The sequence below is a fragment of the Dermochelys coriacea genome, chromosome 1, assembly GCF_009764565.3.
Source record: "Dermochelys coriacea isolate rDerCor1 chromosome 1, rDerCor1.pri.v4, whole genome shotgun sequence".
Taxonomy (NCBI): Eukaryota; Metazoa; Chordata; order Testudines; family Dermochelyidae; genus Dermochelys; species Dermochelys coriacea.
Window position 1 is genome coordinate 223287738 of NC_050068.2, and position 52100 is coordinate 223339837.

At 41.9% G+C, this 52100-nt stretch overlaps 1 long non-coding RNA gene across 2 annotated transcripts; it reads right to left on the minus strand.

Annotated features, from left to right (window-relative positions):
• Positions 1–15008: 15008 nt before the first annotated feature.
• Positions 15009–33646, minus strand: LOC119843670. 2 transcript variants are annotated; one of them, XR_006281553.1, is made up of 3 exons: positions 33441–33646; positions 23919–24015; positions 15009–18179 (listed from the first exon to the last, which is right to left on the minus strand). It is a non-coding gene; the product is annotated as an uncharacterized LOC119843670 (long non-coding RNA). The 2 variants fall into 2 exon arrangements; XR_005289035.2 differs by lacking the exon at positions 33441–33646 and adding an exon at positions 32689–32853 and having other exon boundaries at positions 15347–18179.
• Positions 33647–52100: the final 18454 nt, after the last annotated feature.

Below are 52100 nucleotides of genomic sequence, written 5' to 3' on the forward strand. Positions count from 1 at the left end.
TAAAATGGGGGACAGATTTTTGGGTTAAATCCAAGTAATTAGAAAATACAGTTTTCATTTAGACTTCTCATCAATTCAGCTTCTGAAATTCAGGGTGGTAGGAGGGCACATTGGGAAGAGGTGATAATCCGATCTTTTCCCCATGTGTATATACAGATATTTTTTTAAATGTGATGGTTTGTGCACTACTGTCTAGAAAAATGCCTGAACCAAAAAATATGAAGTTAGGAACTATCCCAATATTGAAACAACTAGCATGACTGTTTCTTGCCAAGTACCCCTTCTTGGCTGGTACACAAAGAGTTTTCATGTTATTCAGAACATCTGAAACAAGAGGACAATAGAAATAACATCCTGGGCTTTGCTGAGTGTTAGAGCAGAGTCCATAAACCACAGTATCTCTCCATGAGCAAATAGCCTTTTTGTATGCTGGTTTTGCATGTGTCTAATTAAATACAGATTTTTGGCTGCTGGAGCATTTTTCCAGAAACACCAAGAAGAAAAAACTAAAGAAGAAAAAGTCTAATAAAAAGATGACCTGAGAAGAACTGTGTGATGCTATCTTCCTCATGATATACCCAGTAGCTTCCAATTCTAGTTGAGCCCAGCTCCTCTGTTTCAGTTACTGTACATCACATTTCTAATGGCCTAGCAACTAACTGCCTTGCCCCTGGAATGACACACTCAAACCAAGGAGAGTCCATTTCACTGTTTTAGGTCAGTGTGGTGATTTCACTGAGGACCTTATATCCCCCTCACCCTTGCCCCATTCACATAAAAATAAACAAAGGTACACAAATTAGTAACAAGCCCAATGTAATTGTTGGGCTGCATTCACTCTCCCAGTCGCTCTGGACTGGTAGAGATACAGACAAGATAGGGGCATAATCAGAATGCACAGCTGAAGCTCAGGATCCAAATTCTGCCCACCTACCTTATGGATCCCTGGCCAGCACCCCACCCCAGCAACAATAACCAAATTAGCTCTTTGCAACTGGCTACTATGCCGCGGGTTGTACTCTGTGACTCTCCAAAGGGAGCCAGAGGATGAAATTACTCCCAGTACAGAGGGCCTACACAAGGAATCTATGTGCCACATACAGGAATCCAAACTTGAGCCCAGTGTAAAGCTGAGCTTACATAGTGCCGTGGGCTTGCATAACTCTTTGGCATATTAATTTTGATCTGCAGCGGAGGGGGAATATGCCACTTAGAGCAGCTGTTCTGCAACTCTTTGCCTGCCCAGTCCTCTGGCCATGCTCCTTTATCCATACAGGACCTATTGGGAGCTCAGATTTCCTGTGGAGAGAAGAAGGGCAGCTCCTCTGAAGAGACAATGCTGAGGGTGGGGAGTAGAGGACAATATGTTAAGATCAGATTTGAAGAGCAGCCTGAGGAAGTCATTTGCGCTGCATAAGTTTTACTAGTACTATAACAATCAGGAACTATGCTGCATACCCTTGAGCACCATCTACAGGCATTTTAATGATTTTATATACACCGATATAAAAGCACACAACACAGAACACAACAGATCTTTTCCAACCACCAACACTCCTGCTACCCTCCTCTCCCTCCCCTTCAGTTTTAGTGATACTTGCACTGTTTTACTCCCCTCTGATCTACACACAGGAGGAGATCATCTAGCCCAGTATTTCTCAGACTGGGGGTCCTGACCCATAAAGGGGTTGCAAGCCTCTTAGGGTGGGGGGGGAGGCATGGTATTGCCAACCTTACTTCTGCACTGCCTTCAGAGCTAGGCAGCTGGAGAGCAGCAGTTGCTGGTCAGGCACCCAGCTCTAACGGAAGCACTGCTGCCAGCAGCAGTGCAGAGGTAAAGGTGGCATGATGGAGGAGAGTCGTCCCTTTTTTGGGGGTGGGGTGAGGGAAGCAGTCATTACTCCCTGAAATATTTTCAAAGGGGATCCCAGCAAAAGAAATTTGAGAACCCCTGACCTAGGCCTAAGTCAACATAGAAAACTCAGCTAACAGATTTTCAAAAGTTGAATACCATCACTGGTTGATGTAATGATTTCTTAACAAAGGGAAGAGATGAGCAACCTGGCTCAAGAGAAATAAGAACTGTCTTGAACATCTACTAAGAACTCACACAGAACCCAAAACAAACTTATTCTGAAGTTTGAAAACTAAAATATTCAAAAAGAAAAGGAGTACTTGTGGCACCTTAAAGACTAACAAATTTATTTGAGCATAAGCTTTCGTGAGCTACAGCTCACTTCATCGGATCCACTGAATGCATCCGAGGAAGTGAGCTGTAGCTCATGAAAGCTTATGCTCAAATAAATTTGTTAGTCTCTAAAGTGCCACAAGTACTCCTTTTCTTTTTGCAAATACAGACTAACACGGCTGCTACTCTGAAACCTAAAATACTCAGTCAACTTTCATGCACCTTTGCACTCCCTAGTTTAAGCTGGAAGCAGATGTTCCAGAACACCTTGAAAGAGGCTATACTTGTGGCACTTCCAGCTACATTGAAAGCTCAAAATACTGGAAATCTCAGGAGAAAGCCCAATTCTGTGAGATTTTTCCTGAGGTTTCCACTGTGAAGAGGCTTACACATGTTCGGGTAAGTTTGTGACGCTGTGGATGATTATTTGAATTGATCCAAACCAAACCAAACCTAGGAATTAACATTGGGGCTGGTACTTGGTTTTGCAGAGCCATGTGTAAAGTAATAACATACAGAACACCAGACAGCAGGCAGATTTCCATAACCCACACAAGTCACTGCGTGGGAGCAGGCTTTTTGGCAAATGGTTGAGTCAGGAACACTTAACACTGTGTTGGGACATTTTCAAAAGTGTTTTGTCATATAGAAGGGAGAGATGAGGAGAGTTTGTGCACCTAGAAGGAGGTTAAGATCCTTCCTCCCGAGTTAGTCTTGGGAACCACTGGGCAAGGGAAGGTCTGACATAGCATTATAACGTGCCACTTCTTTTCAGCTGATGAAAGCCTTTTGTCTCCCCCTCTCCCCCGCAGAGCAGTGATAAATGTGTCTGACCTGCTCATCTACCAAAAAAACTCTCACCCCCATAGAATTCTGCGTGTTATGGAAAATTTATCTGAAGCCAATTGGGCTGCATGAGGGCACAAGGGCTTACCAAGGCAAATCTGGTGCCAGGATCAAGGATAAAAAATGTCAGCCATGAAAGTGCCAATTCTGGCTAAAGTGAAGTTCAAGGAAAGAACTGTGCTTGATCCAAATGAAATGCACTAATTTAATTTATTACATTACTGTAGAGAAGTATGCATTGAATTTGTTAACAACATATATCTATATCTATCTATATCTATATATAGATAGATAGATTATTTACAACATACTTTACAACATACTTTAGCCAAAATTGTGGGTGTTTAGAGTTTTCTTTATGTCGTCTTTTGGAATTGTATTGTGATGTTTATAATTGATGGGGAATGCTGTTGGCATTGTGCTTGCTATTTTTGGTTCTAAGTTTTCTCAACTGGAAGGATTGTAAGTAAATAACAAAATTGATAATTTTGTGAGTGATCTTGAAATTCTACATTGAGAAGACACTCATCAGGAAGACAGCATCTGTGCCATTCAGGATACTAATTTTATGTTTAAACAGCAGGAAAAAAATTGAAACTGGACAAATAAATACAAGAATTTTGAATATGTGTGGTTAGCACCAGAGTAAAACAAGATGAAGGATTCATCTTAATGGACACATAAAATGCCAGAGATCATATTCTCCTAGTCTCTTAATTTTTGAGCCATCAGGCCAAAACCTTAGAGAAAAGGATTTTTTTTATGACATAAGAACTAAAGCATGCTCTCCAAAAGTATTTGTCCACCAGTTCAAAGTTATATATTATTGTGCAAACTTAAAGATATAGCATCGCTATGTAGAATAAAAGATATGTATCTTTATGCCAACAGACAGACAGACATCTTTAAGGGATGTGTAAAATCACTGAGAGGCAGTGTGGTCTAATAGTTATAATAAAAAGCTAGGAATCAGGATGAGTTCAGATGTGAATTCAGCTACTGATGCGTTGAATGACCTTGGACAAGTTACTTGACCCCCTTGTATTTGAGTCAGCCCAACTGTAAAACAGTGTAAAAGCATCTCACTGAAAATCAGGTGCTGCATCGAAGTTGTGTCATTTTAGGTAAATAAAAAGCTACACCCTCCACCATCACTCCCCAAAAATATACTGATATATACTGGGGCAATATACTGATATGTGTTTGATTGCGTCTGTGGTGATCAAACTTGTGGAACTGTTATTCTTTGAAACTGTTTGACAAATTTTACTGAGCTGCTTTATTGCTTCTTAGTGTACTATTTCCCCTTGTAGGTTTCTTCTCCATTACTAGCTTGAATAAATAATAATAATAATAATATGCATAATGAAAAAACAGATCTGCCACAAACACAAACCTTGTAGTGATTCAATTTTTTCTAAGCTTGGGAATCAAGAAAGCTGCTTCAGAGTAAGGCAATCCCTAGGTCCTGAGCTCACTCTGAGAGTTAGGGGTTTGGGGACTCATGTTTTGTTTTTTTTAAAGTTTCTATGAGGTGAGCCCAAGGGCAGACAGCTGATTGCATCAGGGAGATGGAAAGATGAGAGAGAGAGAGAATGGCTTCAGCCCTAAAACAGCACTGTAAAGGGCGTTTTTCTTGGAGCTTGATTTTATCTGACATCAGTCAGAGTGCTTGAAAAATTTTGGATCAAAAGCCTAAAACTAAAACAAAGCATATAGGCCCTGATCCTGCACTCTGGTCCCAAGAGGCCCTGGACAGGCTTAAGGATGCAATCATTTAGATTAGACTGCAGGATCAGAACCTTAGGGGTCTTTTTGACTCTGGGAAATTTTGGGTCATTTTGTTACAGCTGACACTGCGTCAGAGAATGAAAGAGACAGAGGGTAAAAAATTAAAGGTATTTACCATAGCCAAAAAAGTAAAGGTATTTATGAACCATAGACACTAATATAGGTTTTTCCATTCTCAGTGGCCTTCAAATTTCAATCAAAACCAATTTAAAGGGGTAGGATATCAATTTGGCTGCAGCTAATCTGTGATGTTCAATGTCACTGGAGAATAGGCCTGCCCATAGCCACTTGTATCTGGCAGCCAAAGCTACCAATCTCATAATGTGACAGATGTAAGAAGAAAGGTGTGGGGTGGTGATTTTTTTTAAAACCAGTACTACAATTTGATCAATTAAACTTTTTCAATCACATCTTGCAAATAGAACCAAGGCTATCTGTATCAGCATTAAAAAAGAAAAAAAATTACAAGTCTGAGAACCAATGGCATCAACTATATAATTTAGGTTACAATCTTTTCTTAGATGAGTGGGATTCATTTGAGTAGCATTTCTGTCTTTTGGGATGATTGACATGGTTGCCTACAATAGCAGGGGACTGGACTCAGTGACCTGGAGATCCTTTCCAGTCCTATGTCCTGAATATCTCTCAGTCACTACTTTCAGCCAGTGCATTCTAGGCCAGGCACTAAAAATCCAGTGATGCTATTAATGTCACCAAGGGCCAGTAATCCAATTTATTCCACTGAATTATCTGTCAGATAGTTGAGGGCTGCTGTGAAGATATCTATTACTAAGGAACTTGAAGCAAGAGATTACACCTATACAAATATAATGCTATTTAAAACACCCTTCCTCTCAGATACAAGGGTAGCAAATCTAATGACAACTAAGAATAAGTGGCAGGGAGAATAAAAGTAGTAGCTTTGGCCAAACTGTGAGCCCATTAAACTAGGACGGATTGGAGGATGTGTTAATTAATTATTAAATCCAGTTGACTATATTTTTCCCACTCCCTCACTCTTTGCTCTCTTTATGTATCTTCTCTGGCAAAGCTCTTCAACATGCTCTCTGTTGACTTGTTAGCTATACTAGCAAATGCAAGCTGAAACAACTACTTGTCAGATGCTTGCAGCTATGCGTATGCCAATGAACACAACCTGCAACAAGCTGGTTGGATTAATTAGGATGAATTGGATGGATGTCCCATTACAAAGTGAACAGATTGATTAACAGATAACACTTTTCTCCCATTCTTACTTTATCTGTGCTCCATATTCACATTAATGTATTTTTTTTTTAAAAAAAGGAAGCAACTCTGCTCACCAGAAGGGTTATTATAAGTTTACCAAGCTCTTCTATTCTGGACTCAAGGAACACTAGAAAAAAGCAAGACCTAAAGTAGTGTGGAAAATTCGACTCAGATCAAGCGCCTGGCCAATACCACAAAATGGACTGGAGACAAATCTGATAATTAGAAAAAGCAGTGAATACAAAATATTTTTGACTCATGCCATATCAGACAGGCTCAAAAAATTCTTAGCAGCAACAAAAACAGAGAGATTAATTCTCCACAAATTAATCCAGTTTTATGTCCGTGTAACTCCATTGATTACAATGGAGTTATCCAGGTGTAAAATTGGAGAATCACAGTGCTGAATCAGGCCCACCGCAGCTAATGCTAAGATCACAGTGCATTTTCACATTTCTGTGAATTTATGTGGTATCAATGTAAATTTGCTGACTCTGATTGCATTTACCCCCAAGTAAACTGCTCTGAAGTCAGTGGAATTATATCTGTGTTAAATTGGTTTAAACTAGATCAGAATTAGTGCTATTGCATTTAACCTGATTTACCAGGAGTTTATACACAGATGATGATTGAATAATGGCTTGTTTCTGATAATCAGTTAATGAAAACCGACTCTCTCTCTCTCTCTCACACACACACACACAACAACACACACACACAACAATAGCTATTGAAATCAAATAGCTAGTGACCCTAATCACGTGACAAGAGTCTATAACTTTAGATAAATCTGACCTGGATTATGTGACTGGGGCCAGAAAATAAAGATCAATCTTTTACAAGTAGTGCTGTATGTCACACCCTTAGTAAGTACGGTGTGCTATTGTTGTTTCTCCTAACTAGACGTTGAGAGGACAACAGAAACACCCAGTGCATTACCCACATTTCTTTTTAATTTTAGCAATAGGCACTAAGAACTAGGTTGGGAGGCAAACAAAACCCAAATGGGCATGACTCCATGCTCCAGACAATGCTCTCCCTCCCTGACAAAAGTGCTAGGGACTAGTATGCAGATCCAATCCAATTTCTGACTTTTGTGAATACTTATGAACAGTAAGTAATAATTTTGGCCAGAATTCTCAGACGTGGTGCCTCACGTGTGACATCCCTCTCCCTTTCCCCCACAAAGCTCCACCTTGGCCTGCCCTATCTCTGGCTCCCTCCCCATGTGAATACACCTGAAGCAATCTCCAGGCATGGAACCTTGATAGTGACTGTGTCCTCCCATGCAGAAGGGAGATCCCCACGCGGAGCAGACTTTCCATGCACAAAGCTCAAGTGGGATAATCTAGGCCACAGTGAGGCAGCTCATATTTTCTAAATAATTGAGACTTGTCATGTCTATTAGATATGTTTATTTTGTCACTTCATTCTTCATCTGGTTTCCTTTACCTCCCTCCCTCTCTAATAATAGCTAACCTTGATAAATAAAGCATGGCTCCTCATAAAAGCACCCATAATAGCTGGCAGCTCATTGCACTGCTCTGACTAATAGTTTAGCTAAACAAAACCAGCCCAAGCATATAAAAGCTAATGCAGTCCTTTTAGGATCATGGACAGTATGAGGCAGAAGGAGGAAATGTGAAGTATCAGGATGGCAAACAGTACACACACAATGATGCTCTCCCCTTTAAGGCTTATATGCGGAAATTATCACAGAAATAAAGGATAACCTCTTTCTTAAAAATGAAACATAACTAAACAGTCCCCTGCATCTCTTCTCTACAAAGGCCTTAGTCCCTACTAGCTCTTTGTAAGTTCCATTCATATGCAGTGCATTCCAAATGAAGCAGGCGCATCCATGTTCCCAGATTTCATCTGCTGTGTGTCAATTGCATTATATGAAGAAGGGAAGATGCCATGTGTGAATAGAAAAGGAGTACTTGTGGCACCTTAGAGACTAACAAATTTATTAGAGCATAAGCTTTCGTGAGCTACAGCTCACGAGCTTATGCTCTAATAAATTTGTTAGTCTCTAAGGTGCCACAAGTACTCCTTTTCTTTTTGCGAATACAGACTAACACGGCTGCTACTCTGAAACATGTGTGAATAGTTTTCTTTACTCAGAATCTGTTGCAGGTAAGAGGAACTTGACAAGTTTGTGCAGCGTTCTTTTGTACGAAATCAGCTCCCTTTTGAATCTCCATCGCATCCGGCAGTTCTGAACTCTTTCAATTAGAGCCCAACCTTCTAAAGTCAGCTCAGCAGCCAGAGAGCCCTGGTCAGCTGTAGTTCTGAGACTGCCTGACTCCTGGGAGACAGGGAATCTGGGAATCCAGCTATCCTGGGAGGTTGAGAAGCCCTGGTGCCCAAGCTCCCAGCTCCCCTTCAGCTCACTAGAGTTTTGTTTCAAAGTTATCAAAACAAAACATTTTAATTTTTCAAAATTTTCGTTTCAGATTTCTGCTTCACACAGAATTTTGAATACTTTTTGTTTTCTTTCCAGATCATGAAAAGATCTAAAAATCCTCTGTGAAATGGAATTACCATTCTCCACCCCGCTGTGTGCATAAGTTTTACTCATGAAAAGTGAATTTTTAAGACTGAATGCTTTCACCTTCACCAGAAGCAAATTTGAACTCCATAACTAGCCAACCATGATGAACCATGAGTTTTATTCTTGATTTTGCAGCTTAGATAGCTTATGCAATTTACCAATAATATGGTGACTTTCAAACAGGCAACAGAAGCATGCCACCCGCATTTTTGTAACTAATCTACAAAATGCAAATTTTTCAGTAGAGGGAATGAACTATTTGTGAATGACCCACAGACCAAGAGTTATTTGCTGAAAAGAAATTATGAAATATTTTGAACAATGAATAAACACAAGAATTCTTGAAAAATGTTTTGAAGAATTTGTATACAGGAAAAGCTCAGATTTGTGGAATGTGAATCAATTGTTAGTTACAGTATTAATTATTTCCCCGGATCCATGACTATCCATATACTAATGACAGGTTTCAGAGTAGCAGCCATGTTAGTCTGTATTCGCAAAAAGAAAAGGAGTACATGTGGCACCTTTCGTGAGCTACAGTTCACTTCATCGGATGCATTCAGTGGAAAATACAGTGGGGAGATTTATATACACACACAGAGAACATGAAACAATGGGTTTTATCATACACACTGTAAGGAGAGTAATCACTTAAGATGAGCTATTACCAGCAGGAAGTGGGGGGAGGAGGAAAACCTTTTGTGGTGATAATCAAGGTGGGCCATTTCCAGCAGTTAACAAGAATGTCTGAGGAACAGTGGGCGGGGGGGAAGGGGGCGGAGAAATAACATGGAATTTCCCCATGTTATTGGAAATGGAAAGGTTTTCCTCCCCCCCCCCCCCCCGCTTCCTGCTGGTAATAGCTCATCTTAAGTGATCACTCTCCTTACAGTGTGTATGATAAAACCCTTTATTTCATGTTCTCTGTGTGTGTATATAAATCTCCCCACTGTATTTTCCACTGAATGCATCCGATGAAGTGAGCTGTAGCTCACAAAAGCTTATGCTCAAATAAATTTGTTAGTCTCTAAGGTGCCACAAGTACTCCTTTTCTTTTATCCATATGCTGCAGTTGTTTTCTTTATCCTCTCTTCTGGCAAATTCCCATGTAATCTAGAGGGGACAAAACTAATAGGGTATTATAAAAATTAATACAGTTCTATAGAGATTATTTAAAATCTATAAAACTTAATTGAGAATTATATCTTTTTATTAATCTTTAGAATCACCCTGTAAAATTCTATATAAGGGACTAATCTAAAATGCACTGAAGTCAAAGAGAGCCTTTTCACTTGAATCAGTGGAAGTTGGATGAAGCCCATAATGCTCTAGTAAACTCTCTATAAAGTGTTACAAAATTCTATAAAAAGGTTAGAATTTAATAGCAGATTATACAGAATTTTCCCACAATCCCAGGAAGACTGATCTGTGAAAAGGCAATTTCCTATGTCAAGAATGGTTTTGTGAACAGATTGAATTTTTTAGAGTGGGGAGGAAGTGGAAGGGAGAGACAGGCTGTTACAAGCAAATAATTTTTACTGTTCTGTAGCCAGTGGATGCAGTAATGAATAATAGGGCCAGAATCTGACATCCTTACAATGAATAACATTTTACTCCACGACTGAGGCCCATTGAACTGAATGGGACTAATTAGGTAGTTTGGTACTTTTTTCAGAGTGGCAGCCATGTTAGTCTGTAGCCGCAAAAAGAACAGGAGTACTTGTGGCACCGTAGAGACTAACAAATTTATTTGAGCATAAGCTTTTATGGGCTACAGCCCACTTCATCGGATTCATAGAATGGAACATATAGTAAAAAGAAATATATATACATACAGAGAAGGTGGAAGTTGCCATACAAACTGTGAGAGGCTAATTAGTTAAGATGAGTTATTATCAGCAGGAGAAAAAAACTTCTGCAGTGATAATCAAGATGGCCCTTTTAAACAGTTGACAAGAAGGTGTGAGGATATTTAACATAGGGAAATAGATTCAATATGTGTAATGACCCAGCCACTCCCAGTCTCCATTCAAACCCAGGTTAATGGTATCTTGTTTGTATATTAATTCAAGCTCAGCAGTTTCTCGTTGGAATCTGTTTTCGAAGCTTTTCTGTTGCAAAATTGCCACCCTTAAATCTTTTACTGAGTGGCCAGGGAGGTTGAAGTGTTCTCCTACCAGTTTTTGAATGTTATGATTCCTGATGTCAGATTTGTGTCCATTTATTCTTTTGTGTAGAGACTGTCCGGTGTGGCCAATGTACATAGCAGAGGGGCATTGCTGGCACATGATGGCATATATCACATTGGGAGATGTACAGGTGAATGAGCCCCTGATAGCATGGCTAATGTGATTAGGTCCTATGATGGCACTGTGAGACATGGTGGCGGAATCTGGTTTAGGGTACTTTGTAATTTGGAGCACTTAACAGGGGTGTGTTGAGTGTGTGGTGGCTGTTTGTGAGAGAGAGGGCATTTCCCTTTCTCATCCAATTAGGAAATATTATATTTTTAAAATTCTTAAAATAAAATAAAAATTTATTTTACACCCTAAAAGTTTTATTTTACTGATGGTTAAACTGAGGTATAGAGAGATGAAGAGATGAAGTGATTCGCCTGAGGTGGGAATAGAATAGAATACTGAAATCCTGGTTTTCATTCCCCCACTCTAACCGCTGGATTATGCTGCCTCCAGGTGTATGTATGTGAAGTGCAGGAAAGGTAGCAGTAGAGGTGAAGAGGCATAGGTCACTTGCAGGCAGTGTTCCCTCTAATTTCTTATGTCCAGGTGCGGAATGAATTTTGTTATGTGCATCAATATGGAGGTGATGTGTGACACAACACCTTCCTATTGGTGCACATAACAAAATTCATGTAGTGGGGGTGGGTGTGACGAAGCGGCACTGTTCTTAATGTTTCCTTTGAATATTGTGGGGGTGCCTCGGTTTCCCCTATGCAGTTCTTAAGTATCTAGGTGATGGGATAAGGGTGTATGATTGTTGCAGAGCCCTAGAGGGCAGGTGTGTGCAGGGCTCTGGACACAGAGAATGGCCAACACGCTGTTTCCTGGCAACTGATGGCCTGGGCCCTTCCCTCTGCAAGGTGAGAGCTAAAGGGTTGGAGAACAAAGGAATCAGGCCTTTCGTCTCCTGGAAAGGGACAAAGCCCAGAGGAGGAGGGGCGGGAGAGATTTTCAGTTTGGGGCTGGCTGGGGACGTGGCATGAAGTGCAGACGTGGTTGTCTGGCTACTGCCCCCCAGAATAGACCCAGCTGAGGGGTCCTGTTCTCTGCACCTCCAAGCTCTGTTTTAGACCATGTTCCTGTTGTCTAATAAACCTTCTGTTTTACTGGCTGGCTGAGAGTCACGTCTGACTGCGAAGTTGGGGGGGCAGGACCCTCTGGCTTCCCCAGGAGCCCGCCTGGGTGGACTCGCTGTGGGAAACGCACAGAGGGGCAGAGGATGCTGAATGCGCCGAGGTCAGACCCAGGAAGGTGGAAGCTGTGTGAGCTGTGTATCCTGAAAACAGTCTACTCACAGAAAGGAGACTTCCCCAGAGTCCTGACTGGCTTCGTAGGGAGGAGTTCCAGAGCAACGCCCGGGGACTCCGTGACAGTGGCGCCAAGAGATTCGGAGTGTGGGAGGGGGCTCAGGGTTGGGGCAGAGGGTTGGGGTGCAGGGGTGTGAGGGCTCCAGCTGTGGGTGCGGGCTCTGGGGTGTGGCCGGGGATGAGGGGCTCAGGGCTGGGGCAAATGGTTGGGGTGCAGGGGGTGAGGGCTCCGGCTAGGGGTGATGGCTCTGGGGAGGGGCCAGGGATGAGGGGTTCGGTGTGTGGGAGGGGGCTCAGGGCTGGGGCAGAGGGTTGGACTGGGGGAGGAGAGGGCTCTGGGGGGCAGGGATGAGGAGTTTGAAGTACAGGCTGCCTCAGGGCTGCGGTGGGGAGACAGGACTCCCCCAGCTCTCTCTCGCCGCAGCAGCTTGGGGCTGGGGGAGAGGCGCCTCTGCCCGGGCGCGGCAGCTCCAGGGGCGCTGGCTGTGCTGAGGGAGGGGGTCCTCTCCCCTGCAGCTCCGGTGGGCTTGGGCAGGGCCAGGACGGGCCAGGGCTCTTCTCCCCAGGCCATGGCAAGTCCCCATCTCTCCCCGCTGCAGCCCTGAGCCCCTGCGTGGGGCTTAATAGGCAGCTGTGTGGCCACGCGGCCGCGCAGCTTAGAGGGAACTTAGCTTGCAGGTTTAAACTAGTGTAAATAGCAGATTCTCTGTAACTTGGAGTCTTTAAATCATGATTTGAGGACGTCAGTAACTCAGCCAGAGGTTAGGGGTCTGTTACAGGAGCGGGTGGATGAGGTTCTGTGGCCTGCAATGTGCAGGAGGTCAGACTGGATGATCATGATAGTGTCTTCGGACTTCAAAGTCTGTGAGGCTGAGTCTTTTAGAAAGCTTTTTTCTGGGTTTAATGGGAGAGGAAAGGTTAGAAAAATATATCGAAGAACTTTCCCCCGGTAAAGTTTTCCACGGTAAACTGCTTTCACCACATCGCCAGTGCTGTATTAAACATGTGTCAGCACTCGGCAGACAGTGAAACCTCCATATATTCTGTTGGCTCTTTTTATCAGCTATTGCAAATGCCAGCTCCATGACAATGCCAGCCTGTATTATGGAGAAGATAATACTTCTTAATCCTGGTCATTTGATTACAGAAACTGAAAGGCATTGTCTGTTATAACCTCGGCAACAGTTGCTTTAAATAAACTAAGAAAAAATATTATCAGTAATCCTGCTCTGAATCTACAATTTAACAGAGTCAAAGCTTTCTTAAAACATTATACTCATGTGCGCCTCTTTGGTCTGTCATTCACCAGTGTGGACTGTCAATGCCTATTTACAGGTCAGACTTGTATCTAGCTAAGAACATTTTGGCTTCTCAAGCTATGTCTGGTTTATAAAAGAAGCATCTTAATCCTGACCTATTATACCTCTGCCATTCTAGTTCTGGGTCCCCAATTGGCTTGGCTAGAGCATCACAGTTCTGACCCACATTATATATTGGCTTCCATTGAAGAGTCAGAATTTGCCAATAGTTACCATCAATGTTCCCTCTAATTTTTGACAGGCTGTGTGCACAAAAAATTTCTTCTGTGCAAATTGTTGTGCTTCTGTGCAAATTTTTGTGTACATGGTGTTTCGCCGTGTGTGCGGAGTTTAGGATCTGTGTGCACATGCACAGCTTAGAGGGAACAATGGTTACCATATGTGGTGTGTCAGGTAGATCAGTTTTTCCTTCTATTTAAAAAAAAAAGCCACCTGCCAATTGTACACATATGTAATCTCTGTTCTGATTGCTACTAACCTTGTCTTCCTCCTCCCCCCTGGAGCAGTGCAATCCCTATTGCCTCTCACCCTTATCTAGACCTGGATCCTATAAGCTGCTCCATTCAGGTGGAACTATGCATCTGAATGGAGCTCCACTAACCTCAGCAAAGTTCTGCATGGGCACAGAGGTCAGCCTGGCTGGAGCATTTTACAGAATATGCAACTGAAGATTATACAAGCACTTTTGGATAGTGACCACCTTTTATTAGCTGTTTGTACAATGCCTAGTATGTTGGGTCATTGCTTCCTAACTGGAGTCTCTGGGTGCTACCACAATACTAAAAACAATGGTAGAAATTGGGTCACACGTATGCTTGAACATTTTAGATTAATTGCATATGAAATATTCTTCAATATCCAAATGTTTGCGAAAAAAGAGCAATTTTTGCTTGAAAAATTACACGTGTGAATTTTAAAAAAGCTGCTGGAGAACTGAAGGAGGAAACAGACATTGTTGTGTTTATGTCATGCAAAAGCTACATGGTAGGGGATTGAGTTGGGAGCAAGGCTTTCCCAAGTTCTATTACCAGCCCCCTTTCCCCCCAGCTCCTTTTGCCACTGCCTGGTTTTAATAATATCCTGCATTCAATGAGCATATTATAAATATATTTCAGTTGTGAAGCAGGTAAACATCACAGCCCCGTTTTACAGATGGGAAAACTGAAACTCACAAAGGTTAAGTGACTTGTTTGGAAGACATTGCACTCTGATAGATTGGGCACATGCCTAATAAGTAGGAAACCTGTTTTTTATCCTAGTTGACACTGACTTGCTGTGTGACCTTGAGCAAGTCACTTAGTCGCTCAGTTTCTCCTTTTGGAAAAACAGGAATGTATTTATCTACTTCATAGCTAATGTGTTTAAAGTTAGAAATATTATTAAGGCTAGTCAGAGTTAAAAATTGAATATAGCCCCCCCGCTTTTTGTGTAATGCACTTGACCACATTTTTGTAGGTGGGTGCTGCCATCACCTTCTCCCTCTACCAGCAGCTTCTCCAGAATTTACTAGTATGAATTTACACATGAAAAGTAGCTTTTGGAAGTTTTACATGACTCACTGCAAATCATCAATCTTCCAGATTTCACATACACTGATATATACATTCACATGGGGGTAAGGGGCTGTACAAATGAAACCAACCAAAATGAGTTGGTGATCATTTTTTACATACTTTTCATGCCTTTTTTCCACCAACATTTCCCAGCTCTAGTTAAAACACCTATTTCTATTCCAACCCTAGAGTGGGCTTTGTCTAAACAGAGTTTGCCAAATGTGAAAAACCATAAGCTGTTTGTCAGCAATTTAAAGTCTGGTGAGCAAGCTCTACCAGACTGGGTTTAAGGACAAATTATGCTGACTACTTTATTAAAGCAATCTGTATTAAATCATTTGGTCAGTCAAAAGTGAGACACTTAGTTTTGTTGAGATCAAGCACACTATTACATTGGAATGACAGGAGCATTTGGCAGGCAACTCTTCCCTCTTGACAACTGTTAAATGAAAAAGCAGCAAATTCAAGACCTATTTTCCGTTATATGAAGACAATGGAGACACAGAGAAATGAAGCCTGTTTCTAAATTACAGGAGGAGATTGAGCTATGTAAGGAAATAACAAATGAGTTCTAGGTTCAGGTACAGTATTAGTCCCAGCTAAAGGCTGGTAAATGTAATGTCCATTCCTGACAAGGGCTTTGGAACAATTAAATAAGATGCCAAGTCCAGAGAATCCAGGCCAAATTTGAGAAGTTTGGGGCAGGACTTAAAGTGAGGTTTGTGACCACTCAGTGCAGACATGATCAATAAAACTCAGAGTTCAATCTCAAGTCTCATTGAGTTGGTTTAAGGAGATCCCAGTAACTGGAACTTGTGAACAAATTCAATTAATTTGCTGATACGGAACATATGTACTGTAGACTGCTACATTACATAAGTAAGTGCAGCCGTCTCACTGGAAAAGGCAAAAGATTCAGCCAGGGACTTTGGAATAAAATGTCCTGGAGCTGAAATCTTTTCATTGGTTAGTAGTTACATTTTTGTCCTGATGATTACAAAGTACTTCTGCTAACCTATAAGATTCTTCACATTGGTCAAGAATATCTTTACAATTTACTTTAATTTTACATTCCCAGTCATAATTTGAGGTCAGAGTCTGATTCATTGGCTTGTCCTAAATATAAATTGGAAACGTTTGGTGGCTGGAGCCTTCAGTATTTATGCCCCACGATTATGGAATCAGCTTCTTACATGTATTCGGAAATCAGAATCTGGTTTAGTTTTTGAATCAAAACTGAAGAGGCATGTGTCTGATGCTGCTTTTAATTATGTCAGAAATGTGAAGTTCACTGGAACTTTTTGTGAATGATGCTGTAGAAAAACATTGCATTATGAAATATATGTAGCTAATTATTATGATTAGTGTGATCACAGGCCTTTGAAAATGTTACACAGTGTATACATGGTAAGCATTAGTAGTATTACCATACATGCATTTGGATATATAGAGCCAACCCACATAAGCTAATCCTAACAAAAGTTTGTCCTAAATTCCTCACACCTCATTGCCACTTTGGGCCTCTACTGACTTGTCTCCAGAGACGTTCTCCTGATCTTCTGTTTTTATCTGACCCTTCCTGCACCAACAGATGAGCAGGAAGAGGTGCCATATTTTAACTGCTAGACAGACTTGCATCTAGACCTTATCCACCCAAACAATGACTTGCAATTTTAGTATAATATGTTTAGGTTATAATTTAGTGTAGAATATTTGGATAATTTTTATTTGGAGAATTAACCCACCCAAATCACAATCATTTGTGTGGGGGAGAGTGACTCAATGAGTCAATAAAATGAGAGAGAGCATACATGTGACCCTGGTGCTACCTTGAGCACTGAGCCATCACAGACAGGGAAGGAGACTGAATTATGTAATGCACATCCAAAGGCTAATTAAAAGGGAGCAAGTAACGACAGCTAATAATTGCCCTCTTTGCTGCAAAAGGGAATCCCTGCCCAGCTTTGCAACTATTGCCAGGAACTTGCCTCAAGCCCTCTACCTTGTTGTAACAGGGGAAGATGGAGAGCCAGATGACTCATCCCTGTGATGGTTGTTACCTCCGGTTGATCACCCCAGCTCCATTCATAGTGTTAGTTAAAACCAAAACAAAATCCACCTTTAGGCTTATGTGCTCATCTGCAGTTCTCCCTTTCAATGTGGTTCTTTGGAAACTGAGAATATTAGAGCCAAACTTAAGAGGAAGCAAGAGCAAGCCCTGAAGAAAGGAGCTGATTATACTAGATAACATGTGATGCCTTGTAGGGAAGGGAGACAGTGAAAGAAACAGCTGTAGCTGGGACTGGACTGGAGTTAGAAAAAACGGAAACCTCCACCCTTGGACATGGACCCCAAGCAGGCCATGATAGGGATAGTCAGGACGTGGGTAAAGCTCACTAGAGTCACTGAATTGCCCTTCCCTTCTCCTTTGTAAGGCTGCCCCTCTAGCATTCTGTGGTGACTGGACAGTGAACTGGAGCAGGCTGGGGTGGGACAGGGAAACAGAAAGTAGCTCCTACAGTGCATTATTTTACCCAGACACGGTTGTGTCCCCTGCTCTTCCTGCTTTGACCCTCAGCTCTTCTTCCAGTTAGAGGGTGAATCAAACTGTTTCCAAGCTCCCACTCAATGCTATAGGTTCTAAGGGCATGTCTACGCTGCCCAGAAGTTCAGATTGAGGGAGTATGAATAGCAATGTGCACCATAGTGTTGCACTCCCCCATGTAGATGCTGTGGGCATGTACTTAAAGGTCCTGAATTCGCATTAGTATAGTCCTCTTCAAAATTAGTCCAAACAGCAGGGCAGTGTAGATATGCCCTAAGACTGAAGTTCTCATTTTTGTAAAGAATACTTTAACATGTATTCAGTGTTTGTAAGAGGTGCTGAATTGAGTCTTGGAGACAAAAATCCTCTGTTTAGCTACAACCTGAGTAACACATAGATGACAGCAATCCATCCATCTGCAAATCAACCCAGCCAACAATCCTGAGGCTTGAGGTGGGGAGTGGGGATGAAATCGGCTGTAAGGGTTTTTAGGGTAGTCCTCTTCTCGTGCTGTTTCAGTCCTTGACTTCTGTGCTGCGAAATTCCAACATTGCTGCCAGATCTGGTATTGTGAACACTGATGCGCTAGGAAACAATGAGACCACCAACTCAATTTATACAGATTACAGAACAACCTTCAACAGTCTATGCCACTACAAATCCAGACTAGGATTTAAAGCAATAAGTTAGAAGAAAAAGGTTCTACACATCACCCTACCAATTCCATTCACCTAGCAGAAGCTTGTTTAACTTCTCCATCTCCTCTTAACAGGATTTATAGGAAAAATCTGACTTAGACACTAGGGCTGCAGAGAACATTCACTCCTGGGAAGAACACTGCCAATAATGATTCACAAAGGAAAAAGAGAGTATGGCCAAAGCAGAAGACTGAAACAGGTTGATCTTTTACTAAAATCCTGAACGCAGCAAGGCTAACCAGAGGAAGTCAGAGTGCATGTAGCTGTTCCAATATGTCAGGAGTGGAGGCAAACTTATGTCTGTGTCCTCGGAGTCCCAGATAAACATATTCTTGACAGGTGTTTATGAAAGTTTTTTTGGGTACTATATGCACACCCTGTTTCTTAGTGGCTTAGCACTGCCAGTCACTCAACACACTAGGGAGGTCAATAAAAGGGCAGCAATGTCTTTTTCTAACAGACTGTAAGCTGTTGGTGCTGATGGGAAGGGTGAAGGCAAAGATAGGCTTTGATTTCATCACCTGCTCATATGAAGCAATGGGCACTCATTCCCCTCCAGCTTTATGGAAGCATTCCACATGACAGCAGTCATGTATGCCCTGCCACATATGTGCAATGTTTCATGTCTTGGAAGTTGAGGTATATTATTTAATAACTGAGACCAAGTTTTCCAATGGGAATAACCTACCCCTTTTTAAACTACTAATAGCAAAGACCTGAAAAATAGCAGGCAGGTCTTAGATTGGGCTTGAACATCAGTCAATGGGGCACTTGAACCCAACACCCCTCTCCTGCCGTGAGCTCATCACAGTCACAAAGCATATGCAAACTCAGGCATATTGCGATTCATTGTGCACGTGTCATCTGGAAGAATTTAACTGTAACTGCAGCAGCTGTGATCCAAATTATAACTCAGCCTAATGTGGCTGATCTGTTTCCCCCCGCTTCCTTGTTTCCCCTCACAGCACGCGTAACAGAAGATCCTATGGGACTCAGGAAGATGAATGATCACCCAATCTACTAGAGGAAACTAAGTAACTTTGGATACAGGTATTATTCTACTCAGGACTGCTTGGTAAGGTGCAGCTGCTCTGCTTGTTCCCCATCAAGGGCAGCTGAGACACAAGCAGACCAAAGGTTGCTCAGAAGAATGAATGAAGGCACAAACCTAATTCAGTACAGGAAAGTTACCAAGTCTAATGTTTACTGACTTAAAAAAAAAACAACGGTTCCCAACATCACTTGAAGACACCAGCACTTATGGTGCCAAAGTAGAGGGCATGCATATTGGGTAAAGAGAAGAATTATTTTCCCCTAGATCCATCAAGTGTCATTTGATTCCACTTTTCTTTCTAAACTCACCACAACCGGTGTACAGCACGAGCTAGAATTCTAAATCACCCAGCTAACTGAATCATTTAAACCCTAAGTGAAGCACAAATAATTTCAAGTTAACATTTGGCAAATGTGGATTGAATGGTGTAAGGGAATATTCATGGGATACTGAGCCATTAACTTCTGAGAGAATTTCACATTTGGGCCAGGATGGTAGTGCCAGAAAGTCATCATCACTATAAGCCTTATCCAATGCCGAGAGAAATCAGTGATAGTCTTTCCATTAATTCCAATTGGATTAGGCCCTTGTTTTATGGCCTATATGTCATGACTTCAATGTGTCAGTCCAATTCCTAGGTATAGTTCCGAAGTAGAGAAAGAGAGCTCCCTTTTTGTGACAGAAGTAGTCCCACCAGAGCACTGTTGGAGCACTTTGGTGTAACAGCAATTGGGGGAAGTCCCACCAGTGGCACTATTGCTGCATGTTATAGAACAATTTCATAAAGAAACAATGAACTTCTGTCCCTGGATGATTCAGGTGCTCCATTCAGCAGCAGTAACTTCACTAGTGAACAAAGTTTGACAAACTAAGCATTTAAGTTGCAAAAGATTATTTAATTTTTAAAAAACAAAAGTTAATCTAATGCTGGTGAAAAGTGCCACATTGCCAAACCCTGACATGGAAGTTCTCTGTTTATCCATAGAAGAGGCACAACACCAAGAACAGCCATAAAAGCTTATCCCACATCACCTTGTCAAAGCACCTCAACTTCACGACAATATACCACATCTGAAGGTTAAGAGAGTGATACATTACCCATGTCCATTTAGTCCCTGGTGTCTGAGGCGGCAAACAGGGTTATTAGTTAGTTTCACTGGTGACAGTGTTGGTTTATGGCATGGAGACCTTTGAACTAGGAACTCAACTAAAATCAGCTATTTAATATACTAGGGCCACTAAACAACTGTCTTAACGTTTTAAAAGGCTATTTGTCTAATAATGATCGGGGAGAAAAATTAAGAGGCAAGACAAAGCGGAGTATATCAATGTGACCATTTGATACTGGTTATGATAATGTATTAATTATTTCTATTGTGAACCCTTTAATACTATCTTTATAGATTCACTTCCTTCTTGAGTTGTTGATTTTGTTGTTGACGTTTCTGAGCTGGTTTGATGGGGCTGAAAGCTTTCTTCTCCAGATGTATATTGTTTAGAATCTTTGAAGTGGCTGATGCATTTCGAGAAAACTGGGAACTCAATTGGAGGTCTCCCAGTATTTACCTACCTTTGGGGCAGCAGACACATTGTTTGGTGAAACTGGTTATAGCCAGTCATTTATAATTTGTTTGCAGCCAATCTGAAGTCTAGATATATCTGCATTTGGACATGAACCTGAGCATTGCCAACTTCAGAGTGCTTCACAGCACAGTTTATATAAATGCCAGTTCAAATTGATAAGTCAGGCAAAGCTACTCGTCTCATTCTGGTGTGGATCTTTCTGGCCAGAGTGTCAAAGAGACAAAGTGTGACATATTGCATTCCTGAAAAGTCTTTGTATGCATTCACTTCGGTAAGGAGTATCTGACATTCTAAGGCACAATGTCTCCAGAAACCATGGGGGAAGCATTCTGGCCTGCAGGACTTGTATCACCTTTGAAAAGGTGCTGTAAACAGAAAAATATCCGTCCTCCATTTAAACATCTGACACCCTACCATTCCCTGCCAAACCCCAACTTCCGCTATATCGGCAAAGATTTCCTGTAGCCATGTTCAGCTCTTGTTTACCCAAATTGGTTTGCCCCTCCCTACTTAAGTCCTTCTTTTTAGCTTATGATCGACTCACTCTGAAGAATTTTATGATGGTATTTACAAGGATAGTATACAGAAATAAAACACATTTTTTATTATTTTTAGCTTTAATTTGAGATGGTGCTAGAGTGATATCATGAGTTAACGTGAATATGCAGGTCTGGTTGTAATTGTTTCTACTGTTGACAATAACTTACAGTTTACACATCCTGGAGTAAAACAGTGTGCTGTGCTACAAGGACTCATGCCAAGCACAAAAGGAACTTGTGTTACCCCTCCAGCAGCAGTTGTTTTCAAGAAAGAGGTTTTTATGGATTTAACTTACATGCCTAATTAACAGAGAAGGCCCCTGCAGGGTTGTATGTTTAATAATCCCTTAGCATTCTTTTTCTGCATTAAGAGTAACATAAAAACAGAATGATACCCAATACCCAGTGTTAATTAAACTGAAAGAAAGAATGAAAGAACTTTCACAAGATATCAACCGTATGCAAAGTAATTAAAAATGCATATATTTCTTTTGGAGTAGATGTTCTCAACAAGTTCATTCAATCTCATCTGTATAAAAGCTTTCTGACTTGCTTGTAGTTTAGACCCTGCGCCTGCAAATCCCTGTGCAAGGGTGCCTCATTGCACCCCCATCGTATGAAGCCCTACTGAAGTCAATGAGGTTCACTCATGCAGATCCTTGTGCACAATCTAGCCCTTAATCTGTAAAGATAAACGCACACAACTTGAAATCCCTCCAATTTGCCACAGATACTGGAGGGAGTTCAGACAAAAAGCAACAAGAGAGTTCAGTTGTGCCTTCTACGCATGGTTCCACCACCCGCGAGGAGGATTCCTCCTCGAGTTGCCTAGCAAACAGAATGGGCACACTGGCTACTATACCTGTTCTTAGCATGAAACTTACTGCAGGCTGATGTAAAGGAGGAGCAGAGTCAGAGCAGTACCTTTTCCACCTCTCAAGGGGAGCTTTATGTTTGTGACAGGGAGGTTGCTGTGCCTGTACTCCTTGCACACACACACCCCGCCCCGCCCCCACAAGGGCTAAATCTACCCCAAACTGATCATAGGTCTGGAGGAACTATGATAAAAGATTAAACGAGCTATATAGAGTATAGATGTTTAGTTGGGCTAAGAAACTACATGATAACGGACTATAAATATTTGGGTTACTGGCCTTGGGTCATTGTGATTTTGAGGAAGAAATTCCTAATTTGGAGAGGGAGAAGGGGAGGGAAAAACACTTCTGTGGCAAGACTGGACTTGTTGCTATTTTAAATGGTAGGTGTTTCAAACTATTTTGGAGTGTGAGGCACAGTCCTATGGGAGATGGATTAGTGAGCAGAGTGCAGGTAAGAAAGTCAGAAATGCAAGATGCATGCAATTTATCATATGCCTCTGTGATGTATCTCAAGAATATCACCATGGTATTAGTGGGGTGAGTGGTATAAACACACACGCCAATATATAACGCACAAACATTTGAGCTATTTTATTGCTTAGGAAAATAAGAAATGAATAAACTAGAACTAGGCACAGTGGTTTCAGCTATTATTACAGCTCAGCCAACATACTTTCATCCTGAATTGTAACACTCCTGGTATACCTGGCCTGGATCTCACCTATCAAGTCAAATCAAATGCCTTCTATGGATTTGGTTAATATCCATAAATACATCTTGAGAGAGATCCATTTAAACCCTGCTCTCAGGAGGTAGAAGTGAAACACATTAGCCCACTTCATGTGACTCTCCCTGCCCCACCTCTATTGCTTCCCCCTTCTCATCCCAATAGCTGCATATGAATTACTTGCTCCAAGTCTCGTTATTTCATCCAAGTGTAAGCGTTAAATTAGAATAACTGAAGATCAGGAAGGATGATTACCTTGGGCCAGAAAAATAAATATTTCCAGCATTTTTGTTTTCATAATTACTCTTAAAGCTTTTTAAACACAAACACAATAGCAGCTCAGAGAGGCCATATTTGATCTATAAACTAAAGGCTGTGGGGAATTAAATCTATTGGCTTTATTCTGCAGATGTTAAAAGAAACTCCCACAAAAGATGGCAGGTTAAGTTAGTTTTATCTTAGACAAATGTAATGAGCATCTCTTTTGATTCTTCCAGCTGTTGATCTAATTTCTGTTTAAATTTGGTTGGTTTACACATGGTAAACAGCCAAAGGTGAAGCCATTCCAACTCTTAGGAACATTTATTTATGCATTTATGTCAAAGTTCTTTTAGTGCTAATAAAAAAATTAAGAGCATTCCAGGCAATACATAGCAATTATTTATAAATTAATAGTCTAAATAGAAGTAGGTGTGTGAAATTATTATAAATAATGTACACACAAATATGTGGGTGGTATTATTCATATAATACATTGCAAAATCCTAAGATAAACAATAGAGCCATGAAATAAATCATATTTATCAATAGCTCTGTAATTTATATGTGCTTATTACCAGCTCACCTGGCTTCTGCTCACTAATCTTTCTTCTCCAGGATTACTTCCAACATTCCAGACACCTCAGCAGCATCAAACTACTGTTCTTTTCTTTTTAAGCAACCTAACAGAAAAAAAAAGATATATTTATATGAAGATACAACTCTACAGAATTCTCACTCTTGGGCCTCAGCTCATTAGCATGAAACAAGCAGAACTACTTAAGCACTTGATTTTTTTTTTTTAATTCTTAAGGAAACTCACACCCTGTGGTAAACGCAGTGTCAGCTCTACCTATGGAGTGACAGTCATCACTACATAATCCATATACATACAAATACACACTACATAGAGGAGGAAGAAGATCCATTCTATCTGTGTCCCATCCAGCATCTGAGCTCCGTGTGATATTCACTATGACACCAGGGCATTGCTTTGCATGCACTGATGTAGAACATTGAGGACTTTGACTTGCTGCCAAAAACAAGCCATGCTACACAAATCACAGATTGAAGAGTGTCATTTGCCACAACTCATAATTCAGCCAAATTTGAACTGATTTTTTTCTTGGAACCAGCAACAGGTACCTCACTGACCCCAGGATTATCCTCCTGCCAAAATTCCATGTTATTCTACAAACTGTGGAGGAGTTATAGCTATTTGAAAACAAATCAATCAACCAAAATAAAAAACAAATGCCAAGTTGCAAGATTCTTTTATTTTATAATGGAATGTGTTAGGCAGCCTAAATATAATGTCCCCCTATAAGTATTAAACTGGAAAAATTAAATGGAGTTACACACCCCATCACAGAGCCCCAGTCAAGGATCAAGACCTCATTGTGCAGGATTGATACTGCTATAACTGTAGAATTTGGCCTGACATTGCAATAGAGCAAAACATTTTATAAACTACAGTATAATCCATCATAAAAACCCACCTAAAAACCTGCACCCAATATTCAGCTGCTGCATTAAATGTCTGCTGCATTAAACGTCTTTGTCTGTACAATAAAAGTGCCATTTACCACTTTATTTCAATTTCCTTGCTAAAGCACAACAAAATATTATGAAATGTTAAGATTGTTTTTAAAATTGCCCAGCAATTTGTTTTCTCCTTTGATGCTAATAGGCATAATTGAGACAATTTATACAGTGAAGTAGCTTTCAACATACTTTCAGTTCCCTTCAATTGAATTAGCATTTTTTCCATATGTTTACTGCTTATGGCAAGAGTTTTTGTTTATTTGGGACAAGTATGGTCTCGCATGGGAAGGCAATCTGAGTGATGCGTGAGTAAGAAGGAAGAGACTGTCGTATATTTACCTATACATTTCTTAGGCTGAGTAAATTTAAAATTACTTCCCCATACATATGTTTTCCCTTTACACTAAATTCATTGTGTAATATTGCAGTTGATATAAGCCACAGTGCAATACAATAATTATGCCTAAGGCTATTATACAGAATATACTTGAGTCAAATGATCCTATTAAAATTAGTATAATACTTTTATTTTTGAAAAGAACCAAAGTACAGGTTATGCTCTTACGGTATCTCACTTGCTAGAGGCACAGATTAACCAGCTGCAAAGATTATGAATTGGGCAAGTCTTTCAATTCAGTTGCTCCTGGGGCAGCCATAACATTTGCTAAATCCTTTCCATATAGTGTTATAAACAGTAGGTGTTAGTATCATAGCTGGTTCACTTTGGGGGGGGGGCATGGGGAAGGGGGAAACTAGTATTAGTTTCTGATTATGGCTCCAATGTTAACTCCTCAGATTTTTTTTAAAAGGGAAAAGCAAAATATTTCCTCACTCTCTAGCTAATAAATTTTACTAGTGTGTGTGTGTGTGTGTGTGTGTTTTAAACTAACAGTTCTGAGTAAATTAGAGAATGATAGATCCACTAATTCTCTTTTATACTCAATGCAATAGAGATATGTAAATATTAACCACCAAATCACCCCAATTCTGGAATCCGAATCCACACAAGTCCTTGCTAAGCCCTACTTAAGTAAATTGGACTCCACTATTTAAGCCAATGCAGCTATATGTGTGGCCCACACTAAAGGATCCAGTTGTAAGAGCAGGCCAAAGAGAACTATTCTTCTTCAGCACTGGATAGCTTTTCCGGCACTGATTTTATTTTTAACCCTCATAGTTTTGTACATAAGTTGACAGTACACAAATATCTCTCTCGATCACACTCAGACCATTCTTCTTCATCCCTGCTTGATAACCCGATAGAAAACTCTATATTGCAGGATATGGAGATATCATTAATCACTGTTACAGGAACTAAACATTTAAAACTATTTAGCTCAACCAACATTGTCATTGACTAAGATTAGTGTTTCACAGTAGCCTCTTAAATATTTTTGTGTTGTAAATGCTATTAACTGTGGCATGGTGAACACTTTAGAATTTTAGTGCTAAAGCAGACTAATGCTATTTAGGATTTTTAAATTAAAAATATGCTGTATCTTCCTTTCCCAAACCAGGCAAACAAATTCTCTTCCAATGTTTTAATGAGCTGTAGCATTAAATCTCATACTTTGGAGTGACCTGTCAAACTGAGCCTTCCTATAAATTGTACACTCTTGGGTAGGGACTTTGACATCCTACAATGGGCATTCATGATACAACTACAGACCCGGTAAAGGTATTCTTCTCTCTTTCAAGACAATATTTATTTTAATTAATTAAGAATACACATTTGAGATAGATTTAGTTAATAGATTCCAATCTTTTATGTCATACTTCAGAGGCCAGTGAGAATCAACACTCGGATATCTTATTTTAAATATTAACTTGAAATGAGACAGCAATACCCATCTCTCTTATGTTATTTACTTTTTCTGTAGACCCATTGATGGGCACAGATAAGGTTCAATAGAGTGAGGTTGTAAAAGCCAGTGAAAGCAAAAGTTGACAATAATAGTATATGAAATCAATAATGTTGTCTTATAGTAGATGATATTAGCTTCCTATTTGGGGGGCATTCAGTGGGATTTAAGTAATATACAGGCTTTATGCTGCTGACCCTCTGCAAGGGGTTAATTTCACCTTCTGGGCCAAATTATAGCTAACCCTTTTCAAATGTATGTGGGGGTAAAGATACTGCTGATTGCATTTCTCAGATGGCTTGTATTAAAGGTACATGGGTGCATGAACGTGATATTAATACAAAACACTATATTATATTCAGTGCAAAAGTTATGGTTGCTACAACATTAACATGATCATTTTCCAGTCTATATTTTTTATGCTAAATGTATATGACTGTATAATATATCAATGTATGCCTTTAACAAGCAAAAGTGGAAAAGAAAGTACTACACATGTTCAACATAGCCCAGTTAAATGTGATGTAGGAACCTCGATTTTTGAAAATCCTGAAATATTTTGGTTTTAAAATGTGCAACTCATTGTGTTGTTGTTTTTAAAATTTAATTTCCCTACATTTTTATGAAGAGTACGGAAAAATTAGAGAAAAGGGGGACTCAAAGCTACATAAAAGTTAAGCCAATTTACATCTTTAAAGCTGGCATAAGATTTAAAGCCATCTAAATTCCTAAAGGCAGTATAAGTACCTTAGCTGCCTTTACTCCTGAAAGCAGCATAAACTGATGTAATGTCTTATGGCATAAATATTTCAAGTGCATTACAGATTAAAGACAACATAATTGCTTATTTCACCTTACCGTGTGCAAAAGATAATAAGGAGTCTGGAGGGCTAGCCAGTGCTTGAAAGAGTCCAAGATAAGACAGCAGCTGAGCTTTATTTCTTAACCTGTTCTTAAAACTGTTCTTACACTCAGTGAGTGAAATTCACCCCCATGCAGAAAATCTGCACACAAGCTATGCACTACGTCGGTCCCAATTAAACCCTCTGTACACGGTTTAAGAGGGGCACAGGCCTTGTGCTGGGCTTTCTCACAGAGTTGAATTTCATTGCATGTCTTTTTCCACAAGTGCATACCTGTCGTCTTAATGAAAAATAATACACTGGTTCAGTTTGCAGTATTTAAGTATTTCTAGCTTTACAAAGCCAGTCTTTTTTCAAAACTAACAAAGACAATACTCCTCATTGAGGACTATTTCCATGGCAAGTTGCAAGTGAGAAAAATTGTATTACTTTCCATTCCCACTTAACACAAGATAAGGGAAATCCTTGGGTCGTATGGAGCTCTATCCCACGCTTGATTTTAGCTCCTGTTGCAAGTAGGATTGCCAGTGTGACCAGGGTGCCTTCTTTAGTCTATGGACAACTGAGGATAAGTTAGAGCAGTCTTCAGGATCAGGTTGATCTCCAGCAGGTTTCTGTATCTGGAAGGTGCACATCTGGCACATAGCTACCTTTGTGCTCAGCCCCAAAACCTCTGGTCCTGGGCTGACCTCAGTTCATTCAATCAGAAAAATCTAGCCCTGTATCTTTAAATTTAGTCTCCCTTTCTGATTATCAAGTATGTAATGATACCTATGAATATTTTACCTTGCTCTAACCAAATGCACTTGATAGGCATTTCAGTGTGATAAGGTCTATAAATTAGCTACCCAGACTGGTATTTCTCTCACTGTGCATGTATGTGGTTCATTTACAAGCAGCACCACTTGTATTGCTAACTTGACTTAGCTATTTATATTTATTGGAGTCTAGTTTCCTTAGTTGGTAGGCTGGGTTGTGAAAGTTAATATTTTCCATGTATTTTTCAGTTGTACTAGTAGACATATAATTGATGGGTATAATATTTTTATAGAGCATACATTTATGTTGAGTTGCATAATAAAGCACCGTAAGTCTGAACACCTTTAATATTTGTGCGCCATACCCTAGTTGCAGGTGCTCAACGCCTTTCAGGATTGGTAACTGAATATTTCTAAAGAAAAGACACATTTTCTAAGTGACAATAATATCAGTAGAGATTAAGCAAAACAAAAATTACAGTAAATTATCTTGTGGTTCTCAGCTTTGCTTCAGTAGTCTAGGCCAACTTCTGTTCCCGCTGAAGTTCATGTGGACTTCTTCTACCAACTTCAGTGGGAACAAGATTGGGCCCTTCATCGTGTGCAAAAGCCATTTATTTGTTTGTGTACTCTACTGCTCTCCCTTTAATTATATATTTAACTACACCTTACCCAAATGTAGCTTTCCTAACTTTAGTCAAGCAGGAAACATTACCTTAAAAGACTTAAAGACATATAGTCATCAGCTGCCATGTATTTTTTACTGCTAGTGCAGTTTCATATTTTAACCCCTTCAATGACTCATTAATGCATTCTAGGTGCCACACGATTCCTTTGATTTCAGTGGTATGTGACAATATACAGCCATGGTTCTTACATGTTCAACTTTGTCAGCTGCATGTCTCATATTTATTATGCAGCAAAGGGATTACAGTTCTCACGTATACCTCATGCAAAACAGAAAAACCTTTATGCCTGAGAGATGGCCTGAGTTCAGTAATCTAAGTAGCATTCCTTCTCTGCTGCCCTTCCTGAGGAATGGTGATGAGATGCACTTCTATACTACAGGTTTTAGGTTACATGGGAGATGCTTGATAAGCCTTTTAAGATTCTGTGTTTTTCATAATATAATGGGAAGGTGATGATAAGTTATTACGAGGTGAGTGTGGAAAACAGGACACTCACTGTGTGTTAAGGCAGCATGAATGACTCACTGAGTCATTTCTAAGCTATCTAAATTCATCCAAATGGAGGGTTCAGGTTTGAGGATCTGAACCAGGAAACAATTCAGATCATCCCAACATGTACCCAGAAGTTAGTTATTTTTGGAGTTAATACTTACAACAAATCTCACTGAGCACATGCGATAACCACCATCTTGATCAAACACCAGGGGATGAATTTCCAGTGCTAAAAGCATGAGCTTCTGCAGCTTGAACTGAAGGGCCAAGCTTACAAGGTGAGAGCTGTAACAGTAACAGATGCATATCTCCTGTGGGCTGGGCTCAGAAAGGAACATGTAACTGTGGCACAGAGACCCATTGGTACCAGCTGACAAAGGGTTCACTGGTCTATAACAGCAACTCCTAACAGGCCTGACAAACTCACTACACCTAGCACATCACCTTCATTGCATTTATCCGTCAATGACATCATATGAGGCCTCTAATAAAAGCTTATATCAGATGGATCCTCGTAATTGCTGAGAGATGTAGGTATGGATGATATTTAAGGACTTGGATAGATGTACTGAAAATATGTTTTAAAGTCTGTGTCCAAGGCAGAGCTGCCTAACAGGTTTTGCATCAGACAAAAGGATTGATTCACCTGTCTCTCTGTCCGCCATGTATATTAAGCATTGTAAACCAACATTGGAAGCTCCATGTACATATGGAGTCAAGTGGAATGGATCACAGAGGGGAAAAACAAGCCCTTCTCCTGCACCAAGGAAGGAAACAGACAGCATGGTTTACATTCCTGAAAATGCTGCAAAGTAGACATGGGGTGAGATAAACTTCTTTAGACAGATGGCTAGCCTGTTAAAGGTAAGTTTAGTCTCTAGAAATAATGTTATTATTTTGTTTTATTTGTAACCCGGCTGTTTACATAATCCTTACTCACTATCTCTTAAATCTTAATCTTTGATAATAAGCTTAGGACTGTTTTTGTGATAAGTAGACCTCAGTGCTGTGGTATGATGGAAGGAGCTGATCCGGAGTTGAATCATCCATGCTGGTGTGCACACAGTCCCTTCTGGGGACAGCTGATCTGGTAATTCTGGGAGTGTTCAGTGGATAAAGGGGCTGAATACTACAGCTAGATGCTTCCAATGGATTTGGGGGCTAGGATGCACCCATCATTAACCTGCAAGGCCAAGTAAGGGCTGGCAGAGCCCAGGGGAGATTGTTTGAATGGCTAGCAGGCTGGTGGTGGCAGGGAGCTGACATCCAGTTAAGCATAACAATTCTCCCTCTTGCTGGAGGCGGGGTGGAGGTGGGGGTAACAAAGGGACATACAGTCCTGGGTACCCCAAGCAATGTCACAGTAACATACACTGACCAGGGGATTATAATACATTTCAGATTTTTCATCACTGGGCGGAAAACTTTTTCCAACCCTACCTCTTTGTGCTTGGAATTAATTAGACATGAAAAGTGAACTAGGAGAGTAGCAGTATATAAAAAAGGAAGCTTAAATCAACTGTGAACAGGCACTGGTTCTTTACAGTTCAGGGAACCAGTTTGGTGAGTGTGATTCAGCATCTTCTCACTTCAAAGCTCCCCTAGCTGGTAACATAACCAATTAAATGAAAGATAGACACATCATATCATCAGTACAAATGTACTGATTGATCAGCAATACTGAAGACAGGACACGTTCTGAGGTCATCATTAAAAAGTCAACATTTACAACAGGCACCACTTTGGAAGCATATTGATATTTTAAGCATAGGGCAGTCAGTGATTCTCTCAGATACCACAGCATGGTAAGTGTTGCAAAACGTTGACTGCTTAGCAACAATCACTGTATACCTAGCCTTTCCTGAGAGCTGTTATCCCTTTTATGGATGTCAAATACAACATGCTTCTTAACAGCAGCCTCAGGCATTCAGCAGGATAAGCAACAATTCTGCCTAGAGTGCCATTGTGCAGTATACTGTAATTGTATGCAATACTCATCAACAGGTCCTTCTTCCACTGCAGTTTTTGCCCAGTCATCTTCCAATCTAAACCCAAAAAGAGACCTTTTCTCCACTCATTTTCATGTGGCAGATGTGACTGGGTCTCATATCCACCTCAGAAATATTTGCTTCAGCTATTTCCTTTGGAGCACTGTGTGGAAACTAAAGATGCTCATTTCACACAAGTAAGCAGAAACGGGTGGCAGTACTTGAGAAAGAATCTTACAAAGACTAGGAACAAAGCAAGTTGCTGAGCCGAGAGCCTTTGTGGGAAGAAGGAAGCGGGGAGTAATACAGAGCAGAGGTATCAAGTCCAGACATTACCTCAGGCACTAATGCCCTGAGAGCTAGCCGGAGCCCTATTAGTATGTATATAAAGACAGATTAAAACTGGATTTCACACACAGATATCTATTACACCTAGTGGTTATGGAAATTCTTCCTGATTGGTGGAAGGTTACTCACATGACCAAAGAAGGTTGGCACTACTTCATACCAAGAGACAATAGAGAAACCACATAATGTAGTGAACTAAATATTACTGTATGGAACCGAGATCTCTTTCTGCTTGTAGAAATTCTCAGCTGAAAGTGCAGGAGGTCTAATGGTAAATTTACACAAATAGGGCCTGCTTTTCCAAGAAGACCTAAATAAATTATTACTCATGAGTACAAACATTTCCACTATTCCCTGCCTTCAACAAGAGGCATTAAACAAGTTGGCTCATTTGTTTTAACCATTGAGCAATCATTCACTTCTGTTACTCTCTAATGACACAGTATGGACTATAGCTTCAAAAGAAGACAGGAAAATCATTGACGTGTGAGTGTATGCATTGAACATTCTACTGTGGGACCTGTATCTTTGAAGAACTTAGTTAATGTGATGTGAAGGAAGAAGATCTGGCTGTTTGAACAATAAATTACCTCATTAATCATTTGTTTTGTTCCTACTGCCTGAATTAACTCCATCAAGCAGTTTTAGGCACTGCCAACACTTCAGTATGTTTATGTTATGTTTTTGAAATCAGACTGTAATTTGTAACCACTCGTCTGACCCAGTTATAAATATGGTTGAATTGTATCCACACAGTAACTTTTTTTTTCCACAAGACAAACATGGGTCAACCATGTTTACTTGTCCATACCTTCCAAGTTGTCTCTTTCTGTCTGTACAACGTCTTTGTGGAACTCTGAGCCTCAGCAGCTAATAGCCTGCCTGCAGCATAGGCATGCAGAACACCACCAGCAGGGGTGGCAGGGTTGTAGAAATATTGGTGCTGCCCAGAACCCCTTCCCAAACTCCGCCCCCCACCTGCCTAAGGCTCTGCAAGGGAGTTTGGGTGGGGGAGGAGGTCTGGGGTGCAGGCCCTGGGCTGGGGCAGAGGATTGGGGTGCAGGATGTGTGAGATGTTGGGCTCTGGGAAGGAGTTTGGGTGGGGGTGCAGGCTCTGGGATGGAGTTTGGGTGCTGGGTGCAGGCTCTGGGGGTGCAGGAGGGGGTGAGGGGTTCAGGCTCTGGGATGGAGTTTGGGTGTAGGCTCTGGGCTTGGTCAAGGGGTGGGGGTACAGGAAGGGGTGAGGGGTGCAGGCTCTGGGAGGGAGTTTGGGGGCAGAAGGGGGTGTGTGGGAGGTGGGGGGTGCAGGCTCTGGGACGGAGTTTGGGTGCTGTGTGAAGGCTCCAGGCTGGACAGGGGCTGGGGGTGCAGGAGGGGATGAGGAGTGCAGGCTCTGGGAGGGAGCTTGGGGATGGGCGGGGGTCCAGAGGGAGGGGGTACAGGCTCTGGGAGGGAGTTTGGGGGCCAAAGGGGGGGCAGAGGGAGGGGGTGCAGGCTCTAGGAGGGAGTTTGGGGGCCAAAGAGGAGGTGCAGGCTCTGGGTGGGGGTAGATGTGTCGCTTACCTAGGGCTCCTAGGCAGGGTGGACCAGTAGTCTCCATGTGCTGCTACTCCCAGGCACCGCCCCCCAGCTTCTCATTGGCTGCAGGGGTGCGTGAGGCGGGACACAGACCCATCCCGCAGGATGGGGCTGCAGGAGGGGCCAGCAGCCACATGGAGCAAGCAGGCAGGAAGTTGCTCAGCTCCGCTGCGCTGCCAGTGATGAGTGGGGGCCCCGGGCTGTTTTAAATGGCCTGGGGGACGTGCGGGACAGGGGCGCCTGAGGCAGAAGGCAGGGCCAAGGGAGAGACCCGGCCTCAGACATTGCTGGAGCCAGGCCCTGGGCCAGGAATATTCCTGGTGCCCGGCACCACGGGCCCACAGGACTCGCCGCCCATGAACACCAGCAGTACATGATGTACTGTACACCAGCACCCTGGGATGTTTTACTGCACAGACAACTGGAAGGAAGGTAGATGACCCAAACCTGTTAAATGGGCATGTTTCAAAGGCCCTGTCTAATCTGCAAAAACATAAGCAAGCAGGTAGTAGGGGGTGGAACGTGCAAGCTAGCCTTAGCATTTTGTTGCAGGTCTGTGAAACAGCTTTTTGCCATGACTCTTTCCAAACATAACCAATTTCCCTTCACTGTGCACAGCACTAGCCTAAACACCTGGGGGTGGGGAAAGAGGTAGGGAGAGAATTATCTGGAATAGACGCTAAATTTAGCTAATTAATTTTACATAACAATTTTGAGAGAGCGCGCACACTTAAAATTTTCCCTCAGCTTTGTGCTGCAGAAGTGGAACTCAGCTGCCTGTTCCTTTCAACCTCAACAGCCAGTTAACAATTATTCACATTTTTAAAGCTGGCTCCACGAGGAATGGCACGAGATACTGTCATTTTTTTAAAAATGAAAGTTGACATGCTCATTTACATTTCAAGGCCACCAAAATTCAGGAGCTTCTCAGGAGCATGAGCCTCATGGGGCTCTAGGTGTATCTAACTGATTACAGACAAGCAAGCATGTGCCACCTTAAGCCACTGGCAAGAGAGAAACACTTACTTGTAGCAATTACTGAGTATTAATCAAGTGGTGCATAGAGCTATGTTTAGAGCCATTCATGGTGTTAGGCTCTGATTTAATAAGATACTTAGCACATGTCTAATTTTAGGCACATGAGTAGTCCTGTTCAATGGGTCTACTCACATGCTTAAAATTAGACACATGTAAGTGTGTTTGTAGGTGGTAGCCTAACTGGTTGTATACTTAATTAAATGTTGTAATGAAGACAGGACCTTAGCTAAGGATCTTCCTTTCATCTCCTACTTTTGTGCTGCACATATAGAAGTAATTCACCTATCTATTAAATCCCTTTCTGTACTGTTTTATTGATGTACTTTGCACGGCAATTATTATGAAGCAACAATCAGCCTGTATGTAAAGTATGATCAAATTAAAGAAACATCTGGCTGAAGTCCCAAACAAGTCTGGCATGTTCAAAACCACCATAGAAGCTAGAAAATGGGATTATTCCTCAAATTCCCAAAACAGGACATTTGAAATCATATAATTTAATTCTTCAGAAAAAAGACAATTAAGCTCATCATATCCTGACACATTTACTATTAGGAGGCTGATATATACACACACACACGGATGTGATATCCAAATAACATACATTTATTACTCCCTCTTTAACCACATCACTTGCCCTCTGTCCACAACTCCATCTCCCTGGGACTTACTGCAAGATTCAAAACCCTGATCAGCTTCCAACACACTTGCAGGGAGGTACAGTCTGGGCATGATTCAGTCCTGGATCGGTGACAACTTTTCTACAAACAAATATTTCATTATCTTAAAGTTTGATATATCAGATCCCTGCAGGGCTAGAAATGGGAGCTTTATGTCTTTGGAAAGGGGAAATTCCCAGCTGCCCAATAAGACACACAACAGTTGCTTTGAGCTATGGAAGGGCCCAAGACATTAGACTTAAAAACCAAAATGAATACATGTAAAACCCTTCCAAAACAACCTAAAATATAGCTTTTCTGTGCATTAAAGTTGTGATAGTTTATCCTCCTTCTGACTGTTCAAGGACTTATTGTAACTTTGAACTCAAAGGGAGTTAGGTGCCTAAATACTCTTTCAGGATTTGGGCCTATACATCTAAATGACTTTTTAAAATGAAACGTAAGTGCTTTTGAAAATTTTATCCCAATGTGTTACCACATATGTAAACCAAAAGAGCAACTCATGTGGTAGCTGATTCTCCTTGGAATAGTATACCTAAATTTTTAATCTGCCTCTTGCAGAATGTGTAAGTATAATGTTATTTTTGGCAGCACAGATAAAGTATGGGTCCTGCATATCTGACATCTGAAACCTGCTTACTTCAATCCAATATGGCCCCCGTGACATACCTGTAACTGCAATTCTTAATCAGCAAGACACAGAAAGAATTCATAACTGTTTTCCAGTTTGCTCCCAATATGAGCTTGCCTTCTGAGACTTTTAAAGAGCTATTCTTTCTGCTTCTTTTCAAAGCATTTCAGCAACTAACATGGTTGCATCACGGATTTCCAGCTGCATGTTGTTAGTGTAAGTTATTGACTTGTAAGTAAAGCATTCTTTTTACAAGCATCAAAGGACTTTGCAGAATTGTGCTGCTGTGGCCAAAATTTACTGCTGGTGTAACTCCTCTGACTCCATCTTTGGGCAGCAAAGACTATATGAGAATGCTCTTATACTGTAAGTTCACCTTGCCTGCAGATTCTGCCCACAGATTTGAATATGAAAATTAACATATTTCACAATAATAAAAATATGTTTTCATGCTATAATACATGGATATTTCCTTCAGACATGGAGGGGGTGGAGGAGTAAAGGAGAGGTGAGACGTGTGACATCCAGATCAGACCTTCCCCATGAGGAGAATTTACTAAATTGTTTGCAACTTTCAGTGACAAAACAAACCCAACAAAGGGAGAGTTTAGCAAATGTTCTCTAAGCTGGGCTGGCTCCCTGTTCTGGGTTTGGAGGGTCAGCTACAAAACTATCACTGAACTTGCATTCACTCTACAGGATCAAATGCTTTAGATAAGACAACAACAGGCTGAAAGGTGTAAACAGAAAACTTTTGTGAGGACAACTATCTGAACCTGAGCATATGCAAAATGTCTTTGAAAACTATTTTTTTAATTCAGCAGTTAAAGGAGTTCTAAAATAGCGTGCTCTTTGGTACACAAAAGCTGTATTTTGGAGCTAGTAAAGTGAGATGTTAATCACTTTAGGTCCACTTCTGGCAAGAAGCTACACAGAGGCACCTGTCAAAAAATTCATGGGCAGTGGGGAAACTCATGGGCAGTAAAAACTTTCAACCTTATTTCTGGCTGGTCTAAAAAAATTGCAATGGCAGCATTGATTCCTAGACCCTGCAGAACAGGAGTCAGAAAAGCAATTTGGGATACGTGTGCTATGGGCCAGATGCTTAGCTTCTGCTTTTCATGTGCACTATGTTTCCTGGTGGCTAACCACTATGCACAGATCCTCCACATATATTACACCTGCAATGTCCAAGGGGCTAGTTACAGCCAGGATTCGTGTATAGTATGTGTATCTTGTTTTTGGTCATTTCAGTGTGGTAGCAAAATTTGGCTTTTGAAGTTGAATCGAAAGAATTTAAGAAATCATTTTTAGCTGAGTAGGTGACTGTTTAGGACAATACATCTACAAGGCATCATTCATATAGTATTGCTCTGATTAGGTTTGACCTGTTGGTTAAAAACATCTCTTCACTGTCCTCAGGATGCCTGACCACGTGCTTGACCTCAACAGAAGGACATCTGCTCAGTCATGTATGGGAGGCACTTTTGATCTCAGATGCAGCCCATAATCTTTGTATCATCTATGAAACATCACTGCATCTGACTCTGAGGTGCTAAAAGACCACCGCACTACTGAGGAGAAATAGCACTATTCCCCTGAAGGAAAACATGACAGGAGACTGGCTGAGTATTCCTGACTGAGGCGAGGCATAGAGAACAATGGGAAGGGTACCAAATCCTAGGAAGCCCATGTATCTAGGGCCAGGCCTGGATTGCCTAATATACCTGAAATAAATTCTCTATAAATTCCCTTTATTACACTGTCACAGGTTGACTAATCTCTTTAAGGAGGAACAGATCCAGTTCACCTATGACTCATTAGCTACCTCCCAATGAGGCCTGAAAGTAGTTAAGAAGAGGAAGGCAGGAGGAAGGAGCAGCAGGATATTGGTGGGAGTTCCCGAGGGAAAAGCTTCAGGAACCTCATGAGAGCAGAAGTTGGAAGCTGCTGTGTGGGGAGAAGAGCTCATACAGGGAAGATGTGACAAAACTGGCCCAACCAAGGGAGCCCTGCTGCGTAGAAGGCTTGTGTGGAGGCCTGTGGATAAAGGGGAAGAACTGGCTCAGGCAGGAACAGGCCAAACCCAAAAGCAAGCAAGTGGCCTTGGAGGAGCTCAGCAGGGATAGGGCCCACAGGAAGAGGAACTGGGGAGTGGAACGCCAAGAAGAGCCTGCTCACAGGACCCCTGAAATGAGGGTTATGGCAGGCCAGCCATAAAAGTGTGGGGAATGGCCAGTGATGTGGAGGCCCTGGAATAGGGCTATAGGAATCACATAACATCATTTGTTCACTCTCAGGAAGATGGCCTGGAGAACAGGCCCTGAGTGAAACAGCACTGGAGAACTGCTGACTTTTAACTGGTTTTGTTTTGGGATTTATAACTTGTCTCACTTCAGAACTGTATTAACAAATGTATGTCCACAGGAGGGCTATGAATTGGACTTGAAGGTCAGCATTCCTTTCCTGGGCATGTGAGATGGCTACTGGTCAGGTCCACAGGGAAAAGAGTAGGGAACTTGGTTATCCCTAGGGACAGCAAAGGGGAAACTGAGGCAGGACTTGCCTGTCATGCCAGTTGGCTGCTTGAGGGCACTCTGTGAGGCTAGGCCCTGTTACATACTTAAAACAGACTGAAGTTGCATCAGCTATCAGAATCCCCTGTGCCCAAGATTTTGTTCTTTTCTTTCTCTTCATTTTCTGTTTATCAAAGAGTAATGATGACTTTACCACAAAGCATTTCTTAGGGAATAAGGCGAAGCTTTTCTAGAATGACTAGTGATTTTTGGCACCTCTACTTTTGGGGTGCCCAACTAGAGATACCTTAAAGAAGATTGACTGATTTTTAGAAAAAACTGAACATCCATCCCCTGATAAATAAGTCCCCTGAAGGTGCCTCTCATTAGGCTCCACAAAAGTTGAAGTACCAAAAAATATTTTGAAAATCATTTTTGAAAATATTGGTCCTCATGTCAGGGCATTAGCTGCATTCACACAATTATCAAGCCCCAAGAAATGCCAAGAGCTTGAAACATTATTACTTAGTTCTATATATTTAGTTTGCTTAGCCATTTACTAGTAAAAAGAAACTACTCGGAGGCTCATCTCATATAATTAGTTGCTCACTTGACACTAGATAGAGTAAACATGAATTACTTTAGCTCCATAAGCAGTGATCCAGCTAGACTAGGCTATGCTAACTGTGCGGCGAGGCAGAGGTGAACCAAGGAAAAAGGGATAAATTTAAATTTTTAGAACTTTATAAGGGCAAATCCAAAAATTGTACCAGGAGGATAAATAATACTGAATATGATGAAGTACTTACTACTTATAATAATAAACTATAGGTTTCCAGCACAATAACCTTTGTGAGCTTGTACACACTGCTCTTCCTTATGCTGTGCAGTTAATAACAAGATCTACAGAGATTACTCAAGACTAGACTGCATCACTTCAGAGACCTCTTCTTGGCTCTAAGTCCAGCTCCACTCATGCTGTCCTGTTCTTTGCTTCTCTTCAGTTTGAAGTGGTTCTTAGATTCGATGTTCCTATGGCTGTACCTCTTCTCACTGAGTTTATTCACAAGGGTGGTTTCTTCACCTAGTGGGCCCACAGTAGTCCATTAGCCACCTTTGAACTGTACTCCTTCAACAGATGTTCAAGCACTCAGACACTCTGTTCACACACTTTAGGACCTTTGTGGGTGGGCTTCTCACTTACTGTTTTCAGGATCTGTTTTCATCTAACACAGCTTTTTGATCAATTCCCTTTTCCACCAATTATATTTCCTTTACATTTTTTTCCCTTGATCCTCTCTCTGTGGTACATCTGTAGATATTATTTCCCTCTACTTCCCTTCTCTGACAGTGTCTCCTCACATACCCAAGATTTCTGCTTCTCCTGACCAGAAACATTCCCTCTTTTCTGTCTTCTCACTTCCCAGTCCCCTACTTCTAGTCTCCTGTTCTTTTATTCCATCACCTCATCTCCTACTCTAGCTCCAGTTCATCTGCTAGCTCAGTGCCTAGCTTCTTCTCCTTCCCTCCTTCTTCTCTAACAGCTTTGTCTAACTGACCCCTTCAGGCAGATTCCGAGCTGCCCTCTCATGGGCTGCCCGGCGCCCCAGGACAGCATTCTACACTGCTGCATCACAGCTTCAGCCCATGCTGGTGCCAGGATCAGGGTAACCCCCCTCCCCACTTACACACACTTCAAGAACATGGATGACAGTCTCATCCAACTACAGTCAAATGAAATAGAAACTTAACAAAAACCGGCTTAGAATGCTGGTACCATTATTATTATGCGGTAGATATGAACTAGCACAAAATCAAAGCGTACCTGTTATAAATCAAGACTGTTACAAAACTCAACTCACTGGCACCATTTTTCCATTCAACCTTTTGGTTATTTCCAATCTATTGAGAGCAATGAAGGCTAAACATTTACGGTTATTCACAAACGTGTTCTCATAGGAGAAAAGTTAAATGGTGGGAGAAACAAACCCAAACAGTATTTATATATCATTTAATCTCTGCCCTGATATATAATTAAAATGTTTTGCATTTTGAGAGTTTAAAAAATTAAATAGCATGTTTAATGCATAAGGAAATAACTTATTTGATAGAGCTACCTTGAAATATGATAACTGGTAATTACACCTTTGCTAGCCTTCAGGATGATCTGTTTTATTCATTCCATACCAAACAATGTCAGAGTTGAAAAGATATGAAAGAATACATTTCGCAAAGCAAGCACAATCCGAGGTGAACCTAATCTTTTCTAAGCACCTAACAGTATAATTCAAATTGCCTACGGTGAAGGAGTGAATAAAATGGGAGAATGCACATTATGTTTTCACTAAAGAGATTAAATGTTAATAAAAAGTCTTGATAGTGCTTTCAAAGCAACCACAAATGTAAATAAAAATTAATCACTGGAAAAGTTCATATTACAAATATATGGTACATCTCAGGTGAGGAAACTATAGGGGGAAACACAATTTGCGCCCTTCATGTGGAAAGAAGACTGACAATTCCCTCTTTGCAATATGAGGGGAGATTCCAGTCATTCACCTATTAAATGAGTCTCTCTTGGGCCCAGGTATTGGAATTTAAGATGATTGTGCTACTATCTGCAGTGAATCGAGATTTATGTACAGCTTTAATACTTGGCAAGCCAAACTCCGCTCTCTGCTACACTGGGTAACTCTCAATGGAGCTACTTTTTGAAGTTAATCTGGACTTAACACCTACGTGACTGAGAGACAAATGTTGGCCTAGTGTCCATAATTCAGTATCATTTTTATATTTATCTAAAAAAACTCCAACAACATCTTACCTATGGTAATGGGAACTGTGCCTTTAAGGACATAGCTTCCTAAACAGAGTCTGCATAGAGTGCTATGAAGCTCTTATTATTCTGCTCAGCCTTTTGGAACAGGACACCGAATAAAGCACAGCTCCTGCAACCACCTTAAGCACCAAAAAGAAAAGGAGTACTTGTGGCACCTTAGAGACTAATAAATTTATTTGAGCATAAGCTTTTGTGAGCTACAGCTCACTTCATCGGAGAAGTGAGCTGTAGCTCACAAAAGCTTATGCTCAAATAAATTTGTTAGTCTCTAAGGTACCACAAGTACTCCTTTTCTTTTTGCGAATACAGACTAACACGGCTGCTACTCTGAAACCTGTCCTTAAGCACCAAGGTTCAGATCCTCAAAGGGACTTAGAGGTGTATCTCTGATTGATTTCAGTGGGAATTAGGCACTTAAATCCTTTTAAGGATCTAGGTCTGAGTGATCACAGAACACCAGAGTAGCCAGCAGTCAAGTAACCTGGAGAATTTTTATGTTAAATAAGTTTCCATTTCAGCAGATAATTACAAAATAAACAAAACATTCCCAACACAATCTGAGTGAAATGCATTCTTCTGCACAAGGCCCATGTATCATGTAAGTCCTACTTAAGCTCTCAAAAAGGGCTAAAACAGAACTTAAAAGGTGCGTAGGCCTTATATTTGCCATCTGCGGAGAAGTGAATTTAACCCTTTCAGAGTTATCTAAAAATTATCAAGAATGACAGAGAGAGAGGCTAAGGTTGACTTTTATAATCAGACACCTTTTCCCTGGGGGCATTTTCTACTTCTTGCCTTGTTTGAAACTTGTTTTTCATTGTGATTGGGAGTAGTGGAAGATCTTTAGCACGGGATTGTGTAGCCAGGTATGCCTTGGTGCTCTTTCCTATAGTCTCTGGCTTCAGTGACTAATATTCCATGCTGCATTTCATGAAGCCAGATAGAACGGAACTAACACAGGAGTCAATTCCCACCCCAGCAGACTGCTTTCATAGAATGAGAAGGATGTAAGTGTTATGGTAATTATCCTTGTCTCATTTGTTATGCTGAGGTAAGAGGTAATAAGAATGGGCCACTTCTCCCTGCTTTTTTGCTCAGAGGAATTCAAATTGCTCCAACATGTGTCTCAGGCATCTAAAGAAGAGGTACATGAACAAAAAATAATAATTTGAAAGCTCAGTGAACTAGAACCAGAAAAACTGCACTAGGTACCTAATAAAACATTTTAACAATGAAAAACTATTCATTAGGAGTTAATTACTATTAACAGTAGCAAACATAGTGAAGTTTCTAAAGTCTTCTTTTAAAAAGAAGTCACAAAATGAAAGCTAGGTCTAGGTAGTCTTCAGCCTTTCCCAGGAAGTTTTAGTGTGGTTAACTATCGAACAGTAAGACATTCAAACACTTCTGAATAAAATTGCAAGTCTTCTCTCTCTCTCTCTCTCTCTCACACACACACACACATCCTCTCTTTCTACTAAAAGTCTACAGTGACCACCAACCACCACACCACTAAAGTTACCTCCTTTTCCATGGAAACCGCAGTGTGGTAACTTTACTGTTGATTTTTTAAGTGAGGTTACCATATTGTACATACACAAACATACCCTCTGCACACACTTTTCTCTAACAGTGCCGCTCCTCTGCTTCACTTTCTGTACTAAAGATAGACACCAACTTTCTCAAGGAGGAAGCCTGAATGTAGTTCTCTTCCATGCTCCCCCGATACCACTCTTAATCAGTCAAAGGGGTTGCAGTTGAGTGATGCTAGACATTTCCTGCCACTGTGAAAGCTGTGCATCATGCCTTCACTGCATTCTAAAATCCTGCCAACAAAAGACCAAATTATGGCATTTAATCTCTGACCCAAGTAGAAGTGGTGCCATTCCATACCCACATGGGGCAACTAAAGTAGGGATGGTGCCTTGTGGGGTTGGGTAGAGCTGCTATACCAGCTGTACACCACCAGGATTCCCCTGAGGCTGGGGAAATTCCTAGCTGGCCAGATCCACTGTGCATCTAACACCTGTACACCATTCTAGTTACAAAGATGTGGTAGCAGAGTGGGGAATCAAGCCCAGCCAGTTTGCATCAGACTTCAGAGCCAAAGGCTGGACTGAGGTCATATAAGACTCTTTGCAAGCTGAAAAAGAAGCCCTTGCATCTATCACAAGTATTCACACTTTACAAAGTATTTTGGCTAACTAAGAGCCCCTGCATTCACAAGATCTTAAGCTGTCTAGGGGCAATCATGGCCAGGAAGAGGAAGAAGCAGTCTGACTGTGGAAGAGACACTTATCAGAGGATTTTCTTTATAAGGACACAGAGGGCATGCAAGCACGCTTTCATCAATTTTGTTAAGGAAGAGAAAAGAAGAAAGAAAGTGGGGAAAAAGCAACAAGAGTTCAGGAACAAAAATGTGATGATGGGTCAAATCTTCAGCTGCTGTAAATTGGCATAGCTTCAGGCCTTGTATCTTTTAACACCCCCAGCTCTGCTTAGCATTTTCCTGATCAGTGATGCAGTCAGCAGCTATAACAAAAGCAGATTCTCTTTTCCTTCACATCCCACCCCCTCATTTATTTAGATCAACACACAGCACAGATAGAGAACAGAGCCGGTTACCGGAGAGTGAGCAAATGGGTTTCTTTCCACTGCATAGATAGGAGAGTTTTTCTAGAAGTGCTTGGGCCTGGAATAAAATTATTAGTAAAACTTAATAAAAGCATCCCTTGTCTCCCACCAGTCAATTGGAATACCCAGGACAATTAGACTGTCCAAACTCCTATGCCATTTGTCTCACCTTTAGTGGTGGAAGACAATGGACTTCTTTTATGTTGTTTGTCTGCAAACAGGGAAAGGGTTGTCTTGAATGTGACATCTCTCCATGTAATAGGAAAATCTGCAATGAAATATAGAAAGGGTTCTAATTACCCTGGTACAACTAAGTACAATGATGAGCGGATGTTATATTTGCAGCTCTGGGATATAAAGAAAACAAACACAGAAGCTTCCTTCAAAGACATTCAACTTCAAGTTTATCAGTGCCCCTTCTGCATCCTGCTACTGACTTTGAAGCTAGGAGGACTGGGTTTGGAAAGCACTGTACATCCTAATGTGAGCCTAACTCCTTCCTCTCACATCCCTCTTCTATTACTCCATCCCCTTTTGCAAGGCTAATCTTGTTGTAGTCTCTTCCTTGACTCTTCTGTTCCAGCCCGATAAGAGTCTCCTGCCTTGGAGCCAGGATGCCACCTATGCTCTTCCTTGACCAGCGGAGGATCACAGAACTGTCAGATTTTACTTCACACCCCTCAGTGCTTCATTCTGGGTCTAACTCTCATACTTCCCTGTGCAGACTCCAGCCCAGTGCAGGGAACACATCCATCACTGGAGGCTCCTGTACAGGAGAGCAAAAGACTCAAATAATTGCTCCAAGAGGGATTGTTATACATGCCCCGTCTATGAGGAGCTTACCAGGTGCTGTCAAGGGCTGCCGGTACTGACCCGGAAGGGGCTCACAATCCCTTCCTCAACCCTGCCTGCTTCATTGTCCAATGGGATGATAAGGCCCAGAGTGAGGAGGCAACAGTGAGACTGTGGAGGATGCCCGAGAACACCCAGAGAACGAGGAACATGTAATTCAGCACCACTACCAGGAGGAACTGGTTGAGGAAGCCTCTCCTCCCCACCCGACAAATCTGAGGAGGACCCTGAACTGCGGAAGGAATCTGAACCAGAGATTACTAAATTACAATGGGCCCCACTTCCCCACCGCCACCAATATCTTCTTGCTCTGGTGCTAAGTTCCTGATTCTAAGGTCAAGGGCATTAGAAGTAGTGTGTGCTGACTTTTCCTCCCTGGATAATATGCCTTACTTTGCTATGTCTCAGAGTTTGAACTTGTAGTGCTGAAGCCTCTGCATTATCATGCTATCCAATTCCCCTTACTGAACTCAGACTTTCCCTCCTCTATCCAGACCATGCTCTGCTCTAGCCCAAAATGGTCCCCAAGCATATATGGCTATAAATCTAGGATTGTATTGATTTCCAATGAACCACCATTATGCACTGGGCTACAGCTATATCTTAAAACCAGATTATTAATGAAAAATGACTGTGCCCCTGTGTCGGTGCACTTCTTAGCCAGCAGTCAGGAAGCGAGGGTCCTGGGGCCATGCAGACCAAGGCAAAGAAAGGGGTGGGTTAGAAAGGTCCTGGCTGGGGATGGGACAGTTGAAGAAAACTTTAGACAACCAACTACAAGTTAACAACAGCTATCTTTTGTCCTTTGAAAAGAAAATTTCTCAGTTTCAATGTTTCTCCCATATCTCTGATCGTATCATCCTCTTACAAAGGGAAGCTGTGCAGAACAAAGCGGAGGTGGTGGTTGGAGTGGGGAAGGGGAAGGGAACAGAACACAGTTGTAGAATACCTTCGGTATCTCAGGAAGAGTTAGTCACAGAAGTCCTTTCTGCCTTGCAGGATTAGATGTTTTTGTTTAACCATCCCTGTCCCTGGTGTCTGGCCTCGCCTTGAACAGAGTCATGCTGCACAAGCAAGGTGAAATGGGGGTGGGAGAGGATTCTGATCTGATAGCATCCAACAATTACTGGAAGGTGAGACACCTCAGGAAGTAACGCCTGAAGAAGCCAGAGCAACCAAACCCTGCGGCTATCTGATTGGTCCACACCAATAATTTGAACCAAAAAGTTGTCCCAAGGAGCTGTCTGAGTAACAACACAGACTCTGGCTTGCTACTGCTGCGGACCTTGTCTTTCACCTCATTTTGCTCCTGGCCTAGCTTGCCCTCAGTATCTGTCTCTTGGCTCAGCTTGGTAACTAGTCCCAACTCCTGTCTTCAACCCTGCCCAGCAGATGCTATTGTGCTGGTTACCTAAGCGCCAGCAATTACCCACAGAACCAGTCAATCTGCAACCATCACCTCCTCCTCCAGCTGCTGCCTAAAGTACTGCTTAGCCAGAGGATCCTATTTGAAGGACTCCCCTGCACCCCATGTGTCCAGGAGAAGAACATGGAGTCTATAGGACCCCAGGACTTCACTCTCCACTGGCATCCAAAACACCCTCACAGGGTGACCCCAGGAAGGGAAACAATGAGCCTGCAGGAGTCCCAGACCCCACCAAGTGCCTGTCCCCCAAACTCCTCGCAGGAGATGTACTCAGTCCCCTTTCCCTGCAGATTTTCCCTTATCATTTCCCCCTTGTCAAGAGCTAGGAAAGGAGAGGGGAGCAGAGACAGTAACATTTGGCCAGTGTTCGAAGTAGCATTTCCTTAATTTTAATATTTGTTGTTGACCTTTCTTTTTAAAAATATTTCAATCACTCTTTCCATCTGGTAAATGGGTATGCTTTCTTTGACTTGGGTGAGGCCTCTCTTTCCTAAGTATGACGAACTGAAGATGTGTTCAGGTTCTGGATTGGGCCTGATGATTCACAGTACATGAAACTGAATGGTGTATAACTATTTGGTGCCATGATACTGCTTACACTTTTCTGTTTGTACCCCACCATCCTCTCGCGGGTTCAGAAAGATCCCAAGTCCCAAGGATCCAGGAGAAGGATACGGAAAGGCAGTTAGCGTATGTGCTTACAGACAGCACTACTTAGTTTTCAACGAGGTAGAACTTAGTCTAAAACACAGAAAAGGGGTAGGTGAACATCTTTATGGCTTAGTTCACATGCAGAAAATCTAAACACAATTAAATACAGGTGATGGCAGCATTTGCTGCTACCCTGTGCATAAATGGCTTGTCCTCCCCCCAGCCCCAACACTTAACTCAACCCTCCTAGGGATTAGTGCTCTGTAACAGCTGCTAAGTGCAATTAGCACTGCCGATAATGAACGAACAGTTAAAGAATAAGAATGTCTACATACCTCACCCCACACAAAAATCTTCATAAAGTCCTTGATTGCGTGCTTCCATTAACAGAGTAAGCAAGCAGGAATAGCGAAGACCAAACATTGTCCAATGACTGCATTACAACTCAGCCACCACCCTCCACTGCACAAGCCCAACCCTAAGGTGATAACCCAGTTAAGATGCCCTGTTATAATTGTCTTTAATGTGCGCAATGTCACAGGAGCGAATGGCTAATGACTTTTGGCTCCAGAGGAACAAAACCCTCACAAAGCCATGTAGCTCCATAAGTATGTACTAATGTTCCTCTTGTGCATTTCCAGCAGCTGTACAGTGTGTGAATGTGTCCATCAGCACAGGCAGCTGTCGCCCTCTGCCTCCCTGCTGTGCCAAGATGTGTGCACATATGGCATGCTGGATATCCCTTGTCTGCTAGGAACCAGGACCAGTGTGAACATGTAAACCAGACTTGTCCTGAGCCTAATTGGATGGAGGCACTCCTTTTTACCATCCCAAAAGTTGTGGAGTGCACAGTCGACAGTGATTATTTGAATGGTGTTTGCCACATTGGCATCTAGCAGGGTTCATAGGCAGCACCAACAAGATTTCAGTCTATCAAATGTGCACCCCATGACCATTCTGCAGCCACTGAGCTTGTAACTGAATTCCCTTTTTCCAGGGTCATTGATGTTAGGGTACAGTTTCATGAGCCATGTTAGTAGTGGTTATGCGAGGTCCCCCAAGACAAAAATTGGAACAGACACACCATACAGGTTCACAGTTTCTTCATACAGGCCCAGAGGTTGCATGACTTAACCATTTTTAAACATCAGTTCATAGGGTTGGCCTCAAAAAGTACCTAGTGATCATGTTCCAGGTTTTAAATAGACCAAAATGTTTCACTACGGGCAAGTCATGGCACAATCTTAGCATCTGAAGCTGGGAGTTGCCCTCGGGAATGTAGAGATGATCCTGGCAAATACAATCTCCCAAACACCAGTGGTACTTTGTGTTTGGGAGATTGGTGCCATAAATGTTGCTTGGAAATAAGCAATAGATAATGATTGTCAGGTGACCAGTGATGGTCCCACAGACAACGTGGAAAGCTTTAAGAACAGTGGTGTGAACTTCTGGTTCCACTTCACTTTTCTGAAAAAATGAGAATATCTGAGTAGATGATCACAAATTGGTTGAGGATGCCTCTGAAGATAAAATGTAGTGGGGCTGTTACATAGACCCAGTGCTGACCAAGTCTTCAAAATGGCCATATCTGGTTCAAAATGTCATGTTCCATTCATCTCCCTGTTGCATTCTGATCAGATTTTAGGCTTCACATTGGCTCAGGTCTTCATGAAGCTCCGAACAGAGGCTTTCAAGGAGTTCATTTATGAGAGGAAGGTGGTATTGATTGCAGATGGTAATCTTGTTGAGGGCTCATCAATCAACACAAAGTTGGAAGAAGCCATCCTTCTTAGTCACAATAAGTTAGGTGCTCTTTCTAGGCAAGTTGAGGACTGGATTACCCTCTTCCACAGATTTTCCTCAAGGGACTCCCAGAGGGCTTGCAGCTCATGTTCAGTAAGGCATAGCTATATTCAAAAGGAACCTTCATAACTGCAGCAAAGTGGCAGAGTGTCTGGGTTCTGTTTTGTGAAATACCTGGGTGTATGCCAGGTACTTGTCAGGATTTCCAGGCACTTCTGATGAATCTTCGGTTTGCAACTCTGGAGCACATCACAGAATGCAACCGGCCATTGACTGGAAATGGGAAGGCATTCTCGTTGGCACTGCAGTGAACAGAAGAGAGTAGATGGTGAGCACCTGCTGATTCAGGGATCATGAGTGACAAGCCAAGGGACATCAAGGATGACCGGTGAATGTGGAGCAAAGATGACCCCAAACTGCAGGATCTCTCAGTGACCACCAATGGTAATGACTTCTAGGGGGCTGTCTGATGTGTGATGGGGCCTGAACAGAGGAGTGATGCATCGATAGCCTCAACAAGCTCAGGGAAATCCATGAAGAGGATGGGAATTTGATGCACCTTAAATTTTTGGTTGATGAAGTTACTAGAGGTGCCAAAGTCAAGCATTGCTTCTAAGCGGACATTTGGCATGGCAGAATGCCAGAGTCAAAATGGGAGATGGAGCGAGGTAGTGTGTTAGTTAGGGATTGCCAAGATTCCGGCAGATAGGCGGTAGTGTCATTCACTGTGGGGGAGGAGTGGAGCACCAACCCAACAGTGGTCCCCCCCACTACGGTTTGGCTTTGGCATTTCCCGACCCAGGGGTTAACTGAACCTTGGCCAGGTACCCTGCTGCAATATGCCTGGGCCTCCCACAATAAAGACATGACCCTAATGCCTGATGATGGTTCTCTTTGTCAGCAGAGAGGGGAGACTGGACTCAGTCGATTTACATCAGTTCAGGGTCTAGTAGTATAACTGGGACCAGGGAAGTTGGAAGAGTTCTAGCCAGCATGGGTTGGGTGCTGTGCCATTTTTCTTGGGCTTTCTCCATTAGCCAATCATTAATCCAGATGCACAGATTGATTAAAGCTTTCAGATTAGATAGAAGTTCCACCTGTGCTAGTTTGCCGTTGATAGAGTTGTTGAGCCACTGCCTAAAGTGGTGTCGCTGCATGGCCGAATTCCAGTGGGTGTCTTCAGCCCGACATGGGAATTCTGCTGCATATTTGGCAATGGACCCTTCAGGAGGGTGTGGAGAACAGCTTCTGCAGTACGTTCTTGCTTAGGGTCATTGAAGATGCCCATTATTGCCTGAACTAAGCTCTTGAAGTGTTCAAGAAGAGGACTGGACTCTTCCAGGAGCAGAGACACCCACTTCAGGGCCTCTCTGCTGAGCAGGCTAAGTACTAATCCCACTCAGGACTGATCCATGGGTTACAACTGTGGTGGCAAAAAAATTGGAGATGACATTGGTTAAGAAACCCCTGAAACTTAGCACAATCTCTGTCAAACTTATCATAGGGGCAGCTTGGATTCCCAGACAATGGATGTGAGAGTTGGAGAGACAAAAGATGTTGTCTGGGCTTTGTACCTGGGCCTGAAGGGCTGCGTTCTGGTCATGTAGAGTGACGACCTGAGCTCACAGTTCCTGCAGGACCCCAACAATGTCCAGAAGGTGTGCTTGGCTCCTGCTGGGAGCATTCTGGAGGGGAGCTCCATGTTGTGGGGCAAAATCCCTACTTACCTCCTAGCAGCTGCTCAAACTGTCACATACTGAGGTGTAGGTGGTGTAATCTAGTGGACAGGGCAGGAGTCTGACCTACTGGTCTGAGCTGAATCAGAGGATAGAATTGGAGGTGTGGTCAGAAGACAAGCCAATGGGCAGAGCCAGGAGTCAGGAATTCAGATGTAGACAGGGACTCAGGCTGGAGCGGGACCAGGCACGGGTTAGACCAAGGGCTGTACAGGAAGCGAGTCTGGCACAGCTGCAGGTGTGGAATGCATTGACTAGCCCCTGTGCTGCTGTTTCTACAGGGCTTAAATGGGGATCTGTTGGCTTTTTTGGGTCCAGATAAACTCATTCAGTTGCTAGGCAATCAAGCCCAGAGGCTGCTGAGTTCCTGAGAGTCTGGATGTGAGTATACATGTGTACAAATCCTTATACTTGTGTCCAGCACAGCATAGCATGGACACTCAGCATAGATATGGGGAGCATGTGCAAGCATGTACATGATCTAGTGCTCAAGTGTCCATGCCAACGTAGACACAACCTTAGTTACTAAATACCCACCATCGGAATTAATCACTGCAGATTTCCTTTAGTCTGTGACAACAAAGCCGAGTTTCAAAAACAATGAATTGATACAAAGATTAAGACATGAGAGGACAAAGGCAGAGTTAAAAAGGTGTGGGAAAAATAAATTTGGAAAAATTATTCCCGTAGACTGTCATGTGGGTGGACCAGGGCCAGAGGCACTGCGTTTCCGCCTCCTCTGAAAGGGAAATAATCTCTCCTGAAAGCAAATTAATGCCTTGGCATAAATCAAGCTTAGGCATGTATACACTGACCCAGACATGAAGACTTTTGCAATAATGTGGTTTTAAACTAAGTATATTGCATATCTTTTTTCCATTTATTAAAGCCTAATAGACTTGGTTAGAATGTGCTAATTTTGGAATAAATATTTGGTGAAATTTCTGGAAAATTTCTTATCAGTGAATAATATGTTAACCATCTATAGATAAAGAGGACAGAAGAATGGAAGGGAAGAACTGTGCAATTAGATGTAAAGATTCCCAACTCGCTGCTCCCACAAAATGTTTCTTTTGTTCAAACTACAAAGGGTAATTTGTAGTGTGTTGTGGGGCGAGGCCTCCAAACCAGAGCTGAAGCTAGCCTGTAGTGGGAGAATGTTGTTGCTGGCTCAGCAACTTCGTCATTGGAATTAACCCTTTACTGCAACCCTGTGATGTAGCAAAGCCACACTGTCATGGCTCACACAGAGATGTTCTGTCAGTCAAGTACTTATTCTGAGGACTTCAACTGTTGTTTTTTTAAATATCTGTGAGGGGTGAGAACTCCTCTGGCAATATTACGCCTATACATCAAGATTTTTTATACATGTTATATTTAGCAAGAATGATGGCTATAGCCACAGATGTCCATGAATGAATACAGGGAGTCAAAACTTTCACCTACAATCACACTCACCTGGGAAAAAATACCTGCATGCAACACCATTTGCATGACCTATTTTTACTATATCTCTGTGTTGGCTCTGTTTTTTTGAGCATATGCTCTTATATAGTGTGAAGAGGAGATGGCACGCCTATCATATAAATATTCTCAAGCACTCCATCATTAGGCTACCAAGAGCACTAGTTTTCAAGTGGTTTTCCCCCTTTCTTGCCATCTATTACATCAATATTTCTATTCACCTAAAGAATAGTGTTGGAAAATTCCCCTTCTCCCCACCCCTAATAAAAGGGGGGGAGGGGATTTCCTTACGTCCCGAAAAATTCAAAACAAAACACGAGGACCAGCAGCCCAGGACCTCACCCTGTACATCATGATTGGGAGTCTTGGCTGGCA